The 72,089-nt window shown below is 35.5% G+C and overlaps 4 protein-coding genes, 1 long non-coding RNA gene and 1 other non-coding gene across 14 annotated transcripts in view; 2 read left to right on the plus strand and 4 right to left on the minus strand.

The window, feature by feature from the left end:
• The window catches only part of LOC146921835 (monosaccharide-sensing protein 2-like), a 3,376-nt gene extending 491 nt beyond the window's left edge, over positions 1-2,885 (minus strand). The window contains exons 1-5 of the mRNA XM_085710795.1: positions 2,740-2,885; positions 2,086-2,652; positions 734-1,617; positions 420-607; positions 1-179 (exon numbers count right to left, since the gene is read on the minus strand). The exon at positions 1-179 is cut by the window's left edge and continues 491 nt beyond it. Of these exons, the coding sequence (XP_085566921.1) occupies positions 1-179; positions 420-607; positions 734-1,617; positions 2,086-2,652; positions 2,740-2,818 (1,897 nt within the window). The 5' untranslated portion in view covers positions 2,819-2,885. The remainder of the gene's footprint in view (positions 180-419; positions 608-733; positions 1,618-2,085; positions 2,653-2,739) is intronic.
• Positions 2,886-7,678: 4,793 nt separating this feature from the next.
• LOC146921836 (uncharacterized) lies at positions 7,679-10,925 on the minus strand. 7 transcript variants are annotated; one of them, XR_015012251.1, is made up of 6 exons: positions 10,598-10,925; positions 10,366-10,473; positions 9,401-9,466; positions 8,805-9,312; positions 8,609-8,697; positions 7,679-8,055 (listed from the first exon to the last, which is right to left on the minus strand). It is a non-coding gene; the product is annotated as an uncharacterized LOC146921836 (long non-coding RNA). The 7 variants fall into 7 exon arrangements; XR_015012253.1 differs by having other exon boundaries at positions 9,388-9,466; XR_015012252.1 differs by having other exon boundaries at positions 9,401-9,469.
• A 5,491-nt stretch (positions 10,926-16,416) lies between these two features.
• On the minus strand, positions 16,417-18,913 carry LOC146921837 (putative F-box/LRR-repeat protein At3g58880). The gene is made up of 3 exons (XM_085710796.1): positions 17,904-18,913; positions 17,312-17,491; positions 16,417-17,222 (listed from the first exon to the last, which is right to left on the minus strand). The coding sequence occupies exons 1-3, from the start codon at positions 18,771-18,773 to the stop codon at positions 17,097-17,099; spliced, it is 1,176 nt and encodes a 391-aa protein (XP_085566922.1). The 5' UTR covers positions 18,774-18,913; the 3' UTR covers positions 16,417-17,096.
• Positions 18,914-19,768: 855 nt separating this feature from the next.
• On the plus strand, positions 19,769-21,619 carry LOC146921838 (uncharacterized). Its single transcript, XM_085711395.1, has 5 exons — positions 19,769-20,017; positions 20,084-20,383; positions 20,488-20,781; positions 20,936-21,281; positions 21,387-21,619. The coding sequence occupies exons 1-5, from the start codon at positions 19,769-19,771 to the stop codon at positions 21,617-21,619; spliced, it is 1,422 nt and encodes a 473-aa protein (XP_085567521.1).
• Positions 21,620-25,463: 3,844 nt separating this feature from the next.
• On the minus strand, positions 25,464-25,537 carry TRNAN-GUU (transfer RNA asparagine (anticodon GUU)). The gene has a single exon. It is a non-coding gene; the product is annotated as a tRNA-Asn (tRNA).
• Positions 25,538-25,642: 105 nt separating this feature from the next.
• On the plus strand, positions 25,643-34,974 carry LOC146921840 (Pentatricopeptide repeat (PPR) superfamily protein). Of its 3 annotated transcripts, XM_085715095.1 has the most exons (3): positions 25,643-27,933; positions 30,392-30,915; positions 30,962-31,158. In XM_085715095.1, exon 1 carries the CDS (start codon positions 25,683-25,685, stop codon positions 27,672-27,674), a length of 1,992 nt encoding a protein of 663 aa, XP_085571221.1. In that variant the 5' UTR covers positions 25,643-25,682; the 3' UTR covers positions 27,675-27,933; positions 30,392-30,915; positions 30,962-31,158. The 3 variants fall into 3 exon arrangements, with proteins under 3 accessions (XP_085571221.1, XP_085571222.1, XP_085571220.1); XM_085715096.1 differs by lacking the exons at positions 30,392-30,915; positions 30,962-31,158 and adding an exon at positions 33,183-34,974; XM_085715094.1 differs by lacking the exons at positions 30,392-30,915; positions 30,962-31,158 and adding an exon at positions 28,545-29,783.
• Positions 34,975-72,089: the final 37,115 nt, after the last annotated feature.

The raw sequence follows: 72,089 nt of genomic DNA on the forward strand, positions 1-72,089 counted from the left end.
TTTCTGAACAGATGATGGAGGGAATAATAGCAAGACCCATGCAGAAGACACTTTCATAGACCACAACACTGATAGCTGAAATTGATGCATCTAGGACAGGGCTGATTTGAAAAAATTGTCTCAGTACTAGTACTAGTAGACATAATATCAATATCGGTATCGTGTACAGCAAGATTGACCTGTCACGAGAAAATGAACAATGTTATTTGTCATGAATGTTGGATTATAATTTATATGCATTTATAGGATACCGTCTAGATTAACAAAAGTAGGCCATCAAAGGCCAGAAGATAAGAAAAAGTACTTGTGAACATACAAATTAAGCTAATTTACTGGCATAAGTACTTGTGAAATTGTATGGGAGAGTTTATAGACAACATAAAAAAGCAATTAAAACTGAGTCGTAGTTTTAAACATACCTTCTGCCAGCAACATCCATGAGCCTTACTGAAATAGCTACGCAAGGAAGCATACAGAATGATGTAATAATATTAACAAGAAAAGAAGCAGATATTGAGCTGATGCCTAAATTTGATAGAAGAGCTCCTACTCCTGCCTGCTCAAGAATCTGAGGAGCATAGAATAGAAATCCATTTATGCCAGCAGCCTGCAATGTGTATTATTGATTATCAGAATTCGATAGAAATAAGTTGGTTTATAATCAATTATAGAATGATACTTTATACTCTAGTGATGTAATGTATACTAAAACACAGTGCAAAAAAAGTTGTACCTGTTGAAGAATTTGAAGTCCCATCCCAACAATTAATGCTCGCTTGACACCTGGTTCTAGAAGAGTTCTCCACTTTGGACCTTTTGCAATGACTTCTGACATACTCAACGCACTCCGGCTGACTATACCAGCAGCCTGAAAAGCTTCGCCACTATCCATAGCTATGTCAATGTCATTGCCAGAAGTTGAAACAACCGAAATATGCGGAGACTGAGACACTGCAGCTGCAGAAGGATCTGCATGCATATAAACTCTTTGGAGTCCTTCTCTTTTCCCACCCATTGCATCATCAGTTGATTTGTAAACCAATTTCCAACCTCCACCGATGTCTGTATTTCTCGGTATTTCAACATCATTTCCATGAACCAAACTGCTATTGCTTCTCATGCTTAACATGTCCTTAGATCCATAAGCCCTATCAGCATTGCCGTGAAATGGATTCAATGGAGCACGCAGGCTGTCACTTGTACCGAATGGGCTAGACTCTAAATCTGCCGTGCTAGAGATACTATTAGCATTGTTAATCAACATGCTGTTCAAACGGCTGTTCTCGATGAGAGTACTCTCGTGCAAACTGCCAAATAGGTTAACAATAGGATCTTTGAAATTAGCAGCTGCTTGAGATGAAATGCTTCCCTGCTGAGACAATATACTGCGAGATGCATTGCTTTCGTGCATAGACAACATACTGTGCGATAGCATGCTACCTTGTCCATTCACTTGAGCAACCATTGTAACTTCCTCATTAGCTCCATATAATTTTATATAATCTTTTCCTTCTTCTTTGTTGACGAGGATCTCACTGGCCGGAGCAACTACATATTCTTCTATTGACATGTCTTCACCCCCAGGACTGAGACCCTCCGCAAGCAAAGCCAACTCCCCTATAAATCAAACACAATTCACTTCTAATTTGTTGAAATACATGACAACAATCAAGCCTTGTTTTAGTAGGTGGAGACAACTACATAAATCAAACTACGACGCAGTAATATTCTATCCTAAAGATTTTCTTGGATTATCTTTTTTAAGATTATGTAGTGTTATAAAAACTTCTGAGATCTTATTAAAACATGTTATGACATTTACGTAAAATATTTTAATCTTTTTTCTATAAACTTTTCAAAATGATTTTGGAAAACAATGTATACTTATATAAAAAAAATTAATTTTATTTCATCTTTAGTTATAGAAATAACTTATACATAAGCCATTATATGATAAGTGCTTATATCCTAAGTGTTTAATTAAATTGTTAATGGAAACATGACCTAAATCATGGACTAATCAATTGAATAATAATGATTCAAAAAACATAAAGCTAACAAAAAAAGGCAAAGGCTAAATGTAACCTGAGACATCATTAACACATCGAAGTCTTTTCAAAACTTTCTCAGCCTCAACTATTCGACCTTTGCTTACAAGCCACCGAGGTGATTCGGGGATATAAAATACAGTCAGCAAAAAATAAACAACAGAAGGAATAGAAATAACACTGAGCATAACTCTCCAACTAGGCGACGGCATCAAGGATATTAAGAAAACAAGAATGTAAGCCAAAAACATTCCAACGGAACAAGAAAATTGTGGAAGAGTGTTCAATTGTCCTCTTATATCAGGTGGTGCTATCTCAGATATGTAAAGAGGATTAAAAGTAACAGCGAGAGCAACGGCAGCGCCTTTGATAATCCTTGACAAGAGGATAACAGTAATATTACGAGCCCATAGCATTACCAAACCTCCAATGATATACATAACAGAAGATGTTATCAACATAGGTCTTCTTCCAATCAAATCAGAGATTGTTCCTGAAAACATGGTGACAACAGTTGCTGTTATAAAAGACACCGACATAATCAACCCTTCTAGTGTTGGATTCTTTTCCAGTTCAAACTCTTGTTTGATATAAGTCATAGCCCCTGCACAAGAGGCAAAAACACACATTTTAAACTTAAAATACTATACAAGCAGATGAGAAAGTATTGAAAGAAAAAAAAAAAAAAAACCTGCAATGGTTGAACTTTCCCATCCATTAAGTAGATTCCCAAGTGTAGCAGCAACAGCAATAATCACAACTTCCGTCATATTTTTTATAGCTACACTCAAATTGCAAGGTTTAAAACAATTCCTACCACAGGTGATTAATTTTTTTTGAATCAGTATAGTATTGTTTGTTGTTTGGTTCTCATCAGGAACTTGTATAATAAACAATTGTATCCTTCAAAAATCTTAATCTTAATCTTAATTAATTAATTACAGGTCTGCTAACAAAACCTAGAAAAACCCTAAGATTTTTTACTGAAATACCCCTTGAGCTCCAAAACGCTGCCTTTTTAAAATGGTGCCTTTTACTGAAATGCCCTTAACCAACTCAAGCAAAGGTGCACACTGCCCCACACAATTGGCCAATTATCATTAAGAGAGAGAATCACGTGAAAGACATTCTTCCAGTATTCTTTGCTTTCCCGTTTGACAAACCCTTTTTGCTCTACTGTGAACAACCAAAGTATGCCATTCTGAATGTATCCTCCAACATATATGATGCTCAACTTCTTTTCTCTCCCTCTTCCTCTTCTCCAAACCTAGTCCCAATTTCCCCTTCACAAATCCAAACTCTCTCTCTCTCTCTCTCTCTCTCTCTCTCCCTACTCACTACAAAGTGCATGACCAAAAACTTTGAAACTGCGGCGGCGGCAACATACTGAAGGAGATCACGGTGGAGTTAAGGGAGGGAGATAGGGCCTCGCTTGGGCATCCAACAAACTCTCAGCCTCAAAAACACATGGTAATCAATCTTTATTTGTTTTCCCATTTCCATATTTCCTTCAGCTTCAATCATTTGATTTTTCTTCTTCTTCATTTTCATTATTTCCGTGGATTGATTTATTCTCAACTTTGATTTATCCTTATTGATTTGATCTTAAATGAATTTTTCATTTCTCCTTTTCTTCCACTTCATATTTGTCTTGAATTTTTCAACAGTTGGCTACGAAAGTATCAAAGCAAATGAAAGTGAAGAAGGTCGAGTGATTGTTGATCGAATTTATAGAACCCTAATTTGGATGGATCAAAGGTTGTAGCAGAAGGTGACTAAAAGGATTACGGATGTAGGGTTGGTTCTGCAAAGGATTTTCATGTAAGGTTTTGTTGTTAACCTTCTTTTGTTAATTATTTGATTAAATAATTTATCTGAATTTGTTTATGGTTTCTCCGGTTTATGAGTCTGTTCCTGTAATTTTTTTAAATTGTATTATTCCATCTTATGTTTGGAGGTGAATTGAGATTTTAAATAGTAGTTCTTCTAATGTTATATATCATGATTAGTTCTCTTGGTGGTTTTGATGAATATGTTTGGAAGTTAATTTCTAATTGGTCATTGTTCTCCTTATTCTAGAGAAGGCCCTTAAGTTATAGAAGGAGTTTTCAAACTTTTGGTTCCATTTTGCAGTGGAGAAGAAAGTAAAAAACATGAAGCTATGCATGAAATATTTTTTAAAGTCATACCTTGGTGCTCTCTTGAACCCTTACTGTAGTAATGCGACCTTCTTGAGCAGTGCAACATTGTTTCTACCATTTACTATTTCAACTTGGTTTTCTACTTATTAATGTTTGAATGATACATGTGTTTTCTGTCATGTTGTAAAATTGGTGTCATAGGCTCATAGCAGTTTTATGATTAGAGTCTGCAGTCATATTCTAAAATTGGTGTCATAGCAATTTAATGATTAGAATTTATTTGTTTTGTATTTTAACAAGGTTGCTTTTTTGTTTATTATTTGTGGGGTTAAGAGTCTGGTTTCGTATTGGTTGTTAGGTATAACTCCATTGAAGTTGTTTTGTATCAAAGACTTTGTATCCGTTTTTCAAATATATATCATGTATGCATACATGTTCTACATAGTCTTAAATGAAATAAGCAAACTATAAGAATGTATTTTTTCTTTATAGTATTTGAGAAAAAGATGGGATTAAATGAAACTATCCTGCAAAGTCTAGAGGCACTCGACAACGGTTTCCAAAAACAATATTAGGCTATGAAACAAATCTTTTTACTTGATTCTGCAGGGTTTTCAAGTATGAATTACAAACCATGTCATTGGTTTAAGCTTCTGCCAAAACTTGAACATTACTACATTAGATGTAAATTACATCTTATGTAGTTTACAAAAAAGTGTTTCAGATTGTTCGTTGATTAATGTTATTATTACTCGTGTGATGCACGCGTGGGTAGAACATAACAGCATCCATGAATCGACGGAAGTGAATCCAGTCCTTTCAGTTTTTCACACAACTGCCGTTGATGTCAAGAACAGAGTGAGCAGCACAACGGGAGCCACCTCTTGGAAAGAACCCTGGTTCTAAAAGCTTCGTTGGTTGGGAGAAAAGAGAGAATGTGAGTTAATATACCGTCAGGGAAGTCATCGATGCTCTTGCTCTCTACTGTCGCTGACAGTGACTGCGACGTCTTATTCCTCTTAGAGAACAAGCAATTTGGTTGCATAAAAATCCCGCCAATCTTGTGGTTTCTGAAGAAGAAGGGAAACAAACAATTTAATTTCGTTTCTTTCCTCTTTCTACTAATTTCGTTTTCCATGGAATGAATGTTTTCTTTAGAGAACAAACAATCTATTCGATAAAATTGCCGCTGATCCTGTGTAAAGAATGAATGGATGTTTTTCGCTGATCTGAGAATGGTTTTATGGAATTAATGGTTTTTGAAGAAGGAGAGAGAAAAACAGAAACCCTAGTTTTAATTCTGTTACTCAACTGATGGCTTTGAAATTCTCCGAGATGGGCTAAGCTTCGGTGGGTGAAGATCCAATTAAGCTTGTAATAATATGGTGAGGAAAACTTCTAGTTTCAAGAAATAGTTACTACCTACACTCCTATCCTATCGGTTAAAAAAGAACACTATATATGAATAATAGCAGGCACTCCTATCCTATCCTATCGATTGTGTTATATGATAAAAAGTTACAACCAGGTGTAGTAAAATAGATTACAATTGGAGAGAGTTGAATATGGGTAAACTCCTTATCAACTAAAATTTTCTATGGTTACACAAATTCAAACCCAAGATCTCTCCTTTGTGTATGACTTTCAAATTGTTATTTTCAAAATAGTATTTGTCACTTTGTTTATGAACAATTGACTTATGTGAGAAGGGAAGTTTAGATGAAACCGGATCCGGGAATTGTAAAATGAAATGTTGATGTAGCAGTTTTCAACCAACAAGGATGCTATATGATTTGATGATTTGTATTCAGAATGAGACTAGGGACTTCGTTAAAGCAGAATCTAATAATCTGTACTTTTGTTTTGAACCAGAGCACTTCATCAGGAGGTGTTGGCTGCTACTTACTACTTGCTTTCTTATCTTTTCTTTTTTATCATCAGTTTCTCATGATGCTGTCCCTTTTGATTTTTGTACGTTTTTCTTGGCTTCACTCTAGTTAGGATGACACAGAATTTTGTTAGTAAATCCATAGCATGTATGTTTTGATGAAGCTGTTAGTTCGAATATTCTTAACACAAGGACAAGTCGATTTGATTACACAGTGATTTGTGCAAAGGATGGTAGACCGCAACCAAATAGTGCAAAATAAACAAGCAATTGAACTAGAGACAATACAATGATTCTTTGTAAAATAAATCCAACGTTCAATTTCGAAAATGCAAGAAGTATGAACGTAACATATATTAGCCACAAATATATTTACCAAGAAACCATTTTTTTCATCAACAACTAGAGTAATTAGAGATCTAATTAGGAAAAAAAAAATTGTTTAATAATTAATATTGTTCATGGAAAGACGAAATTGTAGATATTAAAACACACCCACTCAAAATCAACCTTTTCTTATAGTACAAGAACACACTCAGAATGATCAAGCCAAATTTTGGGTAGGCTGTAACATATTAAAATTTGGAACCTATCATTAAACCAAAAACAGTATTTTGGCAAAGCTTACGGGACCGATTGTGTTTAAATTATGTGTATAAACAAGATAAACTAGTGGTTTGCCGTTTTGATGCATTGTTGTTGTGTAAGAATAAGAAGATAATTCTAAAAGGAAGAATCCAACGAGTTTCTTGTATAGACTGTGCTCTAATTCTGTGCAAGTGAAAATTTAACTAATTTCTGTTATTGAATTAATAGTGTTTCATTGAGATTCAGTGTCTAGTTTTATTACATCCATATTCATCTAGCTGTGATTGAACAGCAGTTATCAGTTAAGTGTTATTATTTGACTGTGAAAGTTGTCGGAGTGAAGATAAATCAAGGGGCGGTGATGGTTTATTGATTAATCCCTGACTTTGTAGAGCACTCTCAGATAGATCTTTGAGATTATGAGTATTTTAACAATTTTGCTGACTCTATTAAATTGTCAAGTAAGTTTTCTTGACAAATTTAACAGATTCAAGGACCTTTCTGGTATATTCATAAAGTCAAGGATTAATTTGATGGTTTACTCGATTATAAAAGCCACTATTAGAAAAATTGAGAATAGAGACGGTTGAAATCTGTCTCTAAATAAGTCTGAGACGGAATCAGACGGAAATAGGCCTGTCTCTATTTTCGTGGTCGCTAAAGGCTTTAGAGACGGAATTATAGTTTCCGTCTCTGCTAGAGACGGAATAAATCTGTCTCTAACTTTTAAATTCCGTCGCCAAGAGTTCAATAATTTTGAGGTATTTCCGTCGCAAATTGAGGCGGAAATCACCGTCTCGAATAGGCAAAATTCCGTCTCTAAATTCTGGCGCAAAATTAATGAATTCCGTCTCTGTTCAAATAAAATTCCGTCTCTACAGAGACGGGTAAAAAGCCCGTCTCTAAAAATGATTTTTTTTTTGTTTATTTTATAAATTCAGCCTCAATATTTCAAATGTTTAGTGCTAAAATAATGTTTCAGATATTCATTATGTCTATCTAACTATCAAGAATGTCACAATTATATTTTGATAAACATCAAATTTGCAAAGGTGACATGAAAGTACACACTCATGCAACAAAACATCACCACATGATATTATGTCATCAATTCATCATGTAATTTTACCAATATAAAATTATCCAAAATGTAAAATGATCATGATATATGTTTGATCTAACAAAAAATATATAAACAAAAGTAACCAAACTAAAGTTCATCCATCTCGCTGTTACCATTATCACCCTCTCCTTCCTGTTGAATTGAAGAGTTTATAATAGGCATGAAATTCCCAAACATTTGCTCCTAGCGCTCCATAATAGCAACTTTTCACAGCCAAAGACCACCTACTATTACATCTCTTTTTAATAATAGCTCCATCAATTTAGCCTACAAACAAAAAAAATCATGAAATTGTGTATTTTGAAAAGAACAATCAACTTTCAACCTAAGTAACAATGAAGCTTGATGTTTCATATCATATAAAGAAAATAGTATATCCCCTAAATAACTATATCTCCCTATTTATGTAACTGCCACTATTTGTAACAATTGTTTCAACCATTTGCCATTTCAACTTTTCAACCTAAGTAACAACAATATTGAAGGTTCATATTTCATATCATATAAAGAAAATAGGTTTAGAGAGAAACAATTGCAACTGGACCATATTTGACATGTAAATAACTATATTTTGCCATATAAGGTAGGCGGCCAAAAACAACAAACTGGCCGCAACACAACAAACAACCATTAAACAAAGTCAAAAACACAGTTCATATAGATAAAACTGTCTAGCAACACAACTAAATCAACACTGCTGACTGCAAACAATAAAACCAACCAAAACTGAAACAAAAAGTGCTGACACGCCCTCTAAACAACCGCACGAAACCTATGCTACCAGATAATAAATTTTAAGCACCTTATATCATAAAAATACCTTGAAATCCTTTGGGTTTGTTTGAGAAGATGTGATATGTTGATGAGTTGTAATTATTCTTTTACCTCTTCCGCTGCCTCTACCTCTACCTAACATTCGTGAACAATACAAAGTAAAAAAATCAAGTTGAGTTTAATTAAAATATAAATAACATAAGTCATGCAAGAATAAGAGGGTAGAAAATTCAATAAATTACCTAGTCAGAATATGTTTCATCATCATCATCATCATCATCTTCTTCTTCTTCGGCATTGTCTTCTACTTCTACTTCAATATCGTTATCCCATTCAAAGGTAACCTCATCCAAGAAAGGACCGTATGCTTCCTCAACTTCTCCAACTAAATCAACAAGACTTCCTTCAAGATTGTCATTTGCAATTGTCACGTGTGATTGTGTGATTGATTCATCTTGGTATGGAACTTCTTTCTCCGGCTTACTATCTTCTAAAGTTTGAATTGTGCTTCTCGCCTTGGTCTTAATCACAGCCAACCAATCTTTTTTTCCTTCAGGATACTGTGTGAAGTATACTTGTTTTTGGATCTTACAAAAATCATTAACCAAACTTTGCAGCACCATTAATGTAAAAATCCAGGGTTGGTATAAAATAAAACTTTATTCAATACGATATTAATAATAAAATCATTTACCCCTGAATCGTCAACCCTGCCAAGAAGCCTCGGTCCTAACTGCCTGCCTAAACAATCTGGAACACAAATAAAAGGAGTTGATTAATGCTTTAAAACAAGCACAAGTTGAACATCAAAGGAAAAAAAGGCACCTGAGTACTTTACTGAATATTCCTACGCAGCAATTACAGAACGTTGACTCAGTTGTCCCATTTCAAATGCACGAACACGCTGCTCCAAGATCGAAAACGCAAGAACAAATTCGTATAAGTTATAGAGTACTTTACCGAATATTCCTACGCAGAAATTTGTAATAAAGTATTAAGAAGATAGACTCATTCATAATGTAAAATACTAATTTTATCAGTATAAGTTATAGAGTAACATGTTTTCAAATAGAAATTAAGCTTTTACGTCAAACTTTAAAGTCATATTGTACTAAACGATTAAGATCATTACCTTTGTATTCTTAGACTACTCAAATTTCATCAAAATAACTTAAAAGTCTTGGTATCTAACCCAAATTCGAATTTGCTTGCCGAAAGTTACATTTACAAGTAGATCAACAAACTTATCATTAAAATAATTGAATTAAGCCATCTCAAAGCCTATTTCAGGTTAATTTTTGTCTTCTTTCTCATGGTAAAAGTCTCATTCCAAAGTGATGTATGAACATAGAGACATGACAGAACATTACAACAGCAATAGTGCAGAGTTTAATTCAGCAACTCAAAAACTCAGTTTTCTCAGTCATAGAGTAACGAAATTAAGTTCTTCCAAAGCCAATTTCGTGTTAAATTTTGTCTATTTTCCAATGGTTCAATTCCCACTACAAAATGAATCACGTACAGGAAGTTATGACAGTTTTACCGACAACAGGTCCATACGAATTTTAACTGACATTTCATAAAAATCAACCATCCATAATCACTTTTAACGATGATAATCCATTTGGATGTCATTGCTTCACCGTCTCAGCCTCAAAACCATTTGTTTCATGAATTAATCTTGCACATAACATGGGAGTTTATATTTAAAACCTACTTTTCTCAAACATGTCCCAAACCCATTACCTCCAAACAACAAATTCAACTCTAACTAATCAAATTCAAGCTTATTAGAGAACTCACCATATCAAGTGGGGATGAACCACCATTGATGAACAAAAGCTCTGATCCCTTCAATTTCTCCTTCTATTCTTCTTGTTCTTGCAGCTCAAATAATTCAAGTATTCATTCCTGAGCAAGAAAATCCACATGCAACCATTAATTAATTAAGGAGTTGAAAGTGGGCTGAACAGGGGTTAGGTTTCGGTGCAAGAAGAATGGAAACAAAATAGATTGAGTGTACTTCTTTACTTACCTAAGCTTCATCTTAACCCAAAGTAGAGAAATTGAAACAAGAGGTACACCTTCCACCACTTCAATGCATGAATTGGGATAAGAAAGAAAATTGGGGAAAGAAGGTGTAGGACTGTAGGTTCGGTTGGGACTAGGAGAGGAAGATAACATATTGAAGCTTGATCCACACATTAATTCACATAAGAAATGAGGTAGCAAGATTACATGTATCATTTTGGCAAAGATTGATGAAGTTCAAAGGGTTATGGTGGCTTTGGAATGGATGGCCGAGAGATAGAAAGGAGTAAGAGGGAGTATGTTCTGATCTTAGGAGAAAAGAAGGGAGAAATAAGTGGATAAGGTTCCAACATTTTTTTAAAGAAAAATCTCAAGCCCCAAATGACCAAAATGCCCTTCAAGGGAAAAGACGTGATTATTCTCCGTTAATTCGTAACCTTTTAATTCCTCAAGTTCGTTCGAATAATATGCAAGATATTTACCGAATATCTTTGTTTTCTCAATAAATAATTAACCCTTGTATATTAAGCCTGGACTCTCGAATCTTTTGCTTATCGGGTGGTGGCGAACAATGCAGCTTGCGTTGCGGGAGATACCCGCCCCCCGGCCCGCTTCTCGCCGAGAGCCTTTTTTCCTCGGATCATGTTGTCTGACGTCCTTCCTGATGAGACCTTTTTCAAAGTCCCGTGTTTTAATTTGTCGAAGAGCTTCTTTATCTTACGCAATCTGAGATCAGGATATTGAAGAATACCTTCGACGTGTAGCTAAGTTGCTTCGGATTCCTTTTCCTTGGTTGTCGATCATGAAGAATAAATCTAACAGAGTCCACTCCTCTCCCTATTCCATAGGTCGAGCTATTTCATACCGTCAACTCTTCCTAGTAGCTACCCTTGCTAGCATTGTGCTTTGGAATCGATTCTTTATCAATGGCCCACCCTTTCTTTGAACCTTGTCAATGATCTAACTTAAAGATATGAACTGAGTGCCATTTGATGAGTAACTGAGAACAAGGGAGAGGGATATGGAAAGGATGAAGTAATGAAAGACGAAGTCATTGCTAGTAGTAACGACTTGTCACGATCCATTGGTTCATATAAAATCCATGTCCTAGGTGTATCAAAAAACATTCTTTTCGCTAAGCGTATATAATAAAATAGAGTGAAAGGTCCACCCCGAAAGGGGGTACTAACTAACAGCTGAGTCCTCTCCAAACCGCAGGAGATATACAGGGATTCGGCATTCAAGAACTCCCTCCCAGCCATCCTATCTTGTGTAAAAAGAACATAGAAATGTTGAATCAGGGTGCGCAGGGAACCCTATACAAAGGGCCTTTCCCTTCAAATGACAATTGCCTCTTCCTGCTGCGAAAATAATAATAATAATAATAATAATAATAATAATAATAATAATAATAATAATAATAATAATAAGGTAACAACAACAACAAAATAAAATAGTTGCTTCATTATTCCTTTCAAAGAAAAAAAAATAGTTGCTTCATTAGGTGGGTACTCTCAATTAATAGTTGATATCCATTTCAAAATAAAATCAAACAAAATATTTTTGGATCAAAAGGATTAAATTATTTAGAACTAAAATAAGCTAAAAGTATTTGTTGAGATCCTCTTTACTAAAATTAAAGGCACAACCATCCAAACATACAGCAAGATATTGAATCCAATTAAAATAAATTAGATTTAGATATCAAAAGAAAAATATTGAATCCAATTAAATTCTGGGCGCGGGCTCCTTTATGAAAAGTGGGCGAGCAATGAAATAATTTGGCGGAAAAATGAAAACTTTCAATTTCAGAGACGAAATTCAGAGACGAAAATAGTCAGAGACGGAAACTTTCCGTCTCTACCAGAAGTTTGACTATTTCAATAACTACTTGACCATTTAGAGACGGGCACAGAGACGGAATACCTTAGATACGGAAATAAATCGTCTCTAATTTCCGTCTCTGAATTACCTTTTATAGGACAAATCATAAATCTGGCTATGTCGAGACGGATTTAGAGACGGAAATATTTTGAGACGGAAATTTCCGTCTCTAAATCCGTCACAAAAACATTAATTATAATTTCCGTCTCTAAATGATTTTTTCCGTCTCCAGTTCCGTGTCCATTAGAGACAAAAATAATTCCGTCTCTAAATTCCGTCAGTATTTCAGCTTTTTTTAGTAGTGAGCTCCAACCCAAGATGTATCTATTAAATTGTCAAGTAAGTTTAGTTTTCTTGACAAATTTAACAGATTCAAGGACCTTTCTGGTATATTCATAAAGTCAAGGATTAATTTGATGGTTTACTCGATTATAAAAGCTCCAACCCATGGTTTACTCGATTATAAAAGCTCCAACCCAAGATGTAATGAGAGCTAGCAAGCTGCAAACCAGTTGATGTTGAGAACCAACATACATTATTTAACGAATATCGAGGCCTAACTCATCCTTACAAAATCGACTTGTACAGTGAGGAGTGCCTCCTCTTTATAAACTATTCTTAAGAATCCTATCTATCCGATGTGGGACGAAATCCCACCGAGTGTTGGCCGCTAACACATTAGAATCATGAAGAATAGGTGATATATCCACATGAAATGATAAGAATGGTTTTTTTTTTATTTGGTTGAAGTTGGTGAAACTGTAACACTAAAGATTCATTGAAGAATCATAATCAAGCAAAGCTAGAATTGCTTTCCTACTTTCGCATTAAGTTTAGTTCAACCATTTTGAGTGTAGTACCCAACAGCAACGGATGCATTGTACTGCAAATATTGATATCTATTCCAACATGATTATCATTAATATCACCAAACTCAAATCCTTGGACAGTGTCAAATAAAACTCAGCAGCAAAAAATTTGTAAGAGATATTGATTACCATCATTATTTGAATTGAGAAGACCAAAATACTGAAATGGTAAAGCTTTGATATCCATAGTAGTAGTTGCTATTGTGAAAGTCATGCCATGAGCAAAAGATGAAGAAAAGGAGAAAGCTTTAATAGTTGTTGAGTTCTTTAGCTGAAAAAGTAAACTATGTTTTCATTTCGATCTCCCCCTAATGCCTAGAGTAGTCAAGTGTGTGGTGATTATATTTACATGTTTGATTTGTGGTTAGGCAGTGATTAGAAACTCTTGATCATTAATAGTTTCGGGTGGTGATTGCCCGATTTTGTTGTCTATATATATAAGCTTACCATTCTATGTACATATATTTCATACATTGGCGAGTTTGTTTGATTGGAAAATGGAACTAGAACCAATATTTGTAGAAATTTCTTTGAATTTTATTTCTGCTACTGATGTCAAATGGTATTGTGGTCTTGTGGATGAACATCATTACCAAGAATCTAAACTAAATTTTGAGAGCATGTCAGTTTTTTTACAAATCATAGATGCGCGTATACAAAGAATACGACTTCTGAATCTGTAAAGAGTTATGGTGGTATAAGCTTAATAAAATGGTAATATGCCACTTAGGTTTTTTCCTCACATCAGTGGCATTTTAATTTGTAATTATATTTTTCCAGTACGTATATGCAAGATTAAATGAAGGATCAGCAATGGTGCATGACTTTAATAGTCAGCCTTATCTTCTATTTACATGTTATGAATATGAGATTGCAAAATTCGAACTTTCATTATTTTATATATTTTGATCTATGATTTCTTATCTTTCCCAAGCATGGAACATCAGTGTTACTGCTCAGAGTGTTTTTATAAAGGCACTCTCCAAATTTGTGGGATGAGAGGAAGCCAAGAAGATGATTTACTCGGTGGAGGCAAACTAAATTGTTTCTCTCCTCGTTCATATGTATAAGTAACTTAATTATTAAAAACTATGACTCTTCAAAAGAAACAGAGAGCCCAACAGAACTAAATTACAAAAACAGAACTGTGAATAAAATTTTCAGAACTAAACTGCCTTTTATAACATGGTTAACCACCCGAACCAAACATAGGTTTTGGCTAACATGTCCCATACACAAATCTATTTTCATATTTATGGAAACAACCTTGTGTATAGTGCAAAACTTATCTTCCTTGTATACCATAGACTTGGTACCAAACTTAATGGACTCAAGTATTAAAAACTTCAAAAAATCCTTCTCAAAATAGCAAACACTAAAAATCAAACAAAAAATCTAGTTTGCTGAATCTTAAAACCATATTGGCTTGTTTTGGGGAAATCCATAAACAGTTCAATTCGATTTTACCCATCATCGTTCATGAAGAAATAGTTGTTCCAATGCATTGATAAATAATGCTTAAGCAAGCTCTAGCATCCAAGGAGTTATATGAAATGCCAATGAGTGAAGTTCTAGAGTCAAAAGATCTTAATACAACGACCTTGAATGATTTGCAAGCATGAAATGCCAATGAGTGAAGTTCTAGAGTCAAAAGATCTTAATACAACAGCCTTAAATGATTTGCAAGCATGAAATGCCAATGAGTGAAGTTCAAGTCATGCAATTGATCGGGCAGTTGTTGAACGATTTGAGCTGTAGAAGGTAAACTGCAACCAAAGAGGTAATGAATCTTTGCAAAATAAATCCAATATTTGATATCATAAATGCAAAAAGTGTGGACATGATATATATCAGCCTCAAATTTTTCTATTCAAGCAATTTTGGTTACGGAAAATGCTAAGCAAATTGTGCATTTCATTGTTATCAAGTGCACCCTAGAATAGGTGGACAACTGATTTGTATAGAAACTAACGAAAACACCAGGCATACATTTAGGAATTAGAAACATTCATAACAGTGAGAGCTTAAATGTGGAAGAGATCTTTGGACAGAGGAAGGTTTTGTACAGGTGAATGTGATCTTTGTCAGGATATTTTCATTTCACTATATTTGTAGTCATGTTCCGTAAGGTGGTTCGCTCGGCTTGTGTTATAAGCTCAGAAGTAATTCATGCCAACAACCACTATTTATAAGTTCAGAAGCACAAGCTACTCAATCTGTTTTTCTTTTTATTTCCATTTTATACGTTATCATGTAAAACTGCTTTTCTTTTTTGGATATATATGTGTACTTTATAAGAAATGTATTTTCTCTTTCAATGAAAAGATGATAGTTATTGAATTATTATCTTTCCAAAACACTACCAATAGGAGGAATGAGTTCTTTAATAACCTCTTTTGTATCTTCTTCAGCATAAATTCTACATTTCTCTAACTTGCAGAAGTTGAACAAACATTTAAAGAAATAAAGGCCAATGCAGAATATATATTAAATTGAAATTGGAAATATTGGAAATATTTTAGCAAAACCAATTATTAAGGAAAATGGACAGCTCATGCTAATGGGTTTTGGAGTAATTCGATAACAGTTACTCCAGAAAGTTAAATAGGATAGCAACTGGAAATTACTAGAGAATTCCAAATTGGAGACTCCAACAAATTCCCTTGTGCAGATTATGTCTAAACTTTGTGATTGAAATTAAATTTTGTTTGACTTCACATTGTTTCATTATTTGCCATCAAATGGTATCAAGAGCTAAGTTGAACTAAGATGGCAGCAAATTCAAGCACAGGAGTAACCCAATTTCAGCAAGTCTCTAATCAGCAATTTACAAGTTTTATGGAACTATGTTTAAAACGCAGTGGTTACAGACAGAGATATTTTAGAGAAAGGTTTTGATCAATCAACACAAGAAGAAAAATCAAAGGATGGTAAAAAAAAACAGGTGGAAAACGATATTCTACACAATTAAAAAAACCTTTACTTTTAATATGTCAATATATGTGGCGCTACTTGATATTGAAAAGAAAGAAAAAAATCATACTACAACAGCAAAGGAAACATGGGAAACTATGTATAAAACGTATGAAGGAGCACATTCAATTCAACAGATAGTTTGAGCCGATTGAACAATGCAAAGATGAAAGTATTTCTAAAGGTATTCCTAGAACTAACTCAAGCAATGAAACTACAGGTAACGGATCTTTGCAAAATAAATTCAATATTAAATACCACAAATGACGGAAGTATGAACATAATATATAGCAGCCACATTTTGTTCAACTCAAGCAATTTCGTTATGGAAAATGCTAAGTGAGCAACAACACTAACAAGTGGTCCTAAAATATGTTTTATGGTAATAAGTCAACAATTGCTTTACCAAGCAGCGGCAGCGGCAGTGGTATGAAGTCGTAGTAGTAGTAGCAGCAGCAGCAGAAGTAGTAGCAGTAGTAGTAATAGTAATATCCAACGAATCACATAGTTATGAAGTGCATGCTAGAATTGGAGGATCATTAATTTGTATAAAGAGACCAAACATATATTGTTCAAACCACCAAATGCATTAGTACCATATATGCATCTAGGAACTAGAAACATTCATATCAATTCCAGCTTACAAGTGGGAGAGATTGTATGGCAGGAGGATAAATCATCTAAAAATTGGGTGCTTTCTATTTCTTTTAGGTGAAGGGTACGGCAAATGGTCATAACCTGTAAAAGTCTTGCATTCATCAAAATGTATGTTGCGAATCAAAAATCAGCTTCGAAAGCTTCATAGTCTTCAATTCTACATGTTGTAAGACGAGACGTAACACATTCAGGAACATGATATGGATATTTCCAATCCGCTTTGGTTGAACTTGTCGACTGTCGATCCTAGGCAAAATAGGATTTGTAAAATATACATGAAGAAAAGAGAAGAACAAGTAAAAACTAGTAACTATCCATTGATGTAACAAACAAACCTTTTTAATTTTAAGAGCTTGAAGTTTGGGACAATTGTGTAGCATTTTCATTACCTCGTCCCAATCATGAATCTCACAAATCTCACAAGTCCAATATAGTCGAAGGTCGGTTAAGTTTCCAAACACGGGAAGCCCTTTGTAATATGAATTGATTTCTTCATTGTCAAGAATCTTTCCCATCTGCACAGAACAATAAGAAGATACATATATATTATAAAAATAAACTAAATCGAACAACATCAATCAATTTAATATTCTAGTCCTTAAAATTGTAAGGATTGGTCAATTTAAGTTCATGAAATAGAAATTTAGTAACCCTTAAATTGAATAACATCCATGAATTTAGTCGAAATTTTAGACTTAGCTTTAATCCACCTGCTAATAACGAGGCAATTGAAGACAACATGTAGATAGTGTTGAATACAAATAAACCTAAAACATTTAAATTGGGGTGCAAAATTTAGAAAAGGGTCTAAATTGAATGACATTATTTAATTTAGTAAACTAAATTGTTATTTCGTAGATATGAGGACTAAATTGACAATCCTTATAATTTGAATAATTAGAATGAGGATATATCATTATATCATACCCCAACTACTTGTAGAATTTGGACATTATAGACTGCTCTGAACGGAACCTCGAATAAACATATGTGGGCCATGATCAACTTAGATAGGGGTTTGATGCACCCTTCCGCTGGACCACCGGCATTTGCTACACAAGGCTCTTCTAAAAATGTACTCAACCTTTCCAATTTGGGACATCCAGAAAGGAGTTTCATGAAATACACTGTATCGTGGAAACTAACAGCCATCAGAATTAGGGTTTTGAGCAATGGAAGATCAACAGAAGAATGAAACAAACTAGGTATACATGCTCTTGACAATATGAGAACCACAAGTGTTTTGCAGCAGAAAATGGTAGGTGCCGAAGGAATTTTAAACAAGGATAGATTGAGACACTCGACTCGTCGTCGTTTTGCGGCTTCGAGCCATTTGTCGATAGTGACACAATCAGCCATAGCCTCCCAGAGGCTGGAACAACACCTGAGTTTAAAAGATTTGAGGATACGGTCCTGAGAACGTGCGGAAAACATAACAGCGTTCATCATATGACTGAACTGAATCAAGTCCTCTGCACATTTCACGCCTTTATCATTGATGTCGATATCAGAGAGTAAGTGGCACAACAGGTGCCATCTTTTTGATAGAACGGTAGTTCTGAACGCGTCTTTGATTGGAAGAAAAGAGATTACGTGAGTTAGTATATCGTCGGGGAAGTCATCGATGCTCTTGCTCTCTACTGTCGCTGACTGTGACTGCGATATCTTATTCCTCTTAGAGAACAAGCGATCTATTGGTTGCTTAAAAATGCTGCCGATCCTGTTGCTTTTGAAGAAGAAGGGAAACAAACAATTTAATTTTGTTTTATTCCTCTTACTACTAATTTCGTTTTCCATGGAATGAATGGTTTCTTCAGAGAACAAACAATCTTTTCGTTAAAATTGCCACTGATCATGTGTGTCAAGAATGGTTTTAATGGAATGAATAGTTCTTGAAGAAGGAGAGAAAAACAGAAACCCTGGTTTTGATTCTGTTAAGAAACGGAAGGGCTTTGAAATTCTCCAAGATCGGCTAGGGTGAAGATCCTATTCATCTATACCTCTCCCTATTATTTCTCTCATTAAAAACTGTCTATTAAAACAAATTAAACAATTAATTTAGCCAATTAAAAAAAAAACAATAATTGTTTGTTTGTACGCAACGATATAAAATGAAATTTTTAGTTACAAAATTAGTTCAATCTTTTGACCTTTATTTTATCTCTCCTCTAAAAGAATCTATTTTTCAAAAAGGTACTCTTATAGCCCGTTGGTTGTAGATTTTTTAAGAAAAAAACACATTTTTTTAAATAAATAATCACTTTTAATTAAGAGTATTGCATCCGTGAATCACCACCACTTTACTGATTCTACCTTAGAGAAATAGAGAGAAAGAAAATTTAGAGAGATTTCAAGCAGAAAGAAAGAGAACCATATATAGAGTCTCAGAAGAGAAAGAACAGAGAACCAAGCACTAGCAATTAGACTTCACACAAGGGTTTTTGTGTTGTCACAATTTTGAAGTATCGGAACCACTGTTTGGTGGGTTCATCACAAGGGTTCTAGCTATCCTTAGAAAATTCAACACATTATAAATTTTGACGGGAAGATTGATCGTTGAGAAGACATACACTATGCATTCCCAAATAGGCTTTTTCGTGCTGCTACCATTGAAATTCATTTGTCCACCTCTATTAATATCAAGTAAGGATGCCCTCAACCTATTTGATGAATTATTCATGAAGAATGTTTTTTTGTTTCCCCTTTTAATTAACAAGGAGTATTGATTTTCCCTTTCAATAAGGATTATTGTTTTCCCTTTCAATAACGAGTTTTTGTGTTTATCGGAGACAATGAGTTGCATAGCTTGGAATTGTTGTGGACTTGGTAATCTACGAACGATTAGTGCGTTCAAAAATCTCTTACGAGATAAAAATCTCACATGTGTATTTCTCTCAGAAACCAAGAAAAAAGACTTTGAGATGAACATGTTTCGGAATGTTCAAGGTTTATCTTGTGTTGTTGTCGTTAGTTGTTCAGGAGAAGATAATAGATGTACTGACAGTCTTGCAATGATTTGGAAGGAAGGAGTTGAAGTGGAGGTATTATCTCTTTCCTCTAACCATATTGATGTATTGATTGCTATTGAGAATGGATATGAGAAATAGAGGCTTACTGGGGTATATGGTTTTCCGGAGTCTCAAATGAAGCATAAAATTTGCGAGTTAATTGACCATTTATCATTGGTGCAAAGTACTGATAAGTGGCTTCTCATGGGGGATTTTAATCTGATTCTTTCACAAGATGAGAAGGAAGGTAGGAATTTCGGAAGCTCTCATATGATCTCGATGTTTCGGGACACTCTTCAAAATCACAATCTCTCTGACTTAGGTTTTGAGGGTGATAAATTTACTTGGCATAATAGACAAGATGGTGTGTTTAATATCAAGGCATGCCTTGATAGGATGGTAGCGACACCAGTCTGGTCCTCATTCTATCCTTCGGCTTTAGTGGTGCATTTAACGAGATATGCTTCAGATCATTTACCTTTGTGGTTACGGCTTGCTTCTAGGAAGCCAAAGAAAAAACAAATGTTCTTAAATTACAACGTTTTAAAGAATGTTGGTTGCGTGATAGTGGCATTTTGGAAGCAGTGAAAGGTTCTTGGGAGGTGGCGGGGGATTTTATGTCTGACAAAATTAATCGATGTGTGCATGATCTTTCTAACTGGAGTAAGGATCGTTTTGGTGATGTTCCCAATCAGATAAAAATTGTTCAAAATAAATTGGATGATCTTAAAAAGCAAACTCAGCATGAGGGGGTGATGTCAGAAATTAGACGAGTTGAGGCTAGATTGAATGACTTGGTAGAGAGTGAAGAAATTTTGTGGGCTCATAGATCACATGCTTTGTGGTTAAACCATAAAGATAAAAATACAACAACAAAAAATCATCAAAAAGCTTCTAAGAGAAAATCTAGAAATTGTGTGGAATGTGCATGATCTTTCTAACTGGAGTAAGGATCGTTTTGGTGATGTTCCCAATCAGATAAAAATTGTTCAAAATAAATTGGATGATCTTAAAAAGCAAACTCAGCATGAGGGGGTGATGTCAGAAATTAGACGAGTTGAGGCTAGATTGAATGACTTGGTAGAGAGTGAAGAAATTTTGTGGGCTCATAGATCACATGCTTTGTGGTTAAACCATAAAGATAAAAATACAACAACAAAAAATCATCAAAAAGCTTCTAAGAGAAAATCTAGAAATTGTGTGGAATCTATATGCGACGATCATGGGGAAAAATTTGATGATGAGGAAGACATTGTCATAGTTTTTAATAATTTATTTCAAGATATTTTCTCTACAAGTCACCTAGAAAGAATTACTAAGTGGAGGTCCAATTTTGCCAATATCTGATGTTTATTGAACACCTCCTTTTAGTGGTTTCTATAACCTTATGTTGATGCAGCAGGTCCGATAGAGGGTGATAAGTGGGGTATTAGTGTTGTGGTGAGAGATAAAGAAGGTGTTGTCGTTGGTGCTAGTTCCTGGCAAGTCTTTTCATTACCAGATTCAGAGGTTATGGTGAGAGATAATGAAGGTGTTGTCGTTGGTGTTGTCGTTGTTGTTAGCTATGCAGAAGGGTTTGGAATTTGCAAAAGACGTGTCTTTTCTAAACCTTATAGCAGAATCAGATGCTTCTAATGTGGTTTTAGCATTGAATGTTCACCAACAATCTCCCAACTATGTTGACTCTGTTATTCGAGATTGTATTAGATTTAAGGGTAGTTTTGACATTTGATTTATTGCCAGACTTTCGTTAATGAAATTGTCTTTAACGTAAAAAAAAAAAAAAAAGGAGTATTGCATCAATTTGTTACAGTTTTTTCAAAAAGTCATAATCTAAAAAAAAAGATCTATAAACAACTTCAAATGAGAATCTGTTAAGAGTAACTTCAAATGATTAAACTAATTTTGTAACAAAAAACTCTTTTCTACAAATGTATCCAAACAAATTAAATTATTTTTTGTTTAAAAAAAGTGATTTTCGTATTGCTAAAAAAAAGTGATTTTTATTACAGTAAACAAACGCAAAATATATGCAAGGTCCGTGGTTCACACCTCGGCCACCGCAAAAAAAAAAGGCAAAATTGATTCTAATTTCTCATAAAATCTCTATAAAGTAATCTTTAAATTATTTTATGCCGAAATCATTTTTAATTTAATCCGTAACAAACAAACCCTTAACAACATCGGTTACAAAATCGGTTCAATCTTTTGACCCTTGTTTTCTTTTTACCAAAAAAAAATCTATTCTTTGAGAACAGTTTCTCATTTGAAGTTGTTTTTAGATTTGTTTAAGGGTTCGTTTGTTACGGATTAAAATAAAAGTGGTTTTTACATAAAATAATTTCGAGGTTATATTTCAGAGATTTTATGAAAAATTAGAATCTATTTTGCGTTTGTTTACCGTAATAAAAATCTTTTTTTTTTAAAAGATAATTTAGTTTGTTTGGATAAAACTATATAAAAGAAATTTTTTTGTTACAAAATTAGTTCAATCTTTTAAACAATATTTTCTCTCTTGAAGAAATATATTTTTTGAGAAGCTTCTCATAACATCTTCTCATTTAAAGCTGTAAGAAACGGATACAACACTCTTAAAAGTGATTATTTTTTATAAAAAAAATTATAGTATTTTGTTAAAAAGACTATAACAAACGGCCTTTTAAGATTATGATTTTTAAAAAAAAAATTGCAACAAATTTATGACATACTCTTAAAAGTGATTATTAAAAAAAATGTTATTTTCTTAATAAAGCTTTAACAAACGGGCTCTAACACCACTCCAAAAGCTTTTATGATCTCGTCTCGCTTGTGTATGTATGTGTGCACCGATCTCGATTTTTATGAGTTCATGTGAGATAATAATGGTGTAAAAGGAACATTAAAAAAATAAGCCTCAACCAAAGATATGAAAACCACAATATACAGAGGGAACAAAGGAGACCAAGGGAAATCAAGGCACCACAATAAACAAAAGTGACAACCATTGTAAATTTGTAATCGCATGAAAATCACAATGTCTAAGGAATCGAAAAATCTATTATGTTTCAGTAGATTGCAGAATCGTAAAGAGAGAATTAGGGTATAGCAAAACTGAAGAAGGAAGTTTTGGCTCTTTCTAATTCACACTTGCCTGTTGCTAATTTAGGGTTTACAGAAATCAAGTTGATATTGTTTGACATGCTGTAGATAATGTACATGTCATGTCATCTCTGCCACGTGGATAACAAGTCAGCATTTTTTTTTAAAGATAATGAGATAGAGACTAAATTGTCTCGGTTTATTTTTCTGAAGGACTAAAAAAAAAAATTATTTTTCTAAGGGACTGAATTGTGTCTTTCAAAAAAAAATTAGGGACTGAAATGAGCCTTTACTTCTTTATTTGAATCTATAACAAATAGAGTTAGGACTTAGGATACTCAAACAAAAAGACACATAATCGGTTCGAAAAAATAATCTATAAATTATTTAATATCAAAACTACTTTTATTTACTTTTATTTTAATATTAATCCATAACAAATGGATTCTAAAAAAATATTAAGAGTAACTTTTCAAAAAATAAATTATTTTAGAAGATACAACACTTTTAAAAATGATAATTATCTTTAAAAAAAAATGATTTTTTCGTAAAAAAACCATAACAAATGGACACTTAATGTCTAAGATCTTAGATCAGTACTGCTGAATCCATTTTATATAGTCGTACGTATACAGAAAAAATAGGACCGCTGAATCTGTAATGAATTAGGGTGGTAAGCTTGATAACATACTTAAGTTTTTTCCTTACATGAGTGGCATTTTAATTTGTAATTATATACTTTTACATTTCGTATATGCAGGATTAAATGAAGGATCAGACCTGGTGTAGGACCTTAATAGTCAGTCTTGTATTTACATTTTGTCATGAATATGAGATGGCAAAATTCGAACTTTCATAATTGTATATATTTTGATCTATGATTTCTTTTCTTCCCCAAGCATGGAACATCAGTGTGACTTTTTTAATTCAATGTCTAAGATAAGGCTTGAATCCTGACAATTACACACACAGATAAGTTTTTATAAAGATTAAAGGCACTCTTCAAATATTTTTCGTATTTTATTTAATTTAATGGAGACTTTTTGACCTAATAGTGGAAACAATCATGTGTATGGTACAAAACTTATATTCCTTGTATACCCATAGACTTAGGTCCCAAACTTAATGGACTCAACTATTAAAAACTTAAAAAAAATCCTTCGCAACATAGCAATCACTAAAAATCCAACAAAAATTCTAGTTTTTTGAATCTTAAAATCATATTGGATTGGTTTGCAGAAAACCATAAACAGTTCAATTCGATTTTACCCATCATCATTAATGAAGAAATAGTTGCTCTAAATGCATTGATAAATAATGCTTAAGCAAGCTCTAGCATCCTAGGAGTTATATGAAATGCCAATGAGTGGAGTTCTGGAGTCAAAAGATCTTAACACAGCGACCTTGAATGCTCTAAGCATCCTAGATAGGGATGGACAACCCTATACCAATAATCTACTGAGTGTCGCCTCTCACAATGAACCAAGCGCATAAAATGCTTCTACGTACATAACTCGGATTGTGACCTAAGCTCGCCGCAAGGTATCTACAAGATGGGAAATACCTTGCTTTAAATATTTGAGATATCAAATACTATGATTCAGTTTTGGAACTTCCACCCTTGCTTACCAAGCATTGCAAGGTTAAAAGTCGAGAGATCTTTGAAACCCAGTCCACCATGTACTTTACGCATCAACAAATTCTCCCACGACAACCAATGAATTCATCTATTATTAGCTCCTCCATGACCCCACACAAACGAGTTTATCATTCTCTCAATGGTTGTAATCAACGAATACGGTAAATGAAAAATACTCATGACACAAGACAGAATAGTCTGAAGAGCAAATTTAATCATTACTTCGCGAACCAACTTTAGATAGACATTATTATGTAAGTACGAGGGAATTGTCAAAAACTTGTTACAAAATGGTTGTACAAATATAATTTCTTTTATAATAATGATGATCGAAGTAAGTAAGAGATTATAAAAATGACAAAATGGGTCAAGATTATAAACTCCAAAAAGAGTAACTTAGAAAGAAAGAAAAAAAACAATAATTAATATTGGATTGGATGTGTGGGGGATAGCTGTGGCGGAAAAATATTTGGGTGACATTGTGGTTGGTGACATTGGTAACATTGACCAACCACGATGTCACAAGTGTACAAAGAAATAAAAAAATATTGTGAAAGAGAAAGAATAAATGGTTGGCCAATGTCACCAACCACAATGTCACCCAAGTGCTACCCGCTATGGCGTTGGTTTGGGAGAAAACACTATCAATCAATTCCCGTTTAAAAAACAGTCATAGGGTTATAGATTTAAAATAGTATATGAAGAAAAATAAACAAAAAAAAAAAAAGGAAAATAAATAAACAAAAAAAAAAAAAGGAAAATCGCTAGAAGGAGGGGTTGAACCTCCGACCTTGTGGTTAACAGCCACACGCTCTAACCAACTGAGCTATTCCAGCTTCATGTTCATGCTTTGATAGTAATTTAATATATTCATTAATGATACGCTGTGAGAAGCCATCACTGAACCGATCGAGAACGCAAAACATGCTTCAATTCACGACACTTTCACTTCAATTGATGAATGAATGAAATGAATGAAGGATGGCGAAAAAGCTTTTGAAGTTGAATGTTGTTCCTTATAGAACAAAATCATTCTCCTCTTCATCGAGTGAAACTCCATCTCTTTACTCATTCCTTCAACCTTCTTTATTCAAATTTAATATCCATGATGATAATGAACCCCAAAATCATCTCCCAACTTCACCACCAACATCACTCTCTCTCACACCTCAACAACTCACAACTCTTCAAACAACTCTCCACAAATCCCTTATCACTTCTCAAACCGACGAAGCTTGGAAATCTTTCAAAACCCTCACAGCTCATCAATCCGTCCCACCCAAACCCCTCACTAATTCCCTTCTCATCCACTTATCTTCTCTTCACGACATTCTCAATCTCAAAAGAGCTTTCGCTTCAACCCTCTTTCTCATCCAAAAACACCCCAACCTCCTCGAATTCGACACCATCCATACCCTCCTTCTTTCTATGAAATCCGCCAACACTGCTCCCCCTGCTTTTGCACTTGTCAAATCAATGTTCAAGTATCGTTTTTTTATTCCTTTTCATTCGTGGGGCGGCGTGCTCGTTGATATTGCCAGGAACAATGACAACCTTGCTGCTTTCTTGCCTGTTTTTGAAGAGAACTGTAGGGTTGCTCTGGATGAGAAGCTTGACTTTATGATACCTGATGTTGCTGCTTGTAATGCTGCTCTTCAAGCCTGCTGTTTTCATCTTGAATCGGTAACTGATGCTGACAGAGTTGTTGGAATTATGTCCAAGCTTGGTGTTAAGCCAGACGAGTTTAGTTTTGGATTTCTTGCTTATTTATATGCACTTAAAGGGTTACAAGATAAGATAGACGAGTTAAAAGTTTTGATGCTTGGTTTTGGTTACTCCAAAAACAATAAATGTTTTTATTCTAATTTGATTAATGGATATGTTAAGTCTGGTAATTTAGCTTCTGTAGAGTCGACTATTCTCACTAGTTTGAATGATAGAGATGATGTAGAGGAAGTTTGGAATTTCGATAGAGACACTTTTTGTTTAGTAGTTAAGGAATATCTTCATAAGGGAAATATTAAGGGTTTAGCTAATTTGATTATTGAAGCTCAGAAATTGGAGTCTTCGAATATCAAAGTTGACGAGTCTATAGGTTTCGGTATTGTGAATGCATGTGTTAGTATTGGATTATCAGACAAAGCACACAGTATTCTTGATGAGATGAATGCTTTGGGAGGCTCTGTGGGTCTTGGGGTCTATGTGCCGATCTTGAAAGCTTACTGCAAAGAGAATCGAACTGCGGAGGCTACTCTATTGGTGACGGAGATTAGTAGTTCAGGTCTAAAGTTGGACGTGGAAACCTATGATGCTTTGATAGAAACATCCATGTCCGGTCAAGACTTTCAGTCAGTGTTTTCTCTGTTTAGGGACAGGAGAGGGGCTAGGGTTCTTGATTTGAAAGGGAGTTACTTGACTATAATGACAGGTTTGATGGAGAACCATCGACCTGAGTTGATGGCAGCTTTCTTAGATGAGGTGGTTGAGGATCCTCGTATTGAAGTGGGTACTCATGATTGGAATTCTATAATCCACGCTTTTTGTAAAGCCGGGAGGCTAGAAGATGCAAGAAGAACTTTTAGAAGGATGACATTCCTGCAATTTGAGCCGAATGACCAGACATACTTGTCCCTGATTAACGGATATGTTTCGGCAGAAAAATATTTTGATGTAATGATGTTGTGGAATGAGGTTAAGCGAAAGTTAGCAGGGGATGGGCCGAAGGGGATCAAATTTGACCAGAATCTGGTTGATGCATTCCTGTATGCTATGGTCAAGGGAGGTTTCTTTGATGCTGTTATGCAAGTTGTGGAGAAATCTAAGGAGATGAAAATATTTGTTGATAAGTGGAGATACAAGCAAGCGTTCATGGAGACACATAAAAAGCTCAAAGTGGCCAGGTTAAGGAAAAAGAATGTCAGAAAGATGGAAGCGCTTATTGCTTTTAAGAATTGGGCTGGCTTAAATGCATGAACTGTATGGACAGCTGAGTGACCTCTTATCCCATGGATTAAACCACCACTTCAGGACAAAACAGGAATTCTCTCTCTCACGGTCACTATTTAATCCGCGACTGTTGGTCTTACCGGTCTTGGTGGTTAGGGAAATGACAGTTGACGAAGGATTCATTTCAAAATGGGAGTTCTTTTAAGAAGCGTGCTTTGATTTCACAAATTCAGAACACTTCAATTTTTTACAATCTCTGATAACAACAGAAGTTTTGTACTGGCGGGTACTCCACAATGTCCTACTCTTTGTATTATTATGTTATATAAAGCAATTGTTTGACAATCTTTTAATAAGTTTAGGTAGCTAATTATTGCATTTCGGTCTAAGTGTAGTCTAATCATTTTTACCATTTTGTTCTTTGTTCTCCATTTTTTCTCATTGATTGTTGTCCTCAGGTGTTTTCTTTTAGATAGACTAAGAATCGTAAACACACATTGAATCAATGAACTTCGTTATGAGATAGGAACTTGTGCTGAATTATTGAGAACTTCTAGCTTGAAATTTTAATGACAGTTAATCTTAAATTTCTGCATCTGTGTCAGGATAAAAACAAATTTAATGACTACTATAATATTTATTTCTAGCTCAATTTGATCGATCATCTTTTTGGACATGTTTAAATAAATTTGGTGGAAGTCATGCTATGCTATAAATAAATCTTGTATGTCTTGGCAGATACTAGTGAGCTCACTTCTAAACAAAAAATAAATTGGTCATGTAGCATAAGATAATACTCATTTAGAAAGAAAAATAAAAAATTCATCAAAAACACTGGTTTTACATATGCATAAGTTTTGAGTTAATGACAGCTGACTCAATTGACATACCTTTTAGGACACAAAATACCATATAGGATCAATGGCATGGTTCAGGCATGGGGAAATAACAACCTGTCGGGCATGGACAGTTCATCCTATAAAAGTTCTCAATCCTATAGAGTCATGCTTTCGAATCCCCTACTTGTGTGTCAGCAACTGAGCATGAAGAGTCATGCTATTGTTTGTTCACATGAAGAGTCAAATTTCCGCCATGATGTTATAGCATTGCAGACTTCGTGCCAGCCTCCATAAGCCGCAGCACCTATAAATATCTGCCATGTTTTTGGACCTCCATAAGCCGCAACGCCATGCATATATGGCAGATTTTTTGTTGGCCTCCCTAATACGCGATTGACAACTGTATGATGGTACCATGAGTGTGGCAATTAAATTTAAGTGTGTTTTATCTTCGAAAAGAAATTGAGAAGGAAGCTTCAATTAAAGGGAGTGGGTGGTTGGCTGTGATAGAAGAGATTGACCTTTGTAGATGGATAATTTTGAAGTGCTTCATGTTGCATTGGTAGTTAGAACAAGGTTAAAATAATTTCTTTATTCCTTTGATTTCTTAGCATAATTTATTTTCTAGGAAGCATATGGATAAATGATAAAAGGAAGAATGTGAGCGAGATTAGATTACCATCTATTTAATTTAGGGAATGAGCTTCATCTTTGAACTTGTATTCTTGTTTTGTCACTACTAATCATAAGCAAAAGACTCCATGCATTCTTGTATTTGTTGAATATGATGCCCCGATACAGAAAGAATGACTATCTGTAATTTGGTACGCTTATTCTTCATATAGCAAATGGCTTAGGTTTCACAAAGTATCTAGACTCTGATAGTAATGATACTTCGTATCAAGGAGATAAGAAAAATGGGTCAAAGTACTTTTGTATATATCAATTGTAAAACCGATCATTGGGTTTAGAATGACATGGGTTAAGGTTTTCTTCACCATAGAAGTGAAACTTGGCTTCCGTAGGCATGTTGGCAGGAAGGAAGGATTATTTCCTTTGCGTTAGTGTGCCTAAGGATGGAATAGTGCACTTTTGTGGTGAAAGAAATCTCAAGCTTATACATAATTTGCCATTGTATTTATTTGTTGAAAACTATCTTTTCAAATAACAGAGTTCTGATATTAGAATTATTGTCAATCGTGCAATAATGTAACTATTGTAATTAGAGTAATTGTCAACTTTGTATTTGTGGCTATATATAATATTATCTTGTGTGTAATTGAGATAATGATTCTCTCATGATTTCTCGTTTTTCTCTTGCTCAACATGTTATCTAAGTCCATCCTAGATCTGTTTTTGTGCCATCTGCATTTGTCCATCCCCAAAATATCTAGTCCGTAAGATTTGGGATGTCCTCATTGCTTGATCTAGCTATTGTGATTGAGTTAGGCTTGGTCTAAATTCTAAGATGGTATTGGAGCTGGTTATCGTGCTTTTGCTTGTAATAACTTGGTCACCTAGAAGAACAAGAAAGAGAATGATGTGACGAAATCAGGTGTAGAAGCAAAATATTGAGCTATGGCTTCAGCCACTTGTGAACTTATATGGTTTGATTAGTTGGTGATTAATACATTTGGCTTATTTATAAAAAAAACATTGTGAAATTTTATCTGTTTAAACGTGTCTCAGTAACTCTTGTAGTTTATGTTGTACTCCACTCATGAGTTTAATTGTGTCTCAAGAACCTATTTTCTTTGCTTTACTTCTATTGTTGTTGAGCTTGTTGGATATTCATTCATCACTGTCTATTTCTTATCCTTTCTCATTTTTTGTCTCTTAAAATTATTTCTTCTGCTTTTTTGTTATTCTTAAAATTGTTGATATAGGGCTGTGTGTGATGTACAGGAACAGGGTGATGCTTCAGTTTCACAATTTTTTCCTTCAATATCAAAGTGTGTACAGGAATAGTTTTTCTTTTGCCTTATAGTTGAGTTTGTGTAAATTTCGGTATTGCTCATTTATGTTTTTCTTCTATGCTCTTTCAAATGTTTTAGAGGTTTGTTTTTTATTGTGGATTTTTTCAGGATATGCCTCTTTATAGACTGTTTTATATGTGTTTGGACATCATATTATCAGTTTAAATAAATTAAGTTGGTTGTATTCCCATTGGACTCAAAAAAATTTGGTTTTTTTTATGATGCCAGTTTATTTTGTATGATCAATGTTTTTTTATTGTGTTTCTCAGTGGAATTTTCATCAGGCCGTTTCTACGGTGAAAGAGATATCAAATTTTGTGGACTAGTAGAAGAGGTATCAGTTCTTGAGTGCTACATTGTGAGCGGACTAGTAGAATAGATGTAAAGCTGTCAAATGTAAAAGAGAAATCAGATTTTGTGGACTGTGGTTTGAAAAGAAACTGTCTTAGAAAGGTTTTAACGTAGTAAGCGTGGTTTGAAAAGAAACTGTCTTAGAAAGGTTTTAACGTAGTAAGCTTTAGGTTGTTGATAATTTTCTTTGGAAGGTATATTGTTAAATTCATCAGGAGACTTTTTTAATTTGTTGCTATAATGATTATAATAAGACTTCATATCAAAGATTCTCATATCATGCAGTTTGGAGGAATATAACCTACAAATTAAAGACGGGTGATTTTTTTATAACAAAAAAGAAAAGATTTTGTCAACTAATATGTATAATTAATGATGATGTAAACTCCAATGCGCATAGTCTGTCATCATCTTTACATTGAGACTCTCAGCTGTGTATTATATGTTATTATCTGTAAAACTGAACTATTTTGCAATAGAGCTGTATGAGAATGAAAATGCGAGGTTATCTTTTATCCAAAACTTTTCTACTAGATAATCAAATATAAGGAAAAGAGGCGAGACTATAAAAGGTTGCTTAATTTTAGTAGAATGTATCAGATACAGATTGTTACTATCGTATTGTTATTATCACTGCTGATAAGTATTGTTATTATCACTGATCATAATAATGCAGATTTTGTTCTTAGTAGAGTATATGCAATGCTGGGATACATGCATTCTTATTTGAGGAGTAACTTTTTCATAGATTATGGTTGAAGCCCTGTGCTTTGAGAAACAAATTGCTCCAATATTTCCATGGTTGAAACATATGCATGTTCTTGCTCTATATATTAACTATCATACTATGGGTCTATTTTGCTCTTTACTTTTATCAATCTTATAATTGAAGTCTTTTAGAATAATATGCCATTTGGCTATTATAATTTTTGCAGTATATTGTTAGAATGGAGGCCACGAGGACTGAAGCCTCAACTACTTGATCATAGAATATTTGTTATGATTGAAACCAGCTATTTCAAAACAAAAAAAAAAAAAAAAACAGGAAGAGTGAAGACCCATTTTGGTCCTTCACAAAGAACACAGAGGACAGGTTTAGTCCCTAACAAAAAACGACCCTCTTTAGTCCCTAACAAAAATAAACCGGGACTGTTTATCACTGTCCACCAGAATGGCGTGAAAATGAATGCCAGTGAGAAACTGTATCACTGACTCACTGTCAATAGTTGTTCCCAGTAAATCTATCAAAGGGGACATAACAAATGGCTGTTCCCAAATTCTCTCACGAGGTACTGTGAGAATATCAGATTGACTTTAAATTGAACATAAAGTAAAATGTCTAAATAATTGGCCGTGGACCATACCTTGTACCGTCAGTACGGCCCAAGTTCTTCTCATGAGGCCTGAGTTTAGTAACAGCTCTTACTGCTGAGTTGATTAATCAAAGTTGGTCAGTAACATAAGCTTGGGCTGTCTCATATATACATGCCTTGTGACTTTTATGTCTGACTTCCACATCAAAAACTGTAATCTGAAATACAGTTATTGATTAAAGTAAATTGATTAGTATTGAAGTTTTAATCGAAAATAAAGGATCGTATTAAGTTAAAAGAGATAGAGTCATAATAAGACGGTGATGTCTCATATAGCCACGCTTGCCTTGGGTGATTTGGAAAGCTAGGAACGATCGGATTTTTAACAATTGTATTAAGGAGCCGGAGGAAATAGTAGAGGAAATCAAAAGGGTGTCTTGGCAATGGAGTTTAAAGCGGCTCAAAATCCCTCCATGTATGTATTATGATGGACTTCGAACCCCATGGATTGTCTTTCAAGATAACTTCTGTGGTCTTGGGTGTTTGGATGGAGCGGCTGAGATAATTCAGGTGACAGCTGAAGCTACTGCGGTTTGGGGTTTTTTTTCTCTTTTATGGGAGTATAGCTGTTGGATGATGTCTCTAGGGGGGTTTTTAAGTGGCAGAAGAGCCGGTTTGGCTGTGTTTTTTCTGGTTTTTGGTGTTTCGGGTTCTGTCAGTCCCGGATTGGGTTACCATCATATCAGGCCTGTTGTATTGTCGTGTTTTTTCAGTGCACTGATTGTACGTCTTGTATGATTTTGGTGTTAATTAATATATTCACTGTCTCAAAAAAAAAAAAAAAAAAACAAGACACGCTTGCCTTGTGACTTTTATGTCTGACTTCCACATCAGATTACAGTTTTCTAATTATTTAAAAAATTATTATCTTTAAAGAATTAAGTTCTTACTTATTTTCTATATTACTCTTAATAGTATGTAAATGAATTGTCATACTATCAAATTATATGAGTTGTTCTTTTCTTTTTCCTAAAATCAGCAATATCAATTTTGCAGGAAGGGAATCAACATATATGCAATTTCTCTAGTTTAATTCAACAAGGATGTTGGAATCTTTTTGGTTTGCAAGCATTTGGTGTATTTGGAAAGCACGTAAGCAAGGAATTTTTAAAGGAAAAAAAACATTGGATAGTTTGGTGTTTACGTATGTAATGGAGGTGGCGCCATCTATTGTTGTTTAGTATCAACTGTTGCAGGTGCATGAAGGCTGCGGATATTGGATGGAAAGAGACTTGTTCTGTGAGTGTGACAAATTATTCAATTCAGCTTACTGCAGAATTATGCAGGTGGGAGATTTAGTATTGCTTTTGTGATAATTGTCATATTCTGTTGGATGAATGAGATTTAGCATAGGCACAAGAGGCTTTATCAATTATCATCAATGATGGAGTGGTTTTACTATTTTGATTGAGCTATGCTAGTAGTCTAGTAGATATGAAGTTGTGATTGGGATGATGTGGGCATCATGTGCTTCTTTCTACTGAATTCCACTCTTCCGGTGGAAAAACTTTGGTCGCTTCGCCGTCACTTTCTACATTGCGCTGCTTCACCTCTTGGATATTATGCAAATAAAAACCCATGGCTTGGCGCATTGTGTTTGCATTTCTCATTTTTGCAATTTCGATCGACTCTTCCACCCTCGGATCTTTGCACCAGACGCCTGACAAGGTAAAATCAATTTCCTTACTCTTTTATATTATTATTAATGTTACCATTAATCTTACACTATCATTGTGAATTCAATTCCATTAAAAATCACATAAAAAATAATATCATTAATCGGTATTATTTATTTTGATCGGAAAAAATATCATAAATCGGTATTAAGATGGTATAGTGTGTTTAAGAATCTTTGGGAGTTCTTAAGCCCAATATTCATGACTATATGAGTCTTTTCCTTATTATATTTGACACAAAGAAATGGTCTTCCCGAAACAATTATTATTATTACCAAGAAAATCATTTTTAATAGGTATTATAAATAAATAAATGACAAATATTATTATTACTACTACATTAACTCAAAAGTTGAAATTTTAATCAACAATTGTAGATAAATAGCAAAATAGAGAAGGTGGGAATCAGCTATGTACGTATTTGATATTTGAAAACAAAATGAATTAATGAATGAATGGGTTATTAATAGGATGAAGTGAAATAGAAATCAAATTGGTTTTTCACATTTTTGAATGGTTAACTTGAACATACCCATCAATATACAAAAATGGTATGATGTATGAATGAATTAGAGTACACACTCTTCCACATCCACATCCACACGTATGAGAGAAAAAATTAAGTTGAGACACGTATGAATTACTAGTACTCTTGTAGTATATATATATTGGTACTTTGGAGAGAAATGAGTGGAACATACACAAATATATATTTGATCAAAGTAAGAAACAATGAAAAAAATGTATGTGACTATGATCATGATCATTCTTCTCTTTCTTTTTGCGGCTGCTGCTATGGGTGAACAAGTTTACTATCCATCCGTTTGTTCAGAACTTCAGAAAGGGTGCACCATGAACCCTGGAAGCTACGCTTGTGAGGAGTTCAAAAGTCTCTGCACATGAATCCATAATATCTATCTATAATACCACCTAAATAAAATAAGTGAGAGTAGCTACCCTCTTAATGTCTTTTATTTTCTGATGCTATAGCCTATATTATGTTATCTATTATATGATGAATATGAATATTAATGAAGCTTTTATTATTATTATTATTATTATATTTATCTCAACTTTAATTAATTGAAAAACTTTACATGTTTTGCTTATTATTTTAAGAGACCATATGATAAGTCCTTATTATGCTTCCCATAAGTGCATGACCAAAATTCCTTGATGTATCATTCTTTACTGCCTCCTATGAATTCGACATGAAATCTCATTAGACCTCTAACTCTTTATCCCTCGGTTCAAACTAGTTTAGCTATTCAACTCCACCAATACATCATTAGATATTTGCAAGTTGTAAGTGATATAAATTAAAGTCATTATGATGCAATCAAGTAATTGAGCTCAAGTGGTTAACCGGGAGCTTTGAACATGGAAAAGTATATGAAGTTTTTTTAAGGAAATTATAATATTTAATATAATATGTGGCAACAAGTGAGCAATCTCCCAGTTTTTTTTATCATACTATGTCAATGTTTGTAAACTAAGAATTAACGTTACAAAATGACAATAATTGATTATGTTTAAACTAAATGAAATAGTGAAAAAAAACAAAACTATAACATCGCATGGCAAGAAAAGGCGCGTTAAAGTTTATTTACTAATCACGATCCTTTTTCTTTAAAGTTTATCACTGTCTTGATCAGTGCCACAAATTTCGTAGCCATAAAACAACATGCATGAAGATTATTCGATTGAGTGATCGATCAGTAATATATAGTGCTTTTCCAATTGATCATACTTCGAAACGTTGATGACTATTAAGATTTTTCTTTTAAGCACCACTAGCGACCTTGACTAACTTTATAGGAATGATCAATCAAGTATTAATTCTTCTCAGTTTTGGGAGCACGATCAAGACAAGTCATTTCTCTTTGGTTTTGTTTTAAATTCATATTGCAAAAGGTCAGTCAAGGAGCAAACATACACACATTCACAAAGGATTACATTATTTTTTTCTATATAGTACTTTTATGTTTTATGTCAATTATTTTGCTGTTCACAAAAAAGTTCCGAAACAAAAATAAAATTGAAAAAATTTAGTAGAACATTCATATAAATGAAATGAATGCTTACATGTCGGAGAATTTCAAAAGAGAGACTCTAACAAGTTCCTTGTGCAGCAAAGTAAGAGAAAAAACTGATTGAAAAAGATCATCTACTCAATTAAAAAGCTTTGTTTTTAGTAAGTCGATATGTGGAAAAAAACTGTACAAAGATAAAATGTATGTATATAGCAAAGGAATAATATTATTATTTCAAACCGACGTGGAGAATGTATGTATATAGCAGCATATGAATAGAATTCAACCACTAAAATCATTTTTCAATTAATTAATGAATATTAATAGGAATAGGATTCAACCACTCAACACAACACTCATCAATGTATATAGTTTTAAACTTTAAAAAGAAAATGTTTTACTATGATTCTACTAGATGTAAATATTATCCTCTTCAATTATGTGAATATGATATTTGATAGTCACACACAAACAAATATTATCCTCTTCATCTTTGAGGGAGTCACACTCTTTCATAAATACCCATACAATTTCTCTTCTAAATGGGACAAGTTGCCTTACTTGGCGGCAAAGTATAAAACATAGATGGTAATATGACTTAATTTTGAAAATTATTACACACAGACAATTTTTTATTTTTTTTTGTGGTGTGATTACACAAAGACTTCAATTCAACCAACAACTCTTAGCCACTGCACCTTACACATTTGTAACATTCTATTTCTTTCGAGTATAAATGTATATATGTAATATATCAAACTTTATCCTTAAAAAAATATATATCCAACTTTAATAAAATTACACACAAGTACCAATTGTCATAATACTTTTTTTAAGGAGATCTTAGTTATTAATATTATTATTTCAAATGGAAAAAAATGTACAAAGATAATATGTATGTATATAGCAAAGGAATAATATTATACCGACGTGGACAATGTATGTATATAGAATTCAACCACTAAAATCAATATTTTTCAATGAAAGAATGAATATTAATAGGAATAGGATTCAACCACTCAACACTCGGTGTATATAATTTTAAACTTAAAAGAGAATATTTTACTATGATTCTACTAGATGTAAATATTATCCTATTCAATTATGTGAATATGATATTTGATAGTCACACACAAACAGACAAAAAATGTATAAACGTTAGTGTAAATAAAATTTACACAATCAATTGATCACATTCGATAAATCATAATGAAGGTTTTATTTTTAACTATTTCTAAAAAAACCATAAGTGTAATATGTTGTGATTTGTTAAGGCGCGTTGAAGTTTCTTCAGAAGCCTCACAAAAAACACAATTCTTTGATATATCCACATCTAATACATTGCTCAAAGCAAAATTTCACCTAGTTGGAATTCGATCATGAAGTAGCTTCCAAGACAAAGACATCACCTTTCAGGGAGCCGCACTCCTTCATAAATACCCATACAATTTCTCTTCCAAAGGAACAAATTGCCTTATTTATTTTTATTTATTTAACTTTAATTAATTCTAATCCCCCGATATGTTATATTCTTCATTATTATTTATTGTTTCCATTGCATAACGGTATGCCGACTTCACCGTATAGACACTTGGTTGTTGAATTTCCATACTCTTGTATCCTCGCCTCCACAATAGATCACTTACATTTTCTTAATTTCATGTCTATCTTGATCATTCATGTTGTAAATCAAATCCCAACTTCATGAATTTGCTTCTTCGTCTATAAGATTTGATAATTGACACCTACATAAATTCACAACTTGGAATAAACGAACTCGGAAGGTAGGAATATTCCATCCGCTTCAGCCATGGTTCGGTCAACATGTTAATCCTCCCATAACTATAACATGTGAAGCATGGATCCTACACACAAAAACTTGGATTATATGGCCTAGACGGACCTCCAAGAAATCCCATTTAGAAAAATATCTAGCTTTAACAATTCTTGAAATTATAGTATCTTAGTTGGTAATAAGACGTCAACCATGCTTCCCTAGCATAATCAAGTTAAAACCATAGAGATTACCTTCCCTAGCATAATCAAGTTAAAACCATAGAGATTACATAAACCCATTCCTCCTTTATATGATGTTCTATAATGGACTGTTTTTTGACACAATATAGTGTGCTTTAAACATTTTGTTTGTATGTTTAGTTGCACAAATTCTTAACTCGAGTCCTTAAAAGTGAAAAAGAAAGTATGGTTTTGTCGTCAATTTAAAAAATAAAACCTGCTATTTTAATGTAATATCAATTACATTGTGATGGTTGTAGAAACAATTTTTTTAGATAATATCGTAGTAAGGAAATCATATTACTTACTATTTAAAGAGACCATATGAAAAGTCCTTATTACAGTGCTTCCCATAAGTGCATGACCAAAATTCCTTGATGTAACATTCTTTACTGCCTCATATGAATTTGACATGAAAATCTCATTAAACCTCTAACACTTTATCCCTCAAATCAAACTAATTGAGCTATCCAACCCTACAAAAACTTCATTAGATATTTGAAGCTGTAAGTGATATAGATTAAAGTCATCATGATACAACCAAGTAATTAAGCGCATGTGGTTAACCGAAAGATTTGAACATGGAAGAGAATAAAAAATTTAAGGAAATTATAATATTTAATATAATATGTGGCAACAAGTAAGCAATCCCCCTTTTTTTTTTTTTATCATACGATGTCAATGTTTGTAAACTAAAACTTAACGTTACAAAATGACAATAATTGATTATATTTGAACTAAATAAAACAGTAAAAAAATAGTTAAACTAATAAAGATTATCAAAAAAAATTAACAACCGTTCATTCCATTTAACAAAAAAGTGTGTTAGCTAGAGTAAGTGTTGAAAAGTGAGTATTTTTAGCACTCTTCTACTATAATTGCATATTTCTTACAAAAAAAAAATTATACATTGTTAATAACGACCTCAATTAACTGAACTTAATGTTGAGCTCGTTAGATAATTGAGTTGAATTTAATTTGTGTATATTTTTACTCACTCGGCTCATAAGCCAATGTGATTTTTATGAATCGTAATCGATTTATAATCCACCTCCAAACCAAAACTATAACATTGCACGGCAAGAAAAGGCGCGTTAAAGTTTCTTTGTAAGCCTAAAAAAACACAATTCCTTCCTATATCGGCATCTAATACATTTCTCGAAGCAAGATTTCATCTAGTTGGAATTCGATCATGAAGTAGCTTCCAAGACAAAGTCATTGTGTTTCAGGGAGCCACACTCTTCCATAAATACCCATACAATTTCTCTTCTAGAGGGACAAGTTTGTTAGTTTTAATTCAAGTTAGAATAAGTGTGTTTAGTGACTTAATCAAGTTTGTTTTTGGTTAAGATCACATGTTTGCAATTAGTTTTGTTTGTTATGGCTAGTTATGGTTTGTTATGCTCATTTACAGTTTGTTAAGAGCAATTTACGGTTTGTTATAGTTTGGAAAACAACTTGTTTTTCAAGTAACACTTTGTATATAAACCTTTGTATAGTGTGACTCAATACAATGAATGAAATCATAATTTCACAAATTTTATTCTTTTATTCTTCTTTCTTCTCATTCTCTCAAATTCACTAAATCACACAAAACCACAAAAAACCACAAATCTTCAGGAGCCTGTGGTTTCGTTCTAAGGGTTAACCAAGATCTTCAATCACGCAAATTCAAGGAAGAAACGCTGAAGGAAACACCATGAATGGTAGCAGCAGTTTCAACACTCATCTTCCATTTCTTGAAGCACGCAATTGGGAAAGATGGAGTGCAAAGATGAAGAATCTGTTTGGTGCACAAGATTTGCTTGAAATTGTGCAGAATGGTGTAGGTATTGAAGTGTCAAGGAATGGACCTCATTCTGTTGACACTTGAATACAATCATCTAAACCAATCCTAACAAAAATTTAATCTTTTGAATGGAACTATATAAATGTCGGGTGAATGCTTGAGTCCTGGTGTTTAACCAGTTTGAATTTACCATTTCAGAGGTAAGATAATTGTTATAGTTGGAAGGCTCTATCCGAATGTAATGTAATGATATAACATATTTAAGAATTTTATGTAACGTAATGTAACTTTTATTCGAATTTATTCAATCGCACCTTCCAACTACAACAATTGTTTTACTCTAAAATGGGGTAATTCAAACTTGTCAAACGACAGTTCCCAAGCATTCACCCGGAAGTCCTATTATTCCTTTCAAAAGATTAAATTCTTGTTAGTTTGGTTTAGATGAAGGTATTGATGTGTCAAGGACTGGACCTCATTCTTTTGACACTTGAATACCATCATCTAAACCAAACTAATACGAATTTAATCTTTTGAATAGAACAATAACACTTCCGGATGAATGCTTGAAAGCAGTTGTTTGGCAAGTGTGAATTTACCCCATTTCAGAGGTAAGATAATTGTTGTAGTTGGAAGGTGCATTTTCGAACGTAATGTAATGTAATGTAATGTAATGTAATGTAATTATAGGACATATTTAAGAACTTTATGTTATGTAATGTAATGTAACTTTTATTTGAATTTATTTAGTACGCAACTATATTCGTATTTATTTAAAACAATTCTTTATTCGAATTCACGCTGAGTTTAATTAGTTTTTATTCGAATTTATTTATTCAAAACCTATGGTACCATTAGTCTGCATAAAAAAAATTCTCACCATCGTAGCGTGAGTTAACTCACGCTAGTGTTAAACCCAACGTGAGTTAACTCACGCCAGTTTGGCCGGTTGTCACAACTCAAGAACACGTTTTATGGACTTTGGTCAGTTATTCAACCTTGATTTTTTTGATTTTTTAGACGTTTTTTGACAGTTTTTTGACTGCATTTAGTGCATATAAAACCTATCCAACCATTCCCCCCTATAAATACCCCTTAAATCTCCACCATTTCCTCACATTCTCTCCTTCTTCACCTCACTCTTTCACCTTTATAGTTTTTGTTTTTTTTAGCTTTTTTGGGGTCAATGTAGGGGTAAAAAAGGGTCAAGGGAGGAGGGAAAATAGGCCGACGACTTGGGGCACAAAGAGGTCAATCCTGGAGGTAAAAGTAAATTTGCTTCTTTTTACCCCAAAAACTTTTTACCGTGGGTAAAAAGACTCTTTCTTGGGGTATAAAAAGAACCAGATTTACATTTACCCCGAAGGGATTATGTCTTTTTACCCCAAGATGATTGGTCTCTTTTTCCACCAACCTTGATCCTTTGTTACCCCAAAGTTGGTCTATTTTTACCTCGAAGAAGCATATTTACTTGATTCCAATCAAATGTATCAAATTATGTAATTGTATCAAAGTATTAATAAAATGAGGTTTTATACGTATTATTAATGTTCATTTCTTCCTTTTTTATTTATATTAGAATTTAAATTATGATTTTGTCATATAAATAACGTTGTTGAGAATTTATATTACCATTTATATTAGCATTATATTATTTATATTATTTAGATTACCATTTAAATAAATTCGAAAAAAACTTACATACTATGAAACATGAGTTAATTCACGCTCCAGTATTTTTAAATTAACACTAGCATGAGTTAACTCACGCAACGTGTCTTAACTCACGTAAATTTAACACTGGCGTATGTTAAGTCACGTAGGGGTATTTTGGTCATTTCACTTGGGAATGAATAAAAACATTTGGGTAAAGAGCAGTTCTCATAGATTAAAGTCTTCATGATACGGTCTTCATGATACAATCAAGTAATTGAGCTCAAGTGGTTAACCGTGAGCTTTGAACATGTGGCAACAAGTAAGCAATCTCCCTGTTTTTTTATCATACTATGTCAATGTTTGTAAACTAAGAATTAACGTTACAAAATGGCAATAGTAGATTATGTTTGAACTAAATGAAATAGTAAAAAAAAAAAAAAATAGTTAAACAAATAAAGATTATAAAATAAAATTAACAACCCTTTATTTCATTTAACAAAAAATTGTGCTAGCTAGATTAAGTGTTGAAAGTGAGTATTTTTAGCACTCTTCTAATATAATTACATTTTTCTTACAAGAAAAAGGATACATTGTTACTAAGGACCGCAATTAACTGAACTTACTGTTAAGCTTATTAGATAATTGAGTTGCATTTATTTTGTGTATAGTTTTACTCGCTCGGCTCATAAGCTAATGCAATTTTTATGAATCCTAGCCAATTTATAATCTAACTCCAAACCAAAACTATAACATCACATGGCAAGAAAAGGCGCGTTGAAGTTTCTTTGGAAGGCTAAATAAAAAAAACACAATTCCTTGATATATATAGCCGCATCTAATATATTTCTCAAATCAAGATTTACCTAGTTGAAATTCGATCATGATGTAGCTTCTAAGATAAAGACATCATCTTTCAGGGAGCCGCACTGTTCCACAAAGAATTCTGCTCTTTACCCAAATTGTATTGCTCATTCCCAAAGTAAATGACAATTATGCCCTTACGCATGTTAACTCACGCTACGTGAGTTAACTTGCGTCAGTTATAACGTTAACGCAACTTAAGTTGCGCAACGTTACTTAAGTTAGTTTAACAGCAACACAGAACACAAAACCTCCATTTTCAACTTCTCCAAACACGAAAATTTCACCCCCAAATCCAAATTTCACCATTCTTGCGCCAATCAAACCAAATTTCGTCCACAATATCAAGTAAGTGATTATTATACTACTTCTTTGCATTATTTTGGTTGAAATTTTCGAATTTTTGTAGAAAATTAACATTTTTAGTTTTTTAAAAAATTGTCTTGCATGTTAAAGAATATGAATGTTAGTGATGATTTAACTTAGGAATTGTTGTTTAGATGTTGTTTAGGGTACAATGTGGTAGTTTAGGGTTTCGAAAATAGTAGATTACATAGTTGTTTGAAAATTGCACACTACGTGTTCGGTAAAATGACTCAATGATGTTTTTTTTTGTTTTTTTGGATTGTTAATGATGTAATTAGTTAGAATTATGTTTGTTAATGTTGATTATAGTTAACTTGACTACAATGTGGTAGTTTATGGATTCAAATGACACTGTCGACATTATAGTGTTGTTGTATTGTTAAAGATGACATGTGTGTTGCTGTCGAAAAAATGTGCAAATGTGTTAAATATTTTTTGATTTTTGTGCAGATATGTCTGAGCAGGAGAGGCCTGACAGATTTAGGGCAGGGAGGCCTGCCCCTACTGGTAGTTTACGGAGGGAAAAGCAAGCGTTACATCCTCCGGCTGGTCGAGGTCGAGGGAGACTGGGGGCCATGAGTGCTGCTACTGTTGATGCTGCGAAGGGATCCACGTCACAGACGGGTGCATCCCATATTGTGGACCCGCCACAGTACCAGCATGAGCAGCATTATCAGGAGCTGGCTTATCAGGATCAGCATTATCAGGAGCAGGCTGAATTTTAGCCGGGTTATCACTATCAGGAGGGGTATGAGTATCACCCGCAGTTTCACGAGGGGTATCAGCCTGAGCAGCAGTATGTCGAGCCTCCTCAGCAGCAGCATCCTGAGGAGCAGCATGCAGAGCCTGTTATGGAGGACGAGGATGGGGGCTTTCCAGGGGAGCCTTACGAGTTGTCACTTTTACCGGACTTTGGTAAACACGTGGCATGTAAGCTCTGGAACGATAAAACAGTAAGTATAAATTGCTTTATTTAATTTAATGATAATTTACTATTATGTGAAGTTTATTTTACGTATAATATGTTATGTTTATTTAATTTAAGTATAACTACGTAGAATATGACATGCTTATTTTACATATTTAAGTATAATTGATTTATTTTTAACATAGAATATATATATATATATATATATATATATATATATATATATAGTTTATTATTATTTCATGTTTATTTTACGTAGAATATATATAGTTTATTATTATGTCAAAGTTTATGTTACGTAGAATATTTATAATTTATTATTATGTCAGAGTTTATGTTACGTAGAATATTTATAGTTTATTATTTCATGTTTATTTTACATATTTAATTATTATTTTTTGTATTTTAGTTGCAAGTGCATCGTAAGATGAAAGGCATCTCGCACGGGAGGAAACTGAAGCTTTCTGCCTTGTCCCTTCCGTTGCCGGTAGATGCTAACCCTTGGTTCTGGGAACCGGTTGATAGATCGGGTCTAAGGCCCCTCCTTCTTACTGGGTACGACGACAACATCTCCCACGGTTTAGTTTGTGCCATGGCTGAGAGATGGCATCGGGAGACCAGCAGCTTCCATCTGCCTGTTGGGGAGATGACCATCGCACTGGATGATGTTGCTTGTATCCTAGGCATCCTCGTCGCTGGACGGCTCATTCATGAGGAGGATTTAGATCATGACCATGTTGTAGATCTGCTGGTGACCCACCTTTTGTTTCCGGTGGAGGATGCGGTTGGGCAGGTGACTGATTTCGGTGCCTCTGTCTCTTACACGGCCCTGAAAGACCGTTATGACCACCTGTTGAACAGGTGTAACCATTTGCTGGGGGAGGATTTATCAGAGGAGGAGGAGCAGGAACTGAGTCGTATTAGGCCCGCCTGTGTCAAGGCGTTCTTGTTGCTCTTGCTTGGCTAAATCCTTTTTGCCAGCAAGAACAGCAAAACCGTTAGTCTGCTATGGATGCTTGCGATTCGGGATCTAGCTAACATAGGCACGTGGTCATGGGGAGCGATGGGACTTGCTTTCTTGTATGAGCAGCTGAATCTTACCTCAGACTCAAATGTTGGCTCAGTTGGTGGTTACATGAGCTTGCTTGAGGTAATATATTTTTTCTTCTTTTTCTTAAGTTAAAGTTAAATGTATAGTTTCTTGTATGACACTCGTGTGCTGATATAGATTTGTCTCTTTGTTTGTTTTTTTCAGGGATGGGTTATAACTCACTTCAGACATGTGGTTCCGAGGTCCAGATATCTAGATTAGGACCGGTGTAACAGCCCGATTTTTCGTTAGATTTATTTTATTATTTATTTATGTGTGTTATATGTGCTCTTATGTGATTAATTGCCTCTGGGTGTATTTTTGGTTGAGATTGTAGAAATCGATGTTAGAAGGGTATTTTAGTCATTTTGGACTTAGGGGTATTTTGGTCATTTTGTGAGTAGGGGTAATTTAGTAATTTTGATGAGGATTATTTTTTTAGTGCTTAGTGAGAGCTAGTATTATTTTACTAAGTGCTAGGTGTAACAGCCCGATTTTCGCTAGTTTTATTTTATTATTTATTTATGTGTGTTATATGTGCTCATGTGTGATTATTTGCCTTTGTGTGTATTTTTGGTTGGGAATTGTAGGATTCGGTGTTAGAAGGGTATTTTAGTCATTTTGGACCTAGGGGCATTTTGGTCATTTTGAGAGTAGGGTTAATTTTGTAATTTTGGTTGAGGATTATTTTTAGTGCTTAGTGAGAGTTATTATTTCACCAAGTTACTAGAAAGGGGTTGTAGTAATTATTTTATTTACCGTTAAGTGACTGTTAGTGTTATGTTTTACTGGTAAGTGAGTAGTAACATTTTGGGGTTAGAATAGAAATGGGTTTGGCCCATTAAGGTTTGTGAGATAAGCCCAACTAAGTGGAGTATATATAAACTAATGTTAGTGGAGAGATAGGGTTACAAACATTTTCATTTCATTTTTCCTTTTGAGAAGAGAAGAGATAGAGGCTAGAGAGAAGAACAAGAACAAGGGCTAGAGCTAGAAGAGAGGATTCATCATCTAGGAGCTAAATTGAAGCTTGGGTTAGAGAATCTTGGTGTTAGAGGTAAGAGGGTTAGATTTCAACCATAATTCATATATTTTTCTCTTTACCCATTTTTGTAAAATTGATGAATTGAATCTAATTGTGGTAAATTCGTGCATAATTGTTGTTGTTATGTTTGAGAACATGATTTATATGATAATTGCATGTTAGTATGTGAATTAACATGGTTAAATGCATAGTTGTTGGTGCTTTGTGTTCTTGAGCAAGTTTGATGAGAATTGATGTTGTGGTGTTGAATTATGCATGAATTGGTGTTCATTAGTTGTGGTTATTGATTTGGAACATGTTGTTGTTGAATTGGTGCTTTGGGTATCAAGATTGATGAATTGATGAAGAGATTTTGTATTGTTGTTGAAAGTTGAAGAAGTGATGATAATTTGGTGAATTTTGTTATGTTGATGATTTAATTCCAAAACTTGTATGTGTTTAAGTGTATTGAACCTATTTTGACCTATAAACACTTTCTGGAACTTGTTTTGGTGAATTGGGGGATTGAAAATTGGATTTTGGGATGAAAATGGGTTAGAACCCGTAACTGAGTTCTGGGAATTTGGTGTAGGACGCTTAAGCGTGCTTAGGACGCTTAAGCATCCCACCAGCGTCCCAGAAGCGTGCCAAAAGCGTGCTGTTCCAGAAGTTACTGGAACTAGGACGCTTAAGCATGCAGAGGACGCTTAAGCGTCCTAGCCCCAGTTCAGCAACTTTTGATTTTTGTTTTCGAGCACTTGGGGACCAATCCGATACTTCTAAAATGTTTCTTTGGACTTAATTAACCTCTGTTTATACCTTTAATCCTACTGGAACATGATTTGAATTGGTTTGGACTTGAATTTATGAAAATCGTCTAACTTTTATAAAAACGGTCCAAACGTTGATTTTTCCGAAAATTCATTTTTCTCCGGAGTTTGAGGTGGGATTAAAGTTGTATAATGTGTATATGATTTCTAAAAATGGTTACGATTGGTTCCATCAAGTTTGAGCTTGTTTTTCTTTGAAAATGAGAATTTTGTGAAAAGTGAAAAAATGAGACGAACCTTGAGTTCTTCGTGAATCCGTCGTATTTGGCCGATGAAATGCTTATGTAACCTCTACTGCATATATATGAGACTTGTGAGAGTACATTGCATAGGCAATTGAGCTTGTTTACTTGGTTTTGACTTAAATGCTCAAATACTTGTAATATTTTGACTTTGAGAGACGAACTTGATTAAAGATGATTTTTGAGAGCCTATTGCTTATCAACCTTTTATGAATAGATTAATATGTCTATGAATTGGTGTATGAATGGTTGTTGAGTGACGAACATGATATTTGTGATCATATGTTGTAGTTGTTCCTTATTTTGGATTGTAAAGAATTATGTGGAAATGTGGCAACTATATGTTGATTGATGTAGAGATTATTGATGATGTATATGTGTGTGACAACTATATGTTGCTTGTATTGTGAATGTTGTTGGTGATTGTATATATGTTATGTGGTGGTGAATTGTTGATGATTGCATATATACAAATATTGGTGATGTTGAGGTGAATTGTTTGTGTGAACATATGCATTGTAGTTGAGTCATATGTTCATGCATACATGACTGATGGTGGTGGATTTTATATCCAATCGAGGTAATTACGATGTTTTTGTTGCATCGAAAGTGACGACCTTAAGGTGTTTGGTACCACATGCATCTAGATGAGTCTAGAGCCATTGCATAAACTGTTGGTGAATTGAATTGCATTGAGATGTGTTTGGTGATTGATTTGCTAATTGTAATTGTGGATTGAATTGTTAATTGTTAATTGTTGATTGACAAGGTGAAGTTGTGATATGTGTATGATACACTTGTTGAAATGAACTTGGAATGATGGTAATGAATGATATAATGTTGTAGATACTTGTGAGTATGTGTATAATGTATTAATCATCATGCTCGAATATATCTTTCATTCCAATGTTCTCACTATTTCTTTTTGGATTATGATGATCTAATGCTAACCCTCAGTGGTTTACCACCTACCTTTCTGTATGGATGGGTAGATGGAGTACAGGATGCTTAGTTGTTTGCTTGATGATGCCGAGGAGTGGAGTTCCTCTTTATATGCAAGTGTCTAGATTAGGGCTCTGATCTAGGGTAGTTCTTGCATGTTGGTTTTTATTTTCGGACTATGTATTTTGGAGTTGAGTTGGTACTTGTTATTTGAAATTTGGAGAATACATTTGTATCATGTTTAGATTTGAAGATGTTTAAGAATTATATGTATGTTCCGCTGCTATGTTATGTAAACATGATCTTTATGCATGTATCAATTGTGGTTTATTCGAAGACGTAGCATCTATTTCTAGAATATGTTTGTATATTCGCGTGTTTTACCGCTTATTAGAAATAGGGTGTTACAAGTTGGTATCAGAGCCGTGGTCAGTCTTGTCCAGACTAGTAGACTAGTGTTTGTTGATACTCCCTGTTAGTATGTGAATGGTAATGAGTTACCTTCGATACTTGTTCTTGTGTTGTTGTGCTGTTGTTCTTATCTGTTGGTTGGTTTCATGTAGAAGTGAGATGGCTGGTGGTAGAGATGATGCGGTGATTGCTCAGGTTTTAGCTTCGATGGCTCAGGTGTTGGCTCAGGCGAATGAGCAGGCGGCAGTTGGTCATCGTGATCCTGGTGAAGCTGAGGAGTGGAGGTTGGATCGTTTCTTGCGAAACAGTCCACCGACGTTCAAGGGTAGGTATGATCCGGATGGAGCTCTGAGTTGGGTGCAAGCCATGGAGAGGATCTTTCGTGCTTTGGTGACTAGTGAGGATCAGAAGGTTAAATTGGCTACTCATATGCTTGCTGAGGAGGCTGAGTATTGGTGGACCAAAGCTAAGGGAAGGCTTGAGGCTGGTGGACCTATGACTTGGGCTAGGTTCAAGACTGAGTTTTTGAGGAAGTACTTTCCTGAGGATTTGAGGACTAAGAAGGAAGTGGAATTCTTGAACTTGAAGCAAGAGAACCGTTCAGTGGCTGAGTATGCGGCAAAGTTTGAAGAGCTTTCGAGGTTCTGTCCGTACATCAATGCGGAGGATGCTATGGTTTCCAAGTGTGTGAAGTTTGAAAGCGGTTTGAGGCCCGACATCTACCAGTATATGTGTATTAAGGAGATCCGAGACTTTGATACTTTGGTGCATAAGTGTCGTATGTTTGATGATGCTGGAAGGGCTACGGTTAATCACTATAAAGCTCAGAATGAGAAGAAAGGAAAGGGGCATGGATTTGGGAAGCCGTACAACAAGGACAAAGGCAAGAAGAGAGAATCTGGTGGAGGATCTAAGGTGAATGATGCTGAGGTGAGGTGCTACAAATGTGGTACATTGGGTCATTTTGCTAATGATTGCAAGGGTGGTGAGAAATGCTACAAGTGTGGAGAGGCAGGTCACAAGGCTTTTGAGTTCAAGAAGGAGATCACTTGCTACAATTGTGGTGAGAAGGGGCATATCAGTACTAAGTGTACCAAGCCGAAGAAGGCGGCCGGAAAGGTGTTTGCATTGAATGCGGAAGAGGTGGAGCTTCCGGATAATCTCATCCGAGGTATGTGTTTTATCAATAGTACTCCTTTGATTGCAATTATTGATACTGGTGCAACTCATTCTTTTATTGCGGCTAGTTGTGTTGAGTGTTTGGGTTTGGTTATGACTCCGTTGTCTCGAGGGATGGTTATCGATACCCCGGCTAGTGGTTCTGTGGCTACTTCTTTTGTGTGTGCTAAGTGTCCTGTTAGTTTTGGTAATGTAGATTTTGAGTTGGATCTTGTGTGTCTTCCGTTGAAGCATATGGACGTGATTTTCGGTATGGATTGAATGTTGACTTTTGGTGTTAACATTAATTGTTTGACCAAGAGTGTAACGTTTTCTAAGCCAGTAGCTGAGGAAGGTGGAAGGTTCTTAATCACGGAGCAAGTGAAGAAGTCTTTGGACGGTGAAGCTAGTGTGTTCATGATGTTTGCTTCCTTGAAGGAAAGTGGTGAGAAAGGAGTTGGTGATTTGCCGGTAGTGCAAGAGTTTCCAGAAGTTTTTCCGGACGACATTACCGAGTTACCGCCGGAGAGGGAAGTTGAGTTTGCAATTGATTTGGTACCTGGAACGAGTCCTATTTCGATTGCGCCTTATCGGATGTCTGCATTAGAGTTGGGTGAGTTGAAAAAGCAGTTGGAAGAGTTGCTTGAGAAGCAGTTTATCAGGCCGAGTGTTTTGCCGTGAGGAGCTCCAGTATTGTTGGTTAAGAAGAAAGATGGAAGCATGAGGTTGTGTGTGGATTATCGGCAGTTGAACAAGGTGACAATTAAGAATCGGTATCCGCTTCCGAGGATTGATGATTTGATGGATCAGTTGGTTGGTGCAGAAGTGTTCAGCAAGATTGACTTGAGATCAGGATATCATCAGATTAGAGTAAAGACAGAAGATATATCCAAAACTGCGTTCAGAACGAGGTATGGACACTATGAGTATTCTGTGATGCCATTTGGAGTGTCTAATGCGCCAGGTGTAACACCCCGTTTTCCCACATAAAAATTTCATAATTAAAATCAGAGTTTTTCATCACAAAACGGAATGTCACATTTATTTCATAAATCGTAAACTGGTTATTAAGTAATATTCCTTCAAAATATAATAACACAATTTTTAAAGTCTTGCAGCGGAATTATTTCAACGTCATAAATAGTCTTTGGCACAAAGGCCTCATCATGAAAGTCTCATAAAAAGTCTAAAACATCTCATTAGTTCAAATCCAATCAACTTAATCATAATCTCTTAAAACAATACGTAAGGAATAGAAAACAATAGCAAAGTCCCCATCCCGTTACGTATCAGAGCACCTAGACACAAGTGAGGAGTCCACTGACAAACACTTCTAATCTTTATTACCTGCAAGTTACCCATAGGAAGGGCAACATTTTCAAGCAGAAGGGGTGAGATTTCACAGTCAATAAATTAAGCATATAATTCATCAAAATGCATTTAACAACATAAAACATTATTAACATATCAAACATTTATCATTTAGAATTATATCAATTCATAATCAAATACCATCATCATATATCATCATCATTAAATATCATGTTCAACTTAACACTTGACTCGACAACACGACTCAACTTGAAAATGCAACTCTTATCAACTTAACAACTTTAAACCATCGTGAAACTTCTTGATATGCAAATGCATGTGGTACCAATCAGCAACGTAAATGAGCGTAATTAGGCTCTCGACATGTGAGCACAAAGGCTGCCGGGCCTAAAGCCCCCAACTTTAATGAGCACAAAGGCTGTCGGGCCTAAAGCCCCCAACTTTAATGAGTATGCAATGGACTCAACTCCTACAACTTAGACATCTTGAACTTCTTAAACAACTTATATGATTCCAATAATTTGGACAACTTCTTACGACTTCTCAACTTAGACCGACACTTACAACTTTATGACATTAATGGTCAACAGCATCAAACGATAAACATCAACATCTTAAACATCGCATCAACATAAGCATCATAAATAACACATTTTTAAATCACACATCTTCCAAATAGCACTTCATTATATAATACATCTTTAAATAGCATCATTATCAAATACACATCATTAAATAGCACTTCAATTATACATCATCAATTAACACATCAATTTCACATCATCAAATAATTCACAATTTACACTTAGTCAAATAATACATCAACTATACTTCTTAAATATCACATCTTTACATACCACATCTTTAAATCATATACATCTTCAAATAATTCATCATCTAAATCTTAGTATTTTCGAACATGTTTAAATAATAATGAAAATAATATTCAATATACCTATCATACCTATAAAAATCCTATGAAAAATATGGTATACTCTTTTAGCCAAAACAGAAGCAATTATTTGGTGCCTATGTATATGAAAAAGGGCCCGTTACACCATACTTTGAATGAAAAGTGCAGCCTTGACACACTAATTGGAATAGTAATGAACCAAGTAAAAATAGGGGAAATAATAGCAACTTGGACAGCAGAAGAAATTCTCAAAATCTAGCTTGTAAATAAGAGAATCACAACTTTAGCGAGTACTTCTAAAGATACAAAAGCACTATAAGATAACTACCAAATTGACACTAAAGCAGGCTCATCATATTACCAAAAATTATTATTATGCGGCAGGAATATAGCTGTCACTTTGAAAAATCCCTCATGCTTGTGGACTATGGCAAGGTCATCATGCGTTTAGAAAAAAAAACTTCACATGACAAGGTTCATTTTAGTTACTTTCCAATTAAAATATTATAACCATGATTTCCAGCCACATAAATTCCACACCCATGAAGTCATGATTCATCATCACATGAATTAAAAGAAAAAGTGGAATCGGTTAACAATACAAGTGAGTATTTGAGATCAACACGAGAGTATTTGAGATTAAAGTCCAAGGGTATTCTCAATCCATTTAATCCTGTAATCCACTTCGGTCATACACTAATTTTGCATCAATCTAACATCTCTTCATGGTTCAATCATCAAAATCGGTCTTAAACCTAATTCCCAATTCTCACCAAAACTCAATCTAATCATGCTAAATTCATTTTCCAGAATCATACCCTTAATAATATTGAAAGTTAGTCTCACCCTTACCTGGTTATTGCAGAAAATCGACAGCCTCCTCTTGTTCTTCTCTCTTTCTGACTTTTCTCCCTTTTTTCCAAAAACGTACGTTCTGCCTAAAAACTTTTCTCAACCTAACTCCTTCTATTTATAACCTCACCCTAATTTCTCTTTACACCTCTAAAAATACTCTTTTCACATCACAACCCAAATTCTAATATTTTTATTTTATTTTCATATCTTATTTTATTAAATAATAAAATAAGTCTCAACACCTCATAACATCTCTAAAAATCATAACATCGCATATATCACATAATTTTCAGATAAATCACATATCTCTCATAAAATCACGTAAACCTCATAAATCACTTAAATTCATAAATCATATAAATATATATAAATATATTTCTAAATAATTAAATAATTTACGACGGGCGTTACAACTCTCCCCAACTTAAAGAATTTTCGTCCTCGAAAATTTACCTCAAGCAAACAACTCTGGATAAGACTCCATCATCTTACTCTCTAGCTCCCACGTCAAGCTTTCACCTGTCGTTCCACTCCAAACAACTCTCACTAGAGGTATCTCTTTGCCTCTCAACGTCTTCACCTTGCGATCATCAATCCTTAAAGGTAAAGTCTCCACCGTAAGTTTGTCTCTAACTTGCACATCATCACTCTGAATCACATGGGACGGGTCTGGAACATACTTCCTCAGCTGCGACACATGAAACACATCGTGCAAATTCGATAAACGTGGTGGTAAACCCACTTGGTACGCCACCGTTCTGACTCTTTTCGATATCTGATATGGACCAATAAACTTCGGAGTCAACTTCTTTGACTTCAATGCACGACCAACATCGGTCGTCGGAGTAACTCTCAAGAACACGTGGTCTCCTTCTTGAAACTCAAGGTCTTTCCTACGCTTATCATGGTAACTCTTTTGTCGACTCTGCGACGCTTTCATCTTTTCTTGAATCATCTTTACCTTCTCAGTAGTCTGCTGAACAATCTCTGGTCCTAAAACCACACTCTCACCTGTTTCAAACCAACACAACGGAATCCTACACCTCCGACCATACAAAGCCTCGAAAGGTGTCATTCCAATACTTGAACGATAACTGTTATTATAAGTAAACTCTATCAACGGGAGGTGACTATCCCAAGTTCCACCTTGCTCAAGTACACACACTCTCAACAAATCTTCGAGTGACTGAATCGTTCTTTCCGACTGACCATCTATTTGGGGATGATAAGCCGAACTCAATCTCAACTTAGAGCCTAAAACCTCTTGCAAACTCTTCCAAAATCTAGAAGTAAATCTTGGATCTCTATCTGACACAATGCTTGAAGGGACACCATGCAACTTCACAATGTCTCGAATATAAATTTCCGCTAACTGAGCTACCGGAAAACTAATATTGATCGGAACGAAGCGTGCCGACTTCGTCAATCTATCAACAATCACCCAAATGGCGTCATTCCGGCAAACTCGTCACAAAATCCATGGATACACTATCCCATTTCCATTCTGGTACATCTAACGGTGTCATCAACCCAGCAGGTTTCTGATGTTCTACCTTCGACTTATGACAAATCAAACAAGAGTGCACAAATTGTGCTACATCGCGTTTCAATCCAGACCACCAAAACAACTTCTTTAAGTCATGATACATCTTTGTAGCTCCCGGATGGATACTTAAGCTACTTCTATGACTCTCTTCAAGAATCATCTTCTTTATCTCATCATTATCTGGAATACATATCCTACCTCGAAACCTCAACACACCTTGATCATCTACCTTAAAGTCACTATCTTCAGTTTGATTACTAGCAACCAACAAATCCACAAACTTAACATCGGCTTTCTGCGCATCTCTAATACTCTTCAGGAAATCATTATCAATTTTCAGCATTCCTAGCTTAACACTCCGAGACGACATTTCACAAACTAAGCTCAAATCTCTAAACTGTTCAAGCAATTCAAACTCTTTAACCATCATAGCGGACATATGCAAAGTCTTCCTACTTAAGGCATCTGCAACAACATTAGCTTTACCCGGATGATAATTCAATCCAAAGTCATAATCTTTCAACAATTCTAGCCACCTTCGTTGTCTCATATTCAATTCTTTCTGATCAAACAGATACTTCAAGCTCTTGTGATCACTAAACACCTCAAATCTCGAACCATACAAGTAATGTCTTCAAATCTTAAGCACAAACAAAACTGCAGCTAATTCAAGATCATGAGTAGGGTAATTTCGATCATGAATTCTCAACTGTCTTGATGCATAAGCAACCACTTTATCATCTTGCATAAGCACACCGCCTATGCCCAACTTGGACGTATCACAATACACCACAAAAGGTTCATCAGGTTTCGGCAAAATTAAAACTGGAGCCGTCGTCAAACGCTTCTTCAATTCATTAAAACTGTTCTCACAATGAACATCCCACACAAAGGTTTTACCTTTACACGTCAACTGCGTTAACGGAAGTGCTAACTTAGAAAATCCTTATATAAATCTTCGGTAGTGACCTGCTAAACCCAAAAAGCTTCTAATCTCTGTAACCGACTTAGGAGTCTCCCATTGTGATACTGTTCAACTTTAGATGGATCGACTACAATACCACTACCAGAAATAACATGGCCAAGAAAACTTACTTCCTTCAACCAGAATTCGCACTTAGACAATTTAGCGTATAACTTCTTCTCTTTCAGCACTTGCAAGACAATCTTCAAATGCTCAGCATGTTCTTCTTCTGTCTTAGAGTAAATCAAAATATCATCGATGAACACAACCACAAAGCGATCCAAAAATGCATGAAAAATGTGATTCATATACTCCGTAAACACGCCAGGCGCATTACTAACACCAAAAGGCATCACCTTATATTCATAATGTCCATATTACGTCCTAAAAGCCGTCTTCTGCATATCCTCATCTTTTACTTTAATCTGGTGATAACCCGACCTCAAGTCAATCTTGCTGAACACACGTGCACCCACTAACTGATCCATCAAGTCATCAATTCTAGGAAGTGGATACCTATTCTTTATAGTTACTTTGTTCAACTGTCGATAGTCAATACTTAACCTCACACTACCATCCTTCTTTTTAACCAACAGTATCGACGCTCCCCAAGGTGAAACACTTGGTCTTATAAACTTCTTATCAAGCAAATCTTCCAATTGTTTCTTCAACTCAGTCAACTCAGAAGCTGACATACGATAAGGTGTCATAGACACAGGCTTTGTTCCCGGAACAAGATCAATAGAAAATTCGACCTCTCTCTCCGGCGGCACATCAAGAATTTCATCAGGAAAGACTTCAGGAAAATCGCACACCACTTGTAACTTATCAATCATTGCTTGACTCTCAAAGATAAGGACGCCATCAAAGAAAACATTAAAATTCCATCGCGTTTTAACTTCTTCAGCTGCTTAGTAGACAAAACCTCTGCTCCACTTTCCTCTTCAGCAGAAGAGAAATACACCGACTTACTAAAACAATTAATGTGAACATGGTTGTACTCCAACCAGTTCATACTAGGGATTACACAATAAACAACAAACAGGACAACTCAAATACAGTACAAAACTGTAATACGACACAACGCGACTCTACTACTTGGCCGGACGGACAGACCTGCTCTGATACCAATTGTAACACCCCGTTTTCCCACATAAAAATTTCATAATTAAAATCAGAGTTTTTCATCACAAAACGGAATGTCACATTTATTTCATAAATCGTAAACTGGTTATTAAGTAATATTCCTTCAAAATATAATAACACAATTTTTAAAGTCTTGCAGCGGAATTATTTCAACGTCATAAATAGTCTTTGGCACAAAGGCCTCATCATGAAAGTCTCATAAAAAGTCTAAAACATCTCATTAGTTCAAATTCAATCAACTTAATCATAATCTCTTAAAACAATACGTAAGGAATAGAAAACAATAGCAAAGTCCCCATCCCGTTACGTATCAGAGCACCTAGACACAAGTGAGGAGTCCACTCACGAACACTTCTAATCTTTATTACCTGCAAGTTACCCATACGAAGGGCAACATTTTCAAGCAGAAGGGGTGAGATTTCACAGTCAATAAATTAAGCATATAATTCATCAAAATGCATTTAACAACATAAAACATTATTAACATATCAAACATTTATCATTTAGAATTATATCAATTCATAATCAAATACCATCATCATATATCATCATCATTAAATATCATGTTCAACTTAACACTTGACTCGACAACACGACTCAACTTAAAAATGCAACTCTTATCAACTTAACAACTTAACAACTTTAAACCATCGTGAAACTTCTTGATATGCAAATGCATGTGGTACCAATCAGCAACGTAAATGAGCGTAATTAGGCTCTCGACATGTGAGCACAAAGGCTGCCGGGCCTAAAGCCCCCAACTTTAATGAGCACAAAGGCTGTCGGGCCTAAAGCCCCCAACTTTAATGAGTATGCAATGGACTCAACTCCTACAACTTAGACATCTTGAACTTCTTAAACAACTTATATGATTCCAATAATTTGGACAACTTCTTACGACTTCACAACTTAGACCGACACTTACAACTTTATGACATTAATGGTCAACAGCATCAAATGATAAACATCAACATCTTAAACATCGCATCAACATAAGCATCATAAATAACACATTTTTAAATCACACATCTTCCAAATAGCATTTCATTATATAATACATCTTTAAATAGCATCATTATCAAATACACATCATTAAATAGCACTTCAGTTATACATCATCAATTAACACATCAATTTCACATCATCAAATAATTCACAATTTACACTTAGTCAAATAATACATCAACTATACTTCTTAAATATCACATCTTTACATACCACATCTTTAAATCATATACATCTTCAAATAATTCATCATCTAAATCTTAGTATTTTCGAACATGTTTAAATAATAATAAAAATAATATTCAATATACCTATCATACCTATAAAAATCCTATGAAAAATATGGTATACTCTTTTAGCCAAAACAGAAGCAATTATTTGGTGCCTATGTATATGAAAAAGGGCCTGGTACACCATACTTTGAATGAAAAGTGCAGCCTCAACACACTAATTGGAATAGTAATGAACCAAGTAAAAATAGGGGAAATAATAGCAACTTGGACAGCAGAAGAAATTCTCAAAATCTAGCTTGTAAATAAGAGAATCACAACTTTAGCGAGTACTTCTAAAGATACAAAAGCACTATAAGATAACTACCAAATTGACACTAAAGCAGGCTCATCATATTACCAAAAATTATTATTATGCGGCAGGAATATAGCTGTCACTTTGAAAAATCCCTCATGCTTGTGGACTATGGCAAGGTCATCATGCGTTTAGAAAAAAAAACTTCACATGACAAGGTTCATTTTAGTTACTTTCCAATTAAAATATTATAACCATGATTTCCAGCCACATAAATTCCACACCCATGAAGTCATGATTCATCATCACATGAATTAAAAGAAAAAGTGGAATCGGTTAACAATACAAGTGAGTATTTGAGATCAACACGAGAGTATTTGAGATTAAAGTCCAAGGGTATTCTCAATCCATTTAATCCTGTAATCCACTTCGGTCATACACTAATTTTGCATCAATCTAACATCTCTTCATGGTTCAATCATCAAAATCGGTCTTAAACCTAATTCCCAATTCTCACCAAAACTCAACCTAATCATGCTAAATTCATTTTCCAGAATCATACCCTTAATAATATTGAAAGTTAGTCTCACCCTTACCTGGTTATTGCAGAAAATCGACAGCCTCCTCTTGTTCTTCTCTCTTTCTGACTTTTCTCCCTTTTCTCCAAAAACGTACGCCTAAAAACTTTTCTCAACCTAACTCCTTCTATTTATAACCTCACCCTAATTTCTCTTTACACCTCTAAAAATACTCTTTTCACATCACAACCCAAATTCTAATATTTTTATTTTATTTTCATATCTTATTTTATTAAATAATAAAATAAGTCTCAACACCTCATAACATCTCTAAAAATCATAACATCGCATATATCACATAATTTTCAGATAAATCACATATCTCTTATTTTGATGCAACCATTGTTTGTGCCGGAGTGGGATAGTATATCAATGAACTTTGTTGGAGCGTTGCCGAAGACTGTTAAGGGTTTTGATTCTATTTGGGTGATTGTTGATCGGTTGACGAAGTCGGCATATTTTGTTCCTATTAAGACCGGTATGTCTGTGGCGAAGTTGGCTGAGATCTACATTGAGCAGATTGTTAGATTGCATGGTGTTCCTTCTAGTATTGTGTCGGATCGGGATCCGAGGTTTACTTCTAAGTTTTGGGAGAGTTTGCAAGCTGCTTTGGGAACTAAGTTGAGGTTGAGTTCTGCTTATCATCCCCAGACTGATGGTCAGACGGAGAGGACTATTCAGAGTTTGGAAGATTTGTTGAGAGCTTGTGTGTTGGAGCGAGGTGTCAGTTGGATTGAATGTTTACCGTTGATTGAGTTTACTTACAACAACAGTTTTCATTCTAGTATCGGGATGGCACCGTTTGAAGCTTTGTATGGTCGGAGGTGTAGGACTCCTTTGTGTTGGTATAAGTTAGGAGAAAGTGCTTTATTAGGACCGGATGTTGTGCAAGAAACTACAGAAAAGGTTAAGATGATTCAAGAGAAGATGAGAGCGTCTCAGAGTAGGCAGAAGAGTTATCATGATAAGAGGAGGAAAGACCTTGAGTTTCAGGTTGGTGATCATGTGTTTTTGAGAGTAAATCCTGTAACCGGTGTTGGACGTGCTTTGAAGTGTCAGAAGTTGACTCCTCGTTTTGTTGGACGTTTGAGATTGTTGAAAAGGTTGGGGTTGTAGCGTATAGGATTGCGTTACCGCCATCATTGTCGAATCTTCATGATGTGTTTCATGTGTCTCAGTTGAGGAAGTATGTGTATGATGCATCTCATGTGATTCAAGTAGATGATTTGGAAGTAAGGGATAATTTGATCGTTGAGACTTGGCCAGTTAGGATTGAGGATCGTGAAGTGAAACGTTTGCGTGGCAAGGAGGTCGTTTTGGTTAAAGTGATTTGGGTTGGACCGACTGGTGAGAGTGCCACCTGGGAATCGGAGAGTAGGATGAGGGTTGCGTACCCGGAGTTGTTTCCTTCAGGTAATTTTCGAGGGCGAAAATTCTTTTTAGTGGGGGAGAGTTGTAACAGCCCGATTTTCGCTAGTTTTATTTTATTATTTATTTATGTGTGTTATATGTGCTCATGTGTGATTATTTGCCTCTGTGTGTATTTTTGGTTGGGAATTGTAGGATTCGGTGTTAGAAGGGTATTTTAGTCATTTTGGACCTAGGGGCATTTTGGTCATTTTGAGAGTAGGGTTAATTTTGTAATTTTGGTTGAGGATTATTTTTAGTGCTTAGTGAGAGTTATTATTTCACCAAGTTACTAGAAAGGGGTTGTAGTAATTATTTTATTTACCGTTAAGTGACTGTTAGTGTTATGTTTTACTGGTAAGTGAGTAGTAACATTTTGGGGTTAGAATAGAAATGGGTTAGGCCCATTAAGGTTTGTGAGATAAGCCCAACTAAGTGGAGTATATATAAACTAATGTTAGTGGAGAGATAGGGTTACAAACATTTTCATTTCATTTTTCCTTTTGAGAAGAGAAGAGATAGAGGCTAGATAGAAGAACAAGAACAAGGGCTAGAGCTAGAAGAGAGGATTCATCATCTAGGAGCTAAATTGAAGCTTGGGTTAGAGAATCTTGGTGTTAGAGGTAAGAGGGTTAGATTTCAACCATAATTCATATATTTTTCTCTTTACCCATTTTTGTAAAATTGATGAATTGAATCTAATTGTGGTAAATTCGTGCATAATTGTTGTTGTTATGTTTGAGAACATGATTTATATGATAATTGCATGTTAGTATGTGAATTAACATGGTTAAATGCATAGTTGTTGGTGCTTTGTGTTCTTGAGCAAGTTTGATGAGAATTGATGTTGTGGTGTTGAATTATGCATGAATTGGTGTTCATTAGTTGTGGTTATTGATTTGGAACATGTTGTTGTTGAATTGGTGCTTTGGGTATCAAGATTGATGAATTGATGAAGAGATTTTGTATTGTTGTTGAAAGTTGAAGAAGTGATGATAATTTGGTGAATTTTGTTATGTTGATGATTTAATTCCAAAACTTGTATGTGTTTAAGTGTATTGAACCTATTTTGACCTATAAACACTTTCTGGAACTTGTTTTGGTGAATTGGGGGATTGAAAATTGGATTTTGGGATGAAAATGGGTTAGAACCCGTAACTGAGTTCTGGGAATTTGGTGTAGGACGCTTAAGCGTGCTTAGGACGCTTAAGCATCCCACCAGCGTCCCAGAAGCGTGCCAAAAGTGTGCTGTTCCAGAAGTTACTGGAACTAGGACGCTTAAGCATGCGGAGGACGCTTAAGCGTCCTAGCCCCAGTTCAGCAACTTTTGATTTTTGTTTTCGAGCACTTGGGGACCAATCCGATACTTCTAAAATGTTTCTTTGGACTTAATTAACCTCTGTTTATACCTTTAATCCTACTGGAACATGATTTGAATTGGTTTGGACTTGAATTTATGAAAATCGTCTAACTTTTATAAAAACGGTCCAAACGTTGATTTTTCCGAAAATTCATTTTTCTCCGGAGTTTGAGGTGGGATTAAAGTTGTATAATGTGTATATGATTTCTAAAAATGGTTACGATTGGTTCCATCAAGTTTGAGCTTATTTTTCTTTGAAAATGAGAATTTTGTGAAAAGTGAAAAAATGAGACGAACCTTGAGTTCTTCGTGAATCCGTCGTATTTGGCCGATGAAATGCTTATGTAACCTCTACTGCATATATATGAGACTTGTGAGAGTACATTGCATAGGCAATTGAGCTTGTTTACTTGGTTTTGACTTAAATGCTCAAATACTTGTAATATTTTGACTTTGAGAGACGAACTTGATTAAAGATGATTTTTGAGAGCCTATTGCTTATCAACCTTTTATGAATAGATTAATATGTCTATGAATTGGTGTATGAATGGTTGTTGAGTGACGAACATGATATTTGTGATCATATGTTGTAGTTGTTCCTTATTTTGGATTGTAAAGAATTATGTGGAAATGTGGCAACTATATGTTGATTGATGTAGAGATGATTGATGATGTATATGTGTGTGACAACTATATGTTGCTTGTATTGTGAATGTTGTTGGTGATTGTATATATGTTATGTGGTGGTGAATTGTTGATGATTGCATATATACAAATATTGGTGATGTTGAGGTGAATTGTTTGTGTGAACATATGCATTGTAGTTGAGTCATATGTTCATGCATACATGACTGATGGTGGTGGATTTTATATCCAATCGAGGTAATTACGATGTTTTTGTTGCATCGAAAGTGACGACCTTAAGGTGTTTGGTACCACATGCATCTAGATGAGTCTAGAGCCATTGCATAAACTGTTGGTGAATTGAATTGCATTGAGATGTGTTTGGTGATTGATTTGCTAATTGTAATTGTGGATTGAATTGTTAATTGTTAATTGTTGATTGACAAGGTGAAGTTGTGATATGTGTATGATACACTTGTTGAAATGAACTTGGAATGATGGTAATGAATGATATAATGTTGTAGATACTTGTGAGTATGTGTATAATGTATTAATCATCATGCTCGAATATATCTTTCATTCCAATGTTCTCACTATTTCTTTTTGGATTATGATGATCTAATGCTAACCCTCAGTGGTTTACCACCTACCTTTCTGTATGGATGGGTAGATGGAGTACAGGATGCTTAGTTGTTTGCTTGATGATGCCGAGGAGTGGAGTTCCTCTTTATATGCAAGTGTCTAGATTAGGGCTCTGATCTAGGGTAGTTCTTGCATGTTGGTTTTTATTTTTGGACTATGTATTTTGGAGTTGAGTTGGTACTTGTTATTTGAAATTTGGAGAATACATTTGTATCATGTTTAGATTTGAAGATGTTTAAGAATTATATGTATGTTCCGCTGCTATGTTATGTAAACATGATCTTTATGCATGTATCAATTGTGGTTTATTCGAAGACGTAGCATCTATTTCTAGAATATGTTTGTATATTCGCGCGTTTTACCGCTTATTAGAAATAGGGTGTTACAAGTTGGTATCAGAGCCGTGGTCAGTCTTGTCCAGACTAGTAGACTAGTGTTTGTTGATACTCCCTGTTAGTATGTGAATGGTAATGAGTTACCTTCGATACTTGTTCTTGTGTTGTTGTGCTGTTGTTCTTATCTGTTGGTTGGTTTCATGTAGAAGTGAGATGGCTGGTGGTAGAGATGATGCGGTGATTGCTCAGGTTTTAGCTTCGATGGCTCAGGTGTTGGCTCAGGCGAATGAGCAGGCGGCAGTTGGTCATCGTGATCCTGGTGAAGCTGAGGAGTGGAGGTTGGATCGTTTCTTGCGAAACAGTCCACCGACGTTCAAGGGTAGGTATGATCCGGATGGAGCTCTGAGTTGGGTGCAAGCCATGGAGAGGATCTTTCGTGCTTTGGTGACTAGTGACGATCAGAAGGTTAGATTGGCTACTCATATGCTTGTTGAGGAGGCTGAGTATTGGTGGACCAAAGCTAAGGGAAGGCTTTAGGCTGGTGGACCTGTGACTTGGGCTAGGTTCAAGACTGAGTTTTTTAGGAAGTACTTTCCTGAGGATTTGAGGACTAAAAAGGAAGTGAAATTCTTGAACTTGAAGCAAGAGAACCGTTCAGCGGCTGAGTATGTGGCAAAGTTTGAAGAGCTTTCGAGGTTTTGTCCGTACATCAATGCGGAGGATGCTACGGTTTCCAAGTGTGTGAAGTTTGAAAGCGGTTTGAGGCCCGACATCTACCAGTATATGTGTATTCAGGAGATCCGAGACTTTGATACTTTGGTGCATAAGTGTCGTATGTTTGATGATGCTGGAAGGGCTAAGGTTAATCACTACAAGGCTCAGAATGAGAAGAAAGTAAAGGGGCATGGATTTGGGAAGCCGTACAACAAGGACAAAGGCAAGAAGAGAGAATCTGGTGGAGGCTCTAAGGTGAATGTTGCTGAGGTGAGGTGCTACTCATTCTTTTATTGTGGCTAGTTGTGTTGAGCGTTTGGGTTTGGTTATGACTCCGTTGTCTCGAGGGATGGTTATCGATACCCCGGCTAGTGGTTCTGTGGCTACTTCTTTTGTGTGTGCTAAGTGTCCTGTTAGTTTTGGTAATGTAGATTTTGAGTTGGATCTTGTGTGTCTTCCGTTGAAGCATATGGACGTGATTTTCGGTATGGATTGGATGTTGACTTTTGGTGTTACCATTAATTGTTTGACCAAGAGTCTAACGTTTTCTAAGCCAGTAGCTGAGGAAGGTGGAAGGTTCTTAACCACGGAGCAAGTGAAGAAGTCTTTGGACGGTGAAGCTAGTGTGTTCATGATGTTTGCTTCCTTGAAGGAAAGTGGTGAGAAAGGAGTTGGTGATTTGCCGGTAGTGCAAGAGTTTCCAGAAGTTTTTCCGGACGACATTACCGAGTTACCGCCGGAGAGGGAAGTTGAGTTTGCAATTGATTTGGTACCTGGAACGAGTTCTATTTCGATTGCGCCTTATCGGATGTCTTCTTTAGAGTTGGGTGAGTTGAAAAAGCAGTTGGAAGAGTTGCTTGAGAAGCAGTTTATCAGGCCGAGTGTTTCGCCGTGGGGAGCTCCAGTATTGTTGGTTAAGAAGAAAGATGGATGCATGAGGTTGTGTGTGGTTTATCGGCAGTTGAACAAGGTGACAATTAAGAATCGGTATCCGCTTCCGAGGATTGATGATTTGATGGATCAGTTGGTTGGTGCAGAAGTGTTCAGCAAGATTGACTTGAGATCAGGATATCATCAGATTAGAGTAAAGGCAGAAGATATATCCAAAACTGCGTTCAGAACGAGGTGTGAACACTATAAGTATTCTGTGATGCCATTTGGAGTGTGTAATGCGCCAGGTGTCTTCATGGAATACATGAATAGAATATTTCATCCTTTTCTGGATCGTTTTGTGGTGGTGTTTATCGATGATATTTTGGTGTATCCTAAGTCGGAGGAAGAGCATGCCGAGCATTTGAGGATTGTGTTGGGAGTGTTGAAGGAGAAGAGGTTGTTTGCTAAGTTGTCGAAGTGTGAGTTCTGGTTGCGGGAAGTGAGTTTCCTTGGTCATGTGATTTCTAAAGGTGGTATTGTCGTAGATCCGTCGAAGGTTGATGCAGTGTTGCAGTGGGAATCACCTAAGTCTGTTTTTGAAGTTAGAAGCTTTCTTGGTTTGGCAGGTTATTATCGGAGGTTCATTGAGGGATTCTCTAAGTTGGCGTTGCCATTGACGCAGTTGACTCGGAAAGGACAAGCTTATGTTTGGGATGCTAAGTGTGAGAAGAGTTTCCAAGAGTTGAAGAAGGGGTTGACATCGGCTCCAGTGTTGATTTTGCCGAATCCGAAGGAATCGTTTGTTGTGTATTGTGATGCTTCTAAGATGGGTCTTGGTGGTGTGCTTATGCAGAATCGTCAGGTTGTGGCTTATGCTTCGTGACAGTTGAAAGTGCATGAGAAGAATTATCCGACTCATTATTTGGAATTGGCAGCCGTTGTGTATGTGTTGAAGATTTGGAGGCATTATCTATATGGTTCTAAGTTTGAAGTGTTCAGTGATCATAAGAGTTTGAAGTATCTGTTTGACCAGAATGAGTTGAATATGAGGCAGAGGAGATGGTTGGAGTATCTCAAGGAATTTGATTTCCAGTTGAGTTACCATCCTGAGAAGGCGAATGTTGTTGCCGATGCTTTGAGTAGAAAGTCGTTGCATATGTCAGCTTTGATGGTTAAAGAGTTGGAGTTGATTGAGCAGTTTCGAGATTTGAGTTTGGTTAGTGAGTTGACACCGGAGGGTGTGAGGTTGGGAATGTTGAAGCTAACAAGTAATATTTTGGAGGAGATTAAGAATGGTCAGAAGGAAGATTTGGAACTTGTAGATCGTGTGGTGTTGGTTAACCAAGGTAAGGGGGGAGACATCAGATTGGATGAGCACGGTGTTTTGATGTTTCGAGATCGTGTTTGTGTACCAAGAGTTCTTGAGCTTAAGAGAAGGATTTTGGAAGAAGGTCACAGAAGTAGTTTGAGTATTCATCCAGGAGCGACTAAGATGTATCAGGATTTGAAGAGGTTGTTTTGGTGGCTTGGAATGAAGAAGGATATTGCAGAGTTTGTGTATGCTTGTTTGGTTTGTCAGAAGTCTAAGATTGAACATCAGAAGCCGTCAGGTTTGATGCAACCGTTGTTTGTGCCGGAGTGGAAGTGGGATAGTATATCAATGAACTTTGTTGGAGCGTTGCCGAAGACTGTTAAAGGTTTTGATTCTATTTGGGTGATTGTTGATCGGTTGACGAAGTCGGCATATTTTGTTCCTATTAAGACCGGTATGTCTGTGGCGAAGTTGGCTGAGATCTACATTGAGCAGATTGTTAGATTGCATGGTGTTCCTTCTAGTATTGTGTCGGATCGGGATCCGAGGTTTACTTCTAAGTTTTGGGAGAGTTTGCAAGCTGCTTTGGGAACTAAGTTGAGGTTGAGTTCTGCTTATCATCCCCAGACTGTTGGTCAGACGGAGAGGACTATTCAGAGTTTGGAAGATTTGTTGAGAGCTTGTGTGTTGGAGCGAGGTGTCAGTTGGATTGAATGTTTACCGTTGATTGAGTTTACTTACAACAACAGTTTTCATTCTAGTATCGGGATGGAACCGTTTGAAGCTTTGTATGGTCGGAGGTGTAGGACTCCTTTGTGTTGGTATGAGTCAGGAGAAAGTGCTTTATTAGGACCGGATGTTGTGCAAGAAACTACGGAAAAGGTTAAGATGATTCAAGAGAAGATGAGAGCGTCTCAGAGTAGGCAGAAGAGTTATCATGATAAGAGGAGGAAAGACCTTGAGTTTCAGGTTGGTGATCATGTGTTTTTGAGAGTAAACCTGTAACCGGTGTTGGACGTGCTTTGAAGTGTCAGAAGTTGACTCCTCGTTTTGTTGGACCGTTTGAGATTGTTGAAAAGGTTGGGGTTGTAGCGTATAGGATTGCCTTACTGCCATCTTTGTCAAATCTTCATGATGTGTTTCATGTGTCTCAGTTGAGGAAGTATGTGTATGATGCATCTCATGTGATTCAAGTGGATGATTTGGAAGTAAGGGATAATTTGACCTTTGAGACTTGACCAGTTAGGATTGAGGATCGTGAAGTGAAACGTTTGCGTGGCAAGGAGGTCGTTTTGGTTAAAGTGATTTGGGTTGGACCGACTGGTGAGAGTGCCACCTGGGAATCGGAGAGTAGGATGAGGGTTGCGTACCCGGAGTTGTTTCCTTCAGGTAATTTTCGAGGGCGAAAATTCTTTTTAGTGGGGGAGAGTTGTAACAGCCCGATTTTCGCTAGTTTTATTTTATTATTTATTTATGTGTGTTATATGTGCTCATGTGTGATTATTTGCCTCTGTGTGTATTTTTGGTTGGGAATTGTAGGATTCGGTGTTAGAAGGGTATTTTAGTCATTTTGGACCTAGGGGCATTTTGGTCATTTTGAGAGTAGGGTTAATTTTGTAATTTTGGTTGAGGATTATTTTTAGTGCTTAGTGAGAGTTATTATTTCACCAAGTTACTAGAGAGGGGTTGTAGTAATTATTTTATTTACCGTTAAGTGACTGTTAGTGTTATGTTTTACTGGTAAGTGAGTAGTAACATTTTGGGGTTAGAATAGAAATGGGTTAGGCCCATTAAGGTTTGTGAGATAAGCCCAACTAAGTGGAGTATATATAAACTAATGTTAGTGGAGAGATATGGTTACAAACATTTTCATTTCATTTTTCCTTTTGAGAAGAGAAGAGATAGAGGCTAGAGAGAAGAACAAGAACAAGGGCTAGAGCCAGAAGAGAGGATTCATCATCTAGGAGCTAAATTGAAGCTTGGGTTAGAGAATCTTGGTGTTAGAGGTAAGAGGGTTAGATTTCAACCATAATTCATATATTTTTCTCTTTACCCATTTTTGTAAAATTGATGAATTGAATCTAATTGTGGTAAATTCGTGCATAATTGTTGTTGTTATGTTTGAGAACATGATTTATATGATAATTGCATGTTAGTATGTGAATTAACATGGTTAAATGCATAGTTGTTGGTGCTTTGTGTTCTTGAGCAAGTTTGATGAGAATTGATGTTGTGGTGTTGAATTATGCATGAATTGGTGTTCATTAGTTGTGGTTATTGATTTGGAACATGTTGTTGTTGAATTGGTGCTTTGGGTATCAAGATTGATGAATTGATGAAGAGATTTTGTATTGTTGTTGAAAGTTGAAGAAGTGATGATAATTTGGTGAATTTTGTTATGTTGATGATTTAATTCCAAAACTTGTATGTGTTTAAGTGTATTGAACCTATTTTGACCTATAAACACTTTCTGGAACTTGTTTTGGTGAATTAGGGGATTGAAAATTGGATTTTGGGATGAAAATGGGTTAGAACCCGTAACTGAGTTCTGGGAATTTGGTGTAGGACGCTTAAGCGTGCTTAGGACGCTTAAGCATCCCACCAGCGTCCCAGAAGCGTGCTGTTCCAGAAGTTACTGGAACTAGGACGCTTAAGCATGCGGAGGACGCTTAAGCGTCCTAGCCCAAGTTCAGCAACTTTTGATTTTTGTTTTCGAGCACTTGGGGACCAATCCGATACTTCTAAAATGTTTCTTTGGACTTAATTAACCTCTGTTTATACCTTTAATCCTACTGGAACATGATTTGAATTGGTTTGGACTTGAATTTATGAAAATCGTCTAACTTTTATAAAAACGGTCCAAACGTTGATTTTTCTTAAAACTCATTTTTCTCCGGAGTTTGAGGTAGGATTAAAGTTGTATAATGTGTATATGATTTCTAAAAATGGTTACGATTGGTTCCATCAAGTTTGAGCTTGTTTTTCTTTGAAAATGAGAATTTTGTGAAAAGTGAAAAAATGAGACGAACCTTCAGTTCTTCGTGAATCCGTCGTATTTGGCCGATGAAATGCTTATGTAACCTCTACTGCATATATATGAGACTTGTGAGAGTACATTGCATAGGCAATTGAGCTTGTTTACTTGGTTTTGACTTATATGCTCAAATACTTGTAATATTTTGACTTTGAGAGACGAACTTGATTAAGGATGATTTTTTAGAGCCTATTGCTTATCAACATTTTATGAATAGATTAATATGTCTATGAATTGGTGTATGAATGGTTGTTGAGTGATGAACATGATGTTTGTGATCATATGTTGTAGTTGTTCCTTATTTTGGATTGTAAAGAATTATGTGGAAATGTGGCAACTATATGTTGATTTATGTAGAGATGATTGATGATGTATATGTGTGTGACAACTATATGTTGCTTGTATTGTGAATGTTGTTGGTGATTGTATATATGTTATGTGGTGGTGAATTGTTGATGATTGCATATATACAAATATTGGTGATGTTGAGGTGAATTGTTTGTGTGAACATATGCATTGTAGTTGAGTCATATGTTCATGCATACATGACTGATGGTGGTGGATTTTATATCCAATCGAGGTGATTACGATGTTTTTGTTGCATCGAATGTGACGACCTTGAGGTGTTTGGTACCACATGCATCTAGATGAGTCTAGAGCCATTGCATAAACTGTTGGTGAATTGAATTGCATTGAGATGTGTTTGGTGATTGATTTGCTAATTGTAATTGTGGATTGAATTGTTAATTGTTGATTGACAAGGTGAAGGTTTGATATGTGTATGATACACTTGTTGAAATCAACTTGGAATGATGGTAATGAATGATATGAATGTTGTAGATACTTGTGAGTATGTGTATAATGTATTAATCATCATGCTCGAATATATCTTTCATTCCAATGTTCTCACTATTTCTTTTTGGATTATGATGATGTAATGCTAACCCTCAGTGGTTTACCACCTACCTTTCTGTATGGACGGGTAGATGGAGTGCAGGATGCTTAGTTGTTTGCTTGATGATGCCGAGGAGTGGAGTTCCTCTTTATATGCAAGTGTCTAGATTAGGGCTCTGATGTAGGGTAGTTCTTGCATGTTGGTTTTTATTTTTGGACTATGTATTTTGGAGTTGAGTTGGTACTTGTTATTTGAGATTTGGAGAATACATTTGTATCATGTTGAGATTTGAAGATGTTTAAGAATTATATGTATGTTCCGCTGCTATGTTATGTAAACATGATCTTTATGCATGTATCAATTGTGGTTTATTTGAAGACGTAGCATATATTTCTAGAATATGTTTGTATATTCGCGCGTTTTACCGCTTATTAGAAATAGGGTGTTACAAGTTGGTATCAGAGCCGTGGTCAGTCTTGTCCAGACTAGTAGACTAGTGTTTGTTGATACTCCCTGTTAGTATGTGAATGGTAATGAGTTACCTTCGGTACTTGTTCTTGTGTTGTTGTGCTGTTGTTCTTATCTGTTGGTTGGTTTCATGTAGAAGTGGGATGGCTGGTGGTAGAGATGATACGGTGATTTCTCAGGCTTTAGCTTCGATGGCTCAGGTGTTGGCTCAGGCGAATGAGCAGGCGGCAGTTGGTCATCGTGATCCTGGTGAAGCAGAGGAGCGGAGGTTGGATCGTTTCTTGCGAAACAGTCCGCCGACGTTCAAGGGTAGGTATGATCCGGATGGAGCTCAGAGTTGGGTGCAAGCCATGGAGAGGATCTTTCGTGCTATGGTGACTAGTGAGGATCAGAAGGTTAGATTGCCTACTCATACGCTTGCTGAGGAGGCTGAGTATTGGTGGACCAAAGCTAAGGGAATGCTTGAGGCTGGTGGAGCTGTGACTTGGGCTAGGTTCAAGACTGAGTTTTTTAGGAAGTACTTTCCTGAGGATTTGAGGACTAAAAAGGAAGTGGAATTCTTGAACTTGAAGCAAGAGAACCGTTCAGCGGCTGAGTATGCGGCAAAGATTGAAGAGCTTTCGAGGTTTTGTCCGTACATCAATGCGGAGGATGCTACGGTTTCCAAGTGCGTGAAGTTTGAAAGCGGTTTGAGGCCCGACATCTACCAGTATATGTGTATTCAGGAGATCCGAGACTTTGATACTTTGGTGCATAAGTGTCGTATGTTTGATGATGCTGGAAGGGCTAAGGTTAATCACTACAAGGCTCAGAATGAGAAGAAAGGAAAGGGGCATGGATTTGGGAAGCCGTACAACAAGGACAAAGGCAAGAAGAGAGAATCTGGTGGAGGCTCTAAGGTGAATGTTGCTGAGGTGAGGTGCTTCAAATGTGGTACATTGGGTCATTTTGCTAATGATTGCAAGGGTGGTGAGAAATGCTACAAGTGTGGAGAGGCAGGTCACAAGGCTTTTGAGTTCAAGAAGGAGATCACTTGCTGCAATTGTGGTGAGAAGGGGCATATCAGTACTAAGTGTACCAAGCCGAAGAAGGCGGCGGGAAAGGTGTTTGCATTGAATGCGGAAGAGGTGGAGCATCCGGATAATCTCATCCGAGGTATGTGGTTTATCAATAGTACTCCTTTGATTGCAATTATTGATACTGGTGCTACTCATTCTTTTATTGCGTCTAGTTGTGTTGAGCGTTTGGGTTTGGTTATGACTCCGTTGTCTCGAGGGATGGTTATCGATACCCCGGCTAGTGGTTATGTGGCTACTTCTTTTGTGTGTGCTAAGTGTCCTGTTAGTTTTGGTAATGTAGATTTTGAGTTGGATCTTGTGTGTCTTCCGTTGAAGCATATGGACGTGATTTTCGGTATGGATTGGATGTTGACTTTTGGTGTTAACATTAATTGTTTGACCAAGAGTGTAACGTTTTCTAAGCCAGTAGCTGAGGAAGGTGGAAGGTTCTTAACCACGGAGCAAGTGAAGAAGTCTTTGGACGGTGAAGCTAGTGTGTTCATGATGTTTGCTTCCTTGAAGGAAAGTGGTGAGAAAGGAGTTGGTGATTTGCCGGTAGTGCAAGAGTTTCCAGAAGTTTTTCCGGACGACATTACCGAGTTACCGCCGGAGAGGGAAGTTGAGTTTGCAATTGATTTGGTACCTGGAACGAGTTCTATTTCGATTGCGCCTTATCGGATGTCTTCATTAGAGTTGGGTGAGTTGAAAAAGCAGTTGGAAGAGTTGCTTGAGAAGCAGTTTATCAGGCCGAGTGTTTCGCCGTGGGGAGCTCCAGTATTGTTGGTTAAGAAGAAAGATGGAAGCAAGAGGTTGTGTGTGGATTATCGGAAGTTGAACAAGGTGACAATTAAGAATCGGTATCCGCTTCCGAGGATTGATGATTTGATGGATCAGTTGGTTGGTGCAGAAGTGTTCAGCAAGATTGACTTGAGATCAGGATATCATCAGATTAGAGTAAAGGCAGAAGATATATCCAAAACTGCGTTCAGAACGAGGTGTGGACACTATGAGTATTCTGTGATGCCATTTGGAGTGTCTAATGCGCCAGGTGTCTTCATGGAATACATGAATAGAATATTTCATCCTTTTCTGGATCGTTTTGTGGTGGTGTTTATCGATGATATTTTGGTGTATTCTAAGTCGGAGGAAGAGCATGCCGAGCATTTGAGGATTGTGTTGGGAGTGTTGAAGGAGAAGAGGTTGTTTGCTAAGTTGTCGAAGTGTGAGTTCTGGTTGCGAGAAGTGAGTTTCCTTGGTCATGTGATTTCTAAAGGTGGTATTGTCGTAGATCCGTC

The sequence above is a fragment of the Medicago sativa genome, chromosome 5 (assembly GCF_051527215.1).
Source record: "Medicago sativa cultivar Bolivia chromosome 5, Bolivia_mono, whole genome shotgun sequence".
Lineage (NCBI taxonomy): Eukaryota > Viridiplantae > Streptophyta > Magnoliopsida > Fabales > Fabaceae > Medicago > Medicago sativa.

Bases quoted from the DNA above. Each gene is read 5' to 3' on its own strand.
- LOC146921840 (XM_085715096.1), top strand. From the start codon at position 25,683: ATGGCGAAAAAGCTTTTGAAGTTGAATGTTGTTCCTTATAGAACAAAA.
- LOC146921838 (XM_085711395.1), top strand. From the start codon at position 19,769: ATGAGTTGCATAGCTTGGAATTGTTGTGGACTTGGTAATCTACGAACG. The intron at 20,384-20,487 runs GTAGCGACACCA...GCTTGCTTCTAG, and splicing joins AGGCATGCCTTGATAGGATG to GAAGCCAAAGAAAAAACAAA. The intron at 21,282-21,386 runs GTCACCTAGAAA...TTGATGCAGCAG, and splicing joins TCAAGATATTTTCTCTACAA to GTCCGATAGAGGGTGATAAG.
- LOC146921837 (XM_085710796.1), bottom strand. From the start codon at position 18,773: ATGGAAAACGAAATTAGTAGTAAGAGGAATAAAACAAAATTAAATTGT. The intron at 17,492-17,903 runs GTATGATATAAT...TGTTCTGTGCAG, and splicing joins AAATTCTACAAGTAGTTGGG to ATGGGAAAGATTCTTGACAA. The intron at 17,223-17,311 runs GTTTGTTTGTTA...TATTTTGCCTAG, and splicing joins AAGCTCTTAAAATTAAAAAG to GATCGACAGTCGACAAGTTC.